This window comes from Phragmites australis, chromosome 17 (genome assembly GCF_958298935.1).
Source record: "Phragmites australis chromosome 17, lpPhrAust1.1, whole genome shotgun sequence".
Taxonomy (NCBI): Eukaryota; Viridiplantae; Streptophyta; class Magnoliopsida; order Poales; family Poaceae; genus Phragmites; species Phragmites australis.
The window spans coordinates 23,479,744-23,551,832 of record NC_084937.1 but is presented as its reverse complement, the minus strand read 5'-3'; the positions used below and the strand labels follow the sequence as shown (position 1 = coordinate 23,551,832).

Here is a 72,089-nt window from a genome sequence, read left to right as displayed (position 1 = left end):
CTGTAATGAAAGAAGTGAACTGAACAAATCCCAGACAAAATCCTACAAAATTACCAATCTGGGTTACTCAACAAGAGTATTGAAAGAGTAAGGAATTGGCTTAATGTGATCGATGTATTCTTGAGCCTCGAGGGAGGATTATATAGAGTTGCAAGACTTGGAGGGCAAGAAGCCTCCTAGAGATAAGATGAAAATGTGGGATTATAATCCTAACAAACCCTATCAAATCTCAGTTAGTCATGATACTCTAATCTAACCCTACCATAATAGCAGGATCCTTCCAGATCCTTACCATATATTCTAACATCTCCCACAGTCGCAGCAGGAGCGTCGCAGACGGTGAGACTGAAGAGGAAGACAAAGTGACATCCCCCGCAGTCATAGCGGGAACGCCAATGTGATCCAGATGTTGTGACTGGACTGGCAGCAGACGCATATAATAGCCCTTTGTGCTGATGTCGAGGCAACCAAGAGTGAGGGTGTGCAGCAGTGGTCGAGGATGCCGCGCGTAAGGTAGACGTAGTCGGAGTTGCCGTTGACAAGGAAGCCGCACTTGAAGCCACGGGCGCAAGGAGACGCCATGGAGCCAAGGGTGCAAGGATGCGCTATGGAAGAAGACGGTGACGTGATTGAGGCAATCGTTAGGAGAGAGGTCGATGACAAAGTTGATGCAGTCGAGTCCGTCGAGGACGAAGCGTTGCACCAAGTTTGCCAGGCATATGAACACGTCAGGGACGAAGGCACACGCCGGTGTTGCCAGTACCGGGAGTGCTAAGAAAGGGACCATCAGAAACCATACGCCATTGTCAGAGGGACCAGCAAAGAAGGCCTCCATGATGGTTGCGGTGCGTAGAGCGGCATGGAGGAGAGTGCCGGTACAGCCCGCGGTTGCTAGAGTAGACAAAGTGTAGTCGGAGAAGAGACAACGACTTTGGCGATGAGGTTGCGGTGGACGGAGACTGAACGTGAGAAGAAACCAGCGGCTTGGAGTGGTGACGCTGGTACCCAAGAGAAGCGCGACAGCGGTGCTCCAGGTAGGCAGAGAAGGACCCGATCGGCGTTACAAAGACCAAGTGCATGTATGACTAGTGGCAAAAGTTGCACCAAGAGAGGCGGCCTAGTTCAGCCTTAAGGATCATTGCATGTGGGACAACGATGAAGACCATGTGCACGAACGTTGCGGCTCAAGAACAGCCTAAACTGATACCATGAAAGAGTAAGGAATTAGCTTAATATGGTCGATGTATTGCTTGTGCCTCGAAAACGGATTATATAGAGTTACAAGACTTGGAGGGCAAGAAGCCTCTTCTAGATAAGATGGAAACATGGGATCGTAATCCTAACAAATCCTATCAAATTTTGGTTAGTCGCGATACTCCAATCTAACCCTATCATAACAACCAAATCCTTCTAGATCCTTACCATATATTCTAACAAGTATGAACTGACACCATTTTTTTTCTTTTTTTATTTGTAAACTAATACAACAATTAAGTAGCAGACTATACGATAAATCTCTAGATCTCTAATAAACTTTTAGCAAACAGAGAAAACATCAAGTCAAAGATAGAAAAGTTTGACGTTGACAAATGACAAAAGCAATTACCTCGTTCTGCGTTTCCTTCATCTCTGCCTGCATGGTGAAGGAATGAATGATCAGTACTATGAGCACATTCAAGAACTGAGATGCATGCATGTGTACCTATTCTTAGTATCCGACGGTGCATATCCAGTGCAGATAGCCCAAAAGTTGGAAACTTGGAAATTTCCATCTGAACCGATGGTTTATGTTCTAACAAACCTAGGAGCTCAGTATCACTATAAGTACAAGAATTGTGAGCTGGATATTTAGCCTGTTATATGCTGACAAAGTGTTCCTTCTATGGAAATGTTAACTTAAAAAAGATGGTCCATGATGTGCTGACAGATGCTCATATTCTTGATATATCCAAAAATATACATGGTGCAAGTTGATGCACTACAGCATATGAATACTATACTCTAGCAATCACCCTGAAAATAGATAGTGAAGCATTCACCGGGACATTCAGTTGTCATCAACATGGACAAAATGAGCAAACAAGAAAACAGTGGGGTCTACAAGCTGAAACTACCAATTTCAGAATGATTATGAGAATAAATGCTCCCCAAGAGGCAAAGTATTAAATTAGCACATATAACATCTGCAACTGCAGTGTTCAGAGAAAAGTAGAAAAGCCACCTGTTTCCTCTCCAGTTCCTTATTCAGCTCCTTGAGTTTCTGAACTTCAGCTTCCAATTCCATCGTATAAGCCTATTCAAATGAGAAATTGTTACCGAAAAAGGAAAGTCGAGAAAACTGTCTGCTTTAAACAAAACACAAGTACAGTAACAAGGAAGCTTAGTTTGCACTGGACAATGACTCTGCTTATACTTACAATTGCTAAAATTCACAATGTGATGACAAATGAACAAGCCCAGCACATTAATTTACTACCGTAGATGAAATTTTCCGCTATCTTATTTTCAGTTCAACAATTGCAGTCTTGCACTAACAAATGGCTTGATTAGTAAGACATGCATGAATTCAGTACAAAGGTTACAGACCTGTTTGCGCGCCCGGGACCTCGCCGCGGACTCCCTGTTCTTAATCATCCTCCTATGCCTCCTCTCCACCACTTTCTCCACTCCGCCGCCATTCCTTCTCCCCCTAATCATCCCCTCAAAGGAATACGGTAGCGGCTCCGTCGGCGACGACAGGTCGCTGTTCCCCTTCCCACCAGAATCAAGCTGGTTCACCGCTGTTTGCACAGCCATGGCGGTGCCCCCCATGCCCGCTGCCCTGGGTATCAGCCCATTGCCCAGGGCCAGATTCCCCATGCCAACCGGCGCAAACCCCAGCGCTGCCGCAGCCGCAGCGTCGTCGGCACCCGGGAAGTTCCCGAAGAAGGCAGCGCTTTTACGGGCCGGCGCAGGGGCGGGGTTCTCCCAGACCACGCCGGCTCTGACCAAGAACTCCTCCAGAGTCATCTCCCCGAGCGTCGACTGTCGCTGGGGCTGCTGGCCGCCGCCGTCCGCCCCCTCCGGCGGATCGTCGCGCACGAGGTTGCGCCACACCTCGTCGACCGTCTTGGAGCTGAGCGCGCGGGGCAGCGTGAGAGACGAGCCCTGGCGCTGCAGCGGCGCGGGCGGCGCCCCCGCACCCGCGACCGCACCCACGCCCGCGGCGGAGGCGGAGGCCATGGCCTGGGTCTCCTCCGCGGTCCAGATGCTCCGGAGCAGTTCGTCCATGTTCATAGAGCCGAAGTCCTTCCCGACGCCAACGCCGCCGCCGCCGGCGACCCCGCCGAGCGTGCTCTGGAACTCGTCGAACGTCAGCGAGTAGACCGACCCCTGCCTCGCCAGCGGCGCCCCCTCCGCCGCCGCGGGCTGGCGCTGCGACGACGACCCGCCGTTCGTGAACTCCATCCCCTCCCTCCTCCTCACCTGTCTATCAGCATCAAAAGACACGGACACCACGAGAGCTCGGAGCAAAGGAGCTCAAAGCCTCACACTGCTGCGAGTCACATGCGCCTGGGAAAGGTTCTTGTGTTGACTGTAGAATGGGATCTCTGACTTCACATGAGGCACGGTCACTCCAAATATTCCCGAGCCATTAGATCTTATATGTATGAATAAGATTTAACAATGTAATATAATCGTGAACAACGAATCTACTATAATATATTATGAAATATATCATGAACAGTAGTATTAGTACAGGGACTAACTGTAAGTCACTGTAGCGCATCTCATAAAATATTGTTCCGTGTGACTTTACTTTTGTGAAGTTAGACGATTTGGATCTGGTGGTTGGTGATTCGTGTGCCGAGACCTATTGCGAATGATGCAATAGAGAAATATGATGTAGAGGGTCTGTGATCGTGGGGATAGACATAGATACAAAGCATTACTGTGATACTTAGACTAAGATTATAGCATAAAGTCTAGCGATATAAAAAGTCTCAATCCATAGTATTTATTATATACATGGTCGGCCGGTCAAGCGAATAACAACGTAAACATATTTAGCGGTCCCATGTCACAGATAATTAGAGGTCTAAGTCCTCACCCAGAGCGGGGCAAGATCCAGGAGTGGGGGGGGGCGAGTCAAATTCGGTCTCATCCCACCTCACGTTGGAGTATATGTTACATACATGTTTAGCGAGGTTAGTAAGAAGTTTGTTATCATTTTGTAATAAAACTTATAATAAACAAATGCATATATGTAACTATTATCATGTTAGGTTAGGTCTCGTAAATTTTAAATGTAGTTTTTTTTTATTAATTTATATGTTATGTAGCTATTATCTTCTAATTAAACTTAATCTAGAGCTGGGCGGGTCGGGTCAAAATCGGGACTCCATTGGACAGGGCGAGACAAGAAAAAATTTCACCTAGTGTCAGGTCGGACAGGGCGAGGTAGGGCGGGGGACATGCAGGTGGGACGGGTGGAGGCAAAGCCCGCCCCGCCTCGCTCCATCTAGATCTCTACAAACAATTTAGCTGCGGACACAATCTTAGACTAGTATTTATTATCTCCACCTTCAGCGAAGTTGAATTCTAGCTCCTCATCTGATCAACAAGCATGATTAGATATAGAAGATACTCAACAAGCTTTAATATTACTTAAGGAGTTGATATATGCTTAAGGGATTAACGAGCGTTAAGTCTATAAGGCATAGCTTTCAGCATAAAGCATGTGCAGATATAGTTGATTAAATGTAATATCTAGTTAAAAACACGTAACTATCAACATAATCTTTTAAGTTATAATTAAGGGGGTTGGACCTGGCTATTCTATTCTCCGTATTTCCTATCTTCTAGGTTGGTGGACACACAACACCAACAAAACCACGGCTCACAATTGCCCTTCACCAAACACAAGCATGCGGTCCATACGCTCACCCATCAAGCATTACTCACACTCTAAGTCCAATTAAAGTGTGGCCAAGCTTTGCATGTCCATAATCGTGGACATGCCTATTTGAATAGATTAACATTCTACAAAGGTGTACAACTTTACTCACATGATATACTTAGCCTCTAACCGTTGCAAACTGTGAAGCGGACACAACGAATCTCTACACCTAGCCTTCTTTACCAGACTCCCATCTATGGAACTCTCCAATGGCCCACAACTTTTATTTCATCTCATTGTAGTCTTCAGCTGGACCCCAAGCACCACATAGGTCATTTGATTCTTCTCCTAGTCTCCAGTTGCTCTCAACCCTCTTGGTAGCTATCCGGTTAGGTAAAACATGTGAAATTCAAGTTCTTTACCATAATCAGGGACATATGGTTGCACAATAGTGGCTTAGAATGACGGCGTGATGATTCAGTCTTATATGACTGGGACAAGCATCTTCAATAACAACGAATACCATAAACCACTACTTACTTCCAAATGCACCCTCCCCCGAGGACTACCTTACTCGCCCCAGCCAAAATAGGTTTTCATAATTGTCACCATACCATCCCCTTTCCCACACACATGCCAACAAGCACCACACCTCATTCCACACGTTTGCAAATTCATGAAGGATGATAGATATTGATCATATGTAATCAGCTTCGAAGTGAGAAGTAACCATCCTAAGCATATTAGTTGGCAAGACATAATCCAATATTATTATAATTAATAATAAAAGTAAGCTAGGGCGATCATGGAACATGGTGAACAAGTATTCAAGGCAAGGTAGAGCAAAATATGTCATAAGTATTACAAGCATTTAAAGTAAAGCCAATATAAAGCGCGCATGAGTATATCATGTTTAAGGTCGACATTTTAAATTATGAAATATAGGTCCAACATGGTTAAGGAATTAGCACTTGCCTTCTTCAAAGTCCTTTGACTTTCCTTGTACTCTGGGTTTTCGGGCGTTCCTTGACAAACTCTACTTCTACAAAGCGCAAATAATAACGATAAACGAACCTAAGATAAGAAAGAACCAAATTAACAACAAATGAACCCTAATAACTATCAAACTAGGGCCATAGATAGATCATAATTTTAGATGAATTTCGGTGAAAGAATCGTCAAAATCGAAATTGAATCAATAAAGTTACGACTTCCAAAATATTGATCGGGAAATTAAATCAGGGAAAAGAAAGTAGAAGGAATATCCTATTCCTTGGATCTAATTTAATTCTAAAGTTGGAAAAGAGATGTTTGACTAACATGTGGGCCCCACTAATTGGTCAAAGACGACGATCAATGTTGATTGGGTCAACAATATGGTTGTTTGATAGGTGGGTCTCACTGATCAGTCAAAATCAATGGTCAAACGTTGATCAGTCAATGGTCAGAGCACTGGGTCAACATGGGCTGAAATGGATCTAGGCCAGGTTTGGGTCCAAGGTTTAATTTGGGCCGAAAGGAATTAAAGGCCCATATCAACAAATCTGGATGGTCTGGAGTGTCGATTAGTTTCAAGCCACCACAGTTAAGGTCCATGGGCCAAAATGGACCCAAAGTTTTAATTAGGCCCAAAAGGTTTCAAGGCCCATGAGTGAAAGTTTGCTTGACTCGGCCCATTGAACCAAATCTTAGCTTAGGTGGAAAAGGTCTCGTGGGCCTTGACCAGAGTTCTGACCGAAAGGTCGAGCCCACGACTGACCTACTGACTGGGTCGTGCCGACGTGGGTCAACATGCACTGCGTCAGCGGTCAAGTCGATGTGGCAGCCACGTGGCGCATGCGTGGTAGCCACGTAGGATGATCGGAGGGGAGTGGCAGCATAGTACTGAAAGGGCTTCGCTCGTGGTGGCGATCCACCGGAATGTTGCAGTAATGACGCAAACATCGCCAGACTTTGACAAGGTGCATGCTTCGGGGATATATGAAAGATGGTGAACTCATTTGAGGGGTCCTTGCCGTGGGTGGCTTGTTGGATCAATGCCAGATCATTGCCGGAGGTGGCTCAGTTGCGAAGGGAGATCACTAAAAGCATCATGCCCTCCACAGTCACACCAAATCGATAAGGCTGGCCAATAGTGAGATCTTGTGGTAGCAGTGACATAGAACAAGCATCACGCGGTGCTCGACGCTATTCAAAGGAAAAGGGAGCTAGCTAGCGCACTAGAGAGGTGGAAGTGAAGAGGGGAAGTTGTATCGATGCTCAGTAGAGGAAGGAGGGTGGCCGGCGGGGGTGGTGGCTTCTTCCCAAGCTTCGGCTCCGAGGCTCCACGGTCGTCCTTGAGCATAGAGATGGAGGGAGACGGACTTGGACCCATGATCCCCTCCGCTGGAGGTCTTCTTCCTCCTTGCTGCCATTGGCGAGGGCTGTGAGCTGCAATGCTCACCGTCACCGATGCAGAGAGAATGAGAGGAGAGAGGTGGCTTTCAGTGGGGATATACAATAGCTATAGTGGGGATTAGAGAAGGAGAGGGAAATGAGTTGTTGTTCCATTTATAGGGAGAGAGGCGAGCTAGGGTTTAATTAGCTCAAGCGCACGACAACGTCTCATGGGCGGGTGCGATTTCAAATTGTGTCATCCATGGCGGCAACGGAGCGACAGTCGAGGTGCTACGGTGATAGAGGAGGGGAAACCGAGGCGCTCACGGGTGGGCAGATGTTTGTGCTCTGTGTCAACGATCACGGTCGATGCTTCGGACGTACGCCATCATCGCTATTTTTTTTGTGCAGGGGAGGTGGAAGATAGATGCCGAGTTGGTGGGTCTCGCGTGTCGGTGAGGAAGGAATGGAAAGCGGGCGTGAGTGGGGTCACCTTCGCATCGGCGTGGGCTTGTAGGAGCTCAGTCCAGTGGGCTAGAGCAGTGACTGGCGCACGACTAGTTAGCGGGGAGCGGACTAAGCCTACTAGGCTGTCGTCGCTGAAGGGAGGCTGAGCATTGGCGGGTTGGGTTGGCTACTAGAGAGAGAGAAAGAGATGCTGGTCCGTGTTTGATTTGAGAAAGGTTTTGGCCCAAGGAGGAATAGAGGTATGAAATAGATTTGAGAATAGAATTTAGAATTGATTTGGGATTTAAATATATTCAAATTCAAATCAACACAGAAAGAACAAATAAAACCAAAATACATATGATCAATTTAAACACATGGTTTAAATTTGAGAGTTTGAAATTGAGGTGAGTTCGAGATCCCAGCTAAAATATTCGTTTTTGTTGGACATTAATTCATAAAAAATTAAAATTAGAGTGAATTTTGACTACCTAAATACTAAAACACAGAGTGTTACATGTACTCTTCGAGTGGTTAAGATGTGGCACGCTGGGTACCTACCATGTGGGGCCTTTATCAACTTATCTATTTGTGGAACCCGGTTGTGAGGAACAGTCTAAATTATATTCTAATTATTCATTAGGGCAACCATTTACACAATCACAACCACAATCATTAACCAGAATCCAATCTAGATAATCTCGGCAAGCGTTTTATACCCAAGATCGGAACACAAGCATTTACAACATGCTTCATCAAATCAAGGTATAACAAAAAGTGAGCAATAAAATTATAGTCTATTATAACAAAAGATAGGTGAAGCATTTTGCTCAAAGGCACTACCCCAAAACGACATCAACCTAATAGATGATACTACTCTCGTCCGTCGCCAACATTAGCGGGCATGAAGTAACCGAAAATTACCTCTTCCTCACCTGCAAAACTCATCAAAACAACACATGTACGATGACACTCGCAAGACTTAATCCATAATGGGTACATATAATAACCCGACTCTAATGATAATACATATGGATGAATTAGCAAGAAATTAGACATAAGGTTAAGTGAATTTTATGTAAAAGCAAAATTCGACTCAAGTATGTGAGCAGCTACAGCTAACCACTTATACCATTCTAACCTAAGATCAATAACATTAATATATATGTAACTTGAAACATCTCAACTCATCATCAACCATCACAACTACTTTCTAACATACCATAACATCATTCCATAACGGGACTTTACAATTAATGCAAATGGATAGAAGCATGATCATGACCGAGAGCGCGACAATTCGAATTGTTCTTATACCCTACAAGGGGGTACTTCTTTACCCACATGACATGAGACCATCCTCCATACAACCCATCGGTTGCAGGCGATGATTCACGTGCCAACTTTTTCCAAATAAGCCACAATCATTTGAACATATGCTTATAGGTGCAGAGGTCATCTAGAACTACTCTCTGGGCAAACTAGATATATCTACAATCCCATAACACACAACACCATAGAATCGCACATAAAAAGGCCACATCAATAGAAGGTAATCAGCTCACCCATCCCATATACGGATATGTGGAAAGTACGAATGCAACAACGATCGATGCGTAAACGATGCAAGCGGTCTATGGCATTCGAGTTTCTCTCCCGACCTACCCCTAGCACCACTCACATCTCACCTCATTCTCAAATCTCATACATTACATCATCAACATTATCCTCGTGATCAATAATTAAGCCTATAGCTCACGAACGATGGTCAAACCACCACTCGACTTCTACCGATGATTCATGTATTTCTAAGCATCTCGGTTAACTTTTAAGTTAGACAACAATATGTTATACCCGGGTTATAAGGATAGGGATCATCAGCAGAACAAGATAGAAGTAATGCATTAACATAGGTTCTATCCATGAAATCCGACATAGACTCGCTAAACATGCACAACATAAATAGAGCGATAGCTTATCAATTTAGACTTTAGATGATCCAAATTATAAGGTGAAATATGCTTAGATGCTTGCCTTGGTGCTAAGCTTCACAATCAACGGCAACAAACTCCGGATCGCCCTTGATCACGCCTGCGTCATGCTCCGGTCCTTCATTTTGTAAAGAAGAGCGTATGCAATGCGATGAGCATGAATAAGGTGCAAAGAGGTATGCTACAAGATGCATTAAGAGTGAGGATGCAGTACAACAAGCTAAGAGTGAAAATACATGTGGAAGAATAAAGAAGCATCCGATCCAAGCAACATCTGAAATTCTGACTAAATACCAGAAGTTTTGATTAAAGTCAAAACTTCGGGGTGGTTGGAACTTCCAATATTTTTCGAACAGGGGTTCTCAGGTTGGCAGATTATATTTAACTGGAAGTTCCAGATTAAAATCAAAACTTCCGGGTGGTCTGAACTTTCGGGTGTGGGTCTGAACAAGGGTTCTCGGGTTTTCGGGTTGTAATACTATTTAATCGGAAGTTTCGGATTAAGGTCGGAACTTCTGGGTGTGGTTCCGAACAATGGCTCTTGGGTGGTTCAACTCGGATTAATCCGAAACTTCCAGTCGAAGGCCGGAACTTCCGGACATGGGTTCACGGTAGTTTTAACTCGAGTTATCCAGAACATCCGGTCTAGAATCCGAAACTTCCGGGTGAACTGGTAGACGTGAGTTCACGATGATTCGTTGGTTGATTCAACTTGCATGTTAAAATCTATCCCACATGAGCATGTGTTGGCACTAAAGTATGGATTCTAGACTTAAATTACCCACTCTACAAGCACGATTCACTAACTCTTGCTCATCCAAACATTCCCCTACGAGCTCCAAAGCAACAAGAACGAAGTGGTGCTTCACAACTTCTCGATCGCAGCTCAAAAACTCAAACTTAACCAAACCAATTCGTACATTCTCACAATGAGGATCCTAAGAGACTTACCCAAGGTCCTTGTTGAGGTTGGTGACCATCGTTTGAGGAAGAAAAATGGAGGAAAAAAGCTTGGGAAGACAGGCCAAGCTACTGCTCCACAAGCTTCAACCAAAAGAATTTGGGGAGATGAAGAACAGCTCGAATCCTTCATGCATGCGTAAAAATATTGGATGAATGATAAGCTTAGAAGGTAGGGAACACAATGGTGTGACATACATACCTTGATTTCATCTTCTTGAGGGAGGATTTAAAGGAGAAATGGAGTGAGTTGAGGAGCAGCTGCTCTCTTTGGGCTGCTTCGGTTGGGAGGGAGAGAGCGTGAGAGTGAGAGGGAGTGAGATGGAGGGCTACTGCTGCATCTGAAAGAGAGGGAGGGGAGTGGGCCAGCTCAAGTGGGCCCCACTTGTTAGTGTCTCATGTCCATTACAACTGCTATTTCCTTTTCTTTCTCTCCCTAGTTTCTTTCTCTCCTTTAATTAACCCAAACCGAGGTGCTCTAGTGCTCTAAAAATTCTACAAACTTTGGTGCAACGATTACAATACAAGATGAACCCATTTTAATTGAATTCACTTACAATGCTTATGCGGAACTTAAACTAAAAGAAAACTCTAAGATCAGGTATTTTCATAGCTCTTAACAAATGTTAAGTCAAAATTGGAATTAACAAGCACTCAACAAATGCTCAACAATTAAACATGATGCTCATGATGCATGATCATACTTAATGACATATCCACGAGATTTGGAATGTGACACCGGTGTTTAGTTTCCCTAGCGCTTTGATGGGAACATGCTGGTAGGTTTCCCCCCTCTACCATGGGTAGTGCTTCAAAAAGATATGCATGCCTTTAGGTCCTGTTTGGTTGGACTGAGGTTTTTTCAAGCTGTTTTTGAATTGGCTTTTGATATGCATAAACTGTATAATATATGTAATAAGTCTCAGAAAATCATCCATCGGAAGCTACAAAAGCTCCTCCAGATTAACTCTAGCTTCTAGTAATAATGACAGCTTTTGTCTCTTAGAAGACATTTCTATAAGTGGATTGTTTAGTTCAATTTTCTACTTTTGAGTAGTAAAAACCAGTAGAAGCTGAACCAAACAGAACCTTAATCAGTAGATTAAATGATGCGTCTAAGTTATTTTTTTAAAAAAAAGTTATCAACATTAGTTTGAGAGCCATGTGGAGGAGAACGAAAAAGAGGTAACCTCGGTGACATGAATTCATGCGTCGTGGTGGGAGCCACTCAAAAATAACAGTCACAAATACATGACGTTTTGGATAAAATCTAATCAAACTTTTAAAATTTTGACCATAACTTTTAAAATATTTAATTTAAAAATATAGAAATTATATGTATATATTTGTCTAGAAAATACTTTCATAATCTTATAAATTTATTAAATTTTATAATATTTTTAGTAAAAAATAGTGATCAAAATTACATATTAAAAATTATATTATATTTAAAATATTAAGTATTTTTGACTGGAGTGGGCATATGAGAACACGGAAGAGAAAATGGTGCCACTCACAAAGAGCACGAGACAACTCTCGTTCGTCTTCTGGGACCTGCCGTCACACTCTCCACCATGCTTCGCCACTCGCTGCCAAACAAAGATCGCTTTGCCTGGCCCAAGCCTTTTTCGGATGAGATGGCAGCAAGCACAACGATGTTACTACAATGTTTGTTTACAAGAAGCATAGTTTAGATACAAAATACAGAAATTATCTAGTCAGTTGTCGCATGAATGATACTCCTCCAATCATGAATACTTAATGTTTTGGATAAGATATAATTAAAATTTTAAAACTTTGATTATCAATAATATTTAAAATGTTTAGTTTTGAAACATGAAAATCATATGTATATATAGATTTTGAAAAGTTTTTTCATAACCTCTTAAATTTATTAGTTTTATAAATATTTTTTTTAAATTAGGTAAAAGAACAACTCGGAGACCATATCATGTCTAAATCGTCAAATATTTATCTGGAGGGAGCAGTAACTACCATATTTGTCACAAGAATCTCTTCTGCGTAATTACATTATTATCATGTACCATAACTAGAAAAAGTGGGCACATATCTTCATTAGTTGCCGTGCCAATTGGGTGTGCTGCACCGGGTGGATGACGCAATGCCCCCACTGTCAGGGTGGTTCCACCAATTCTACACAAAATCATGCACGGCCTTTGGGCAAAAATCCAAAATTAGACAATATATATAACCGTATTTATCAAAATAGATAACATATTGTCGTATTTACAAATTTAGTATCTGTATTTGGCACATCATTTACCGAAAATAGATTTTCGGTACACCGTATGTCGGTGTATCAGGAACCGAGGGTCCCCGAATCCCGAGGCCAGGCCAGCGATCTGCTACATGGCGCCATCCCGCGGAGTCTCCACCGTCAGGTAAAAAAGATCGAGTCCCGGGAGAGGGCTCTCGGGGCCACAGTCGGTGGTCCCCGAGTATCCCAGTTCCCCGATGACCCACGAAGTCTAAGTGCCGGGAAGAACGTGCTCGGGAAGGTGCGCGGTGACCTCCGAGCACCCAAGTACCCTGAGGACCCACGAAGGAAGTTTCGGGAGAGAGTGCTCGGGGCTGGGTGCAGCAGCCCCCGAGCACTCGGTTCCCCGAGGATCCGTACAAGTGTGCCCAGGAGAGAGTGCTCGGGGAGGTGAACAGTACCCCCGAGCACTCGGTTCCCCGAGGACAAGAAAGGGCATTCTCGGGAGAGAGTGCTCGGGGAGGTAAACAGTGACCCCCGAGCACTCGGTTCCCCGACGACTCAGAGAGCCCCCTGACAGTGGCCCCCAAGGGGCCCACCGATGAGGTGTCAGCCAGTCAAAGGCCCAAGACATCATTTAAAGAGCGTGCGTGGCCTGTCACCTCCAACTGCTCCCGCCGCGCTCAGCGTCAGTTCCTGCCACGTCCTGGCAGAAGGGCGTGGGGTTATTAATTGCACGGGTCCCATCCCATGCCATCCGGCCCGTCTCGGGATAACGTCGTAAGGGCCGAAGCGTTCCATCCGTCGCGCTGTTTTGGCAGGAGAACAAGACAGGACGGGTACGCCGGGCCGCTCTGTGGCTGCCCGGTGGGCCCTCTCCACGGCGCCCGTTGCCAGAGTATTTATGGTGACGGATGACTGGGCGTGGGACGCATTTTCCACCCCCGGTCACTTCACCCAGAGGAAATGATGACACCCTTTCCATTTATGGTGTCTCAGAACTCGTGCTCCCCCTCCCGTTCGGGGCACGCTGCTGCCGGCGGGTATTTAAAGTCGCCGGCGGCACAAAAGAAACAACGGCTCAGAAGTGTGGGAAAACAAAGCAAAAAAAAAAAAACGACGGCTGAGAAGTGAACAACACGAGATAGGCCGAAGAACAAAGAGTCCCAGGCTCTAAGATAGACAATCATTCTTGTAACTAGCAATATCCTTGAGGGACTTTCTCAGGGCATTTATAGTATCCATACAGGAGTAGGGTGTTACGCCCCGTGCGGCCCGAACCTGTCTAAACACCAGTGCATTTACTCCTTTCTGCATTAGATCACTCCGCACTGCCGGCCATCGCATCCATACCCATTTATTTCTCAGGCGAACATATTCAGGATCATCCCCCGGCCGAATCTCTAAAAAGGGGTCCCCCAGGATCCCTGCGACAGGAGTTCACCCTCCGACACCGTACGCCGAAAAACCCATATTTGGCACACCGTGTGCCAAATACGGGTCCACACGGCATGCAAAGGCCATATTCGGCACACGGTGTACCGCCGAATACTGTGCCGAATACAGTTTATATTCAGCACATAGTGTGCCGAATATAAACTACAGTGCTATATTCGGCATACGGTGTATCAAATATGATCGGACCTACGGTTTTTCGGCGTATGGTATACCAAAATTTTATTTACGATAAATGATGTGCCGAACACAAATATCAAACTTATAAATACACATGTTATCTATTTCAATAAATACACTCATACATGTTATCTAATTTTAAATTTTTACAAGTGCTTTCCGGATCAAACATCATCTCAAAGTCACATCTTGTACGTTTTTTAAGCCTCAACACTCTGTAGTATCCGAACTCACGCTATCTGCACACATGCACACCCACATATACTTTAAACCTACAACCTATATATGTATATACTAAAAAGACCTATAACCTATACATGTATATACTAAAAAGACCTATAACCTATACATATATATACTAAAGAGATCTATAGAGTTAGAAGCGATGGACACTTAAGACTATAAAAAAAATTCTAATTACAGGCGAGCCCCAGTGCCAGACCGGAAGTCCTTCTGACCGGTAGTTTGCGGACCAAAATTTCATGAGGCCCGCGCGCGAAGGACCCCGGCAAGACCCCCATCCGCGCCGTGCACGCTCGATCGCAGGGCGCGCGCGTGCGGGCCTACATGCGCGCAGGCACGTGTCGCAGCGCGACGGGGGTCTACGTGAAGGATCGGGCCTCACAGAATTTCCTTCCGTAGTTTGCACGCTGATGAACTGGAATTATATGGTCGAGGAGGACGGTCACCATGGTACCTGCAGCTTTCAAGTTTGAAAGACCATAAAACCGTAGATTAAGACTCCGTTTGGCATACTTTAGATCTAAATTTTTTTAGAGCTGATTAAATTTAGCTCTAAAAAATCTTCAATCTAAAGCGGTGAGTATACTGAGAGTATTTAGTTAAGTTACCTACTTTTATTTTGAACTAAAAATAAAAATTTAAATCACTTTATTTTATTATATAAACTCTAGATCTAGTATAGATCTCGAAGTTAGAGTTGTACCAAACAAAATCTAACTATCAGATTATAGATTTTAAAGCTAGAGCTATATTAAACATGACCTAACTGTCAGATTATGACATTGTTGTCAAATTTTCTTTCTTTTTGTTTGAAATGTAGATCGTCTGACAGGCGCCCCATCTAAATTTCTGAGATAACTAGGATTGTTGGAACTTGAAGAGTATCGTAGTCCGGCGGTAGACTGAAGAGAAAGAAAAACACAGATTAATATATGCACACATCAAATATGGCGACAACAGACGTTAGAATATTTGTCAAAATAGATAATATATTGGTATATTTACAAATCTAGCATCTGTATTTCATATCTCAAATACCGAAAAATTGATTCCGGTACCTGAGGCACCGAAAACTCATATAACTGAGGTACCGAATATGGCACTATATACCATATTTGGTACCTCAGGTGTCGAAAACTCCTTGTATTCGGTACCTCACTGAAACCACCAACCTGAAGTGACGTAAGCAACCAATTTGTATAGACGTTACATACGCTAATAAATATTACATACGATATGGGGTTTTTTGTCGCTACGCAAATGTACTCTAACCATAAAAATATGACGACAATAAATATTGACATGTATGGTACGCCTAAAGACTAACTTAATAGTGTGCCGCTGCTAAAACAAACATGCCTTAAAAAGAATAAAAATAGACCGGATTACGATAGACGCTCTCTACTTAGTGCACCTAGTATATTTTCCCTTTCGTAGGGCATCATAGCCCTCCGCTTTAGCACGCCGGTCCCTCTCCCACTTTCTTTCCCTCTCTGCTTCATGTGCCTCAACCGTGGCGCGTTCCTTGGTTGCCTTCCTCATATGCTCCTCCTCTTAACGCTTGAGTTGTAGTTTCTCCTACTGTTGCCCATACTCCTGGTGTTCGTACGCTTCCATCCTCCACCACATGCTCATGTCAACTCACCGTTTCTGTGCGTATTTTGCTCCATATCCAGCTATTCCATGAAGTCACAGATAGGTAGAGAAGACTAGACAAATGAAACAAGATGGTAGATTAGTAAGGCAGTGTATGAAATCGTACAAAAAATGGCACATTAGTGATATACGTCGCTATACCAGTGAGTACTCATACGGTCTATATCGAGGCTTATCGTACTAGTACTAGTAGTTGGCACACACAAAAAAAGCATAGGTTATAGGTGTAGGAGATGTACTGGGACTCGCGAAGCCTAAAAGGATCGCCACAGAAGTACATTGGTGGTTCTACCCCCTAGGAGATGAAAATACTCCAATGTTTCTTGGATGAGTTTGGTGGAGCTGAGGAAGACATTCAGTTGAGAGAGCTGAGAAAGGAGTGGTCTATCCATAGATGAGGGTGGGGTTATTTATGGTGGCTGAGGGCTGATGCATGGACTTAGTGCATATATGGGCTTGGCTGGGGGCTGGAGCATAGGATTCCCTGATAAAGCTGGAAAAGTTGTAGCATTAATGCTTCACAGAGATTCCATATGAAAGTTGTTGCTTGGTATGGTCATTTCATTCTGTAAAAGTTCAACAATGAGTTATTGTTGACTCTGCGTGGAGGTATAGAATCCTATGAAAACATTCTCTATGAAAACTGTTGATTTTGTGTGGGTGTAGAAGTAACATCTATCCATTTAATATTAATCTAAAGTCAAATCCTGCTTTAAGCATTCATCCTAAAGCAAACACAACCTAAAACCTGAGTTCACAAATCATGCATGCTACTCCAGTCTGCGTGCAGTCAATGATGTCTTTGTGCTGAGTCGATGATGTAGGCGAAGGTATCAGCATAGCTTGAGGAGGTTGTGTCCACTGCGGGGCATGTGAACCCAGGTTGTGTCCGCGATCCTCTAAAGCAGAAGGTGCCTCTCGTGACTGTGTCCGAACAGGTTCATCATAGGCATTGGATGAGTGCCTGCTGTGGAAGGAACAGGACGGGTCCATGGCTGATAGGTCATATCCCCTCCAACATGAGGCACAACCACCTAGACCATATATAGCAGACAGGAAGCGGGACCCTCCCGTCCTCATGTAGTCCTGAAGAGGGTTCCGATCCCTCTGCGTTGATGATCCGCTTGTTTCCTCATAAGCTTGCTCTGTCTATGTATACATCTCATACGCCTCTTCAGTCTATATAAAATGAGGGCCATGTCAGTAACACGGAGGTTTAACTAATAAAAATTGTTATAAGTACCGCAATAATTACCACAATATGAAAAAGACGGGCACGATCCTTGGGAAAGGGTCTGGGGCCTGGCTCTACAAGTCCGATGAGTAAGGTGGCACGTGTGCGTGGACGGTACCACGAAAGATACTCCCAGTACGTGGCGTCGTCGTATTGTTCATCAGGAACAACGACATCCATTGCGGCTGACTCCATCCACCTCTATAGGTGCTCGGCATTAACGGATGCCTAGTCCCGTATGCCTCCGCCCCCTGTACGCTCCTCCTGTACGTGAATGAAACAATTATAATTTATTAATATGGATCACCAAAGGTACTAATGCTACATACAATAACACACTTACTCGTGCGTCCGACTGGCATCTCATGGGGGAGGTACTGGCACCACCTGTCGGTATCCGAACTGTCTCTGTACACACTCAGGAGAATATGCTTCTACGTTATTCATGTATAACAAGAAGCATTTGATCATCTACAAGTCTGAGTCACGCCACAATATAATGTGATGAGCCCTACAGTCGCAATTTCGGTCACTCGTGTCATACACCATGGATCCCACTACACAAGATTGGCGCTAAGGACGTCCAAATCAATGATCACCCAAGAGTAGCTACCATGGTCTTGCTGCTGACTCATCTCAGCTTGGCATATATCCATCGATACCTCATCGTAGACCTCATGTCATCTGCAATGCCATCGGAGATGGGGACTAGATAATAGCTCTTGAGAATCCAAGGCTGACAAACTGGGAGGTACTCCCAGCTCCATAGTTGTAAGATGTGTGGGTAGCCTGTAACTGATCTCCTCTTCTTTGATTGTTGGGTTATATCACACAATCCTCTGTACGTGACAGCCAACACAACATATCCCTAACTGTAAGATGTCGGCTCATAAGGATGTAACATGAGCTGACTCACTAACCATATAATATGGGGGACGACATAATCACATGTCGTGTTGCAGAATATGATGCCTCCCAGCAGGACGTATAAGTACACCTCAAAGTGCTATAAAATTGTAGCCTCATCTGTATTCGATGGGCATGAACCGAATTGTGGTAGCCCATGAATTCAGAACATGCAGAGGCCAACATCCTTCTTGTCATATTACACACCAAACCTACAAGATGCAGATGGTCAATGAAGCTTAAATAACACTAGAATATTTGAAGTGCATTACATAAGAAATAATTACCTGCCCTCAACATAAACATTCCACTGCTCCTTTGCTGGTCACGAAACTACTAACGGAGAGCCCTTAATTATAGCCCAGTCAGCATGGCCACGTCCCTCAATATTACAGCCATCTCGCCAAAAAGAAAGTGGAACGTGTATATCTCAGGATGCCACCGGTCGATGAGACCTATGAGTAGTGGCTCCTCAATTGGCTGGAGAGGTGTCCTGCCATCACCCACCATGGGAGCTACGACCATCATGAGAATGAAAGGTAGTAGTCCTCTGCCCGTGCGAGTGGCTCGTGAAATCGAGGGTCTAACTCCTTAATCGTGTGGACACTCTGGGCTCACAACGGAAGCAACTACAAAAGGTATCCAATACATGTACTGATTTAGTAGTAAATTATTATGGCAATTAAAAATCACATATAATTATGGTACCTGCTTTCCTGTGAAAATCATCCGTACCCTATAGTTCTCGTCGTACCGCCGCTGAAGAAGCTCGAGAAGACCACCATGAGCCATGACAATGATTTCAAGCTATATGGTTCAATAAGTAGGTGAATAACAAATTAAAATATATTACAAGCTTCATGGATCAATAAGTATGTGAATAATAAAAAAGAATATATTACAAGCTTCATGGTTCAATAAATAGGTGAATAACAAGCTTCATGGTTTAATAAAAAATATCGTATGTGATGCCAGTACCAAACGATATATTACAAAATAAGTAGTACAACTAATAGATGAATAACAATTTAGAATACAAACTAAGACTACGAATAACTTCAAACAACAAACTAAAATTCAACAACTCTAATACACTACAGTTCGATAGTGACCTGATAGTTTGCTATCGGGTTGGGCGTGTCCTCCTATCATAGCCAGATTGTTTGCAAAATTTGCACTTGCATAGGCCGTCAATAATGTCTGCTTCATCCATGTCACCCTGCAGCCTCGTGGCTCTAGGCCTTCTAGGATCTGTGTGTCGTGCTCGAGGATAAGGTACTCATTTAGGCCTCTCGGTCGCTTTATAGCTGCTTTTGATGTTGAAGGACCACATCTTTGAAATCCATGTGTTCCTCAATGCACCGATCGTGAAGTACGGTGCTACGTATCGTGATTCATCATTACCGCCCATGTCTCTGCAAGCGGCTAAGACATGCGAGCACGTGATATAATACAGTTTTGGTTTATTGCATGTGCACTTTACCTCATGAGGTTCAAGTTGACATTGTTGCACGGTGTCCCTTGCGCTATACCCTGAAGTATACCTATGACGGCACATGACCTCGAATTCATTGTTGGCCATATCATAGAGCCTCATTCGATAAAAGTGTGTCTTATTCCTCCTTCTATATATGATTTCCTCTACCTTAGGTGTGAACCACGTGCTGTAATTTATAGAAGTATTACCACAGTTTCGAAAGTAGTCCGTTGTTCTATAGAATGTGAGCTCAATGATGGCTCACAACTGGAGGCCACGTACTCCCTTTGGGACATTGTTGAACGTCTTCGCTATGTTCGTTGTCATGATGGTATACCTAACATGTAATACAATAATTTTAGAATGCCTATTTGCATAAGAAAGGGTACAATATGATCATTTAAATTCTATGTGCTAACCTAGCATCGTGAGTATTATGGATTAGGGCCCAACGCTTCGTCAACTTCCCTGCTATCCACTGACTGAACGTAGCACGTGAATGGCTAACGATGGTTTTCTCCCAACCATTTGCGTTTGCAGATGGTCCTTTTGTGCTTGTTGATCTGCTATCATCTTGCAAGTTGTCTCATTTAACCCTCTCCATATCTTGTTGAATTTTGTCTGTTGGTTCTACAGACACAATCCTTTGAATCTCTTCATAAGAGACTTGCTACAGTACCTTATGTACAAGTTTGCTCCCAAATGTCACATGTACCATCTTCTCTCCACATCAGGCCATATAATGAAGTTGTTTGTACTATCATGCAGCACATCCAACGCATGCAGAAAGAACTTGTTGTGGTCTGAGATGATACAAACACGTTCCCTGTTTCCCACAACACGTGTCCTCACCAAAGTGAGGAACCACAACCAATTATCATTGTTCTCACTCTCAACCATTGCAAAGGTGAGGGGAATGATCTGATTATTTGCATCCGCCGCTATCGTTGTCATAATGGTACCATGTTACTTGTTGCCCAGAAATGTGTCATCCACACATATAACCGACCGGCAATGTCTGAAAGGTTCGATGCATTGTCCAAAAGGACTAGAATAACCTAATGAGGTATCAATCAATGGTGTTGTATGACCCATCCTCTAGCTTGATTGGCTCATCCGCCATGGCCCACTGAGTCTCTAGATTTGTTATAGCAATCTTCTGCAGTAGCCTCGGAGCATAGTTGTAAGACTCCTCGAAACTTCCAAATAGCATCTTCAACGCCTTCTGCTTCTCTAGCCATGCAGTGTGGTAATTGTTCAGCATGTCCGTCTTAGTCTGCACCTCCTCCATAATGGATTTTGGCGACAAATAAATGTTCGTGCCAACAAGAGTGATGAGGAGTTGGGCTATGAATCTCGCATCAATGACGTGGCTCACATTCCTAATAGCCTCTTTGCTATATGTATGTGGGGTGTGTCTACTGATCACAAAATAGTTCTCATATTTTGACATATGTGCTCATACGAAGTAAGGACCATTCAGGTGCTTGATGCACCTGATCTCATACTCCGTAGGATTAGACCGGGTGCACTTGTGGTCTCTTCTTGTCATTACAATATAGTTGCTAATAAGTGGATGACCTCCCCCTGTTACAAAACTGTTGTTTGACTTGTATGTCGCTATTCTGGTATCCCTAGTTAGATAAGGTGTTATACTCAACGACAACACAATTCAGCAGCCCAGCACCACGAAAGTACTGGATCACAGGCATCGAGTCATCGTTGTTAGCAGCTTCTTCATCCCTGCTACCACCGGCTTCATCATCTATATATTTTGCATCTACCTCGGAAGAGTCCACTCTAGCTCCCTCTCTACCAGAACTTCCCTCCACGATCCTTCCACGATAGTCACTGCATCACCTTGCACCAGTCGTGGCACTATGTTTATGTATACCCCTATATCAAAGTTCTTCTCTAATGCCTTAGGTGAGTACAAAGCCCATGCGTTATTCCTTCTCATCTCGAACAACGTATGGACAATGACCAAACTATTTGGAACAAGCCGTGGATGCACACCCTCCAGGATAACAGTATAGGATTGCTGGTTCACACGCAAAAAGGTTCATAACATGTGATTTCAGGCTATACAGGTTATTAGGTACCTCAACCAAACTCTCTATGTGTTGACAGCGCTGAATTGTTACGAGTCTCCCGTACAAAACTGCGAGATATTCTCCGTAATAAATATAAAAAGTCATACCGTATCTGCTAAACAAAATACATCTAATAAAATAACTACTTGATGTATATATGATACACAACTAATTACATTCATCGATAAATAATAAATAAATTAACAATACAAATCAAATAGTACTATACTTAACAATGCTAATTAAATCATCAATATTGAATTCAAATGAAATAATTAATATTGAATATTGAATTAAAATAATAATTAAACTAACATGAAAGTTATATTGACCAAATATTCGATCTCATTATAAATTGACTTCAAAACCATTTTGGAAGTTAGTTTTATCAGCTTTCTTTAAACCACATTTACTCTTCCAGAAGTTAGAAGCATCAGCATGCCGCTCTCAACCCGGATAATCATCTTCTTTTTACGGTGAATACTACTATGCCTATAGTTCCTAGTAAAATTTCAGTGCTCACATTTAACAATGCACTATTAAATATTCATATATTTCTTTATACTGAGTGAGATGAAGAAAGAAAATGACTAGTCTATGGTGAGTAGAAGACACTGAAAATATTGCTCTATTTAACTTCATAGCTGTTTTTTCTTTAACTAAAGGCAAAAGTTCTTATGTGCACCACTATTTTAATAGATTGAATTAAAATACTAATTAAACATGTGCACACCACTATTAATTAAAAAATTCGATTTGATAATTTTTTGGTGTATTGTGATTTTTATCAAGTCTTTCCGTCCAATCCACGTTTTTGAATCTTCTTAACAATTATTTTTTATCCTTTACACATTCTTTTTCCTTTCTTTTTCTCTCTTTTCTCTCATTATACCGACACTCTACTTCCACCTATGGAGAGTATACATGCACTAGGCCATCACCCTACACCACCACTAACATAAAGTGCCACCACTAGCCCATCATGTTATTAAACTAAACAAATAATCTAATTACATTGAATAATCAAATTCACGCTAATTACTATTATACAAATTCACACTAATTACTATTACACTGACTAAGAAAATAAACAAATTCATATAATCTGAGCAAATAACTATACAAATGTAATTAAATGGATTAAACAATCTACTTACTCTAATTACTATTATTTTTACAAGTATTAATTAAATACATAATTTAAGTATTTATTGTAACTCACGTTATTACTCCTACTCGTCTCATACTGATTCTCCTCTCCTTGTGCTGCTGCTTCTTCTCTCCTCCCTTGCTCGTGCTGCTTGTCTACTATCTAGTCGTTCTGCGGCTCCTTATAGCGAAACACGACAGCACACTCGCATTTTATAGCGAAACACGGCATCGCACGCGTAACAAAAGGCGGCAAAAGCGAAATGACACGACACGACGTGACATGCCGCGCTGAAAGCACCGACCGACGCGATGTGAGCGGGTTGACCTGTATTTGGCACCTGAGATGCCGAATACGACCCTGTTCACCGTATACAGGAAAATTTTGATATATCATATACCAGAATCGATTTTTCAGTGTTTGAAGTGCCAAATACATATACTTAGATTTACAAATACACGATATATTATCTATTTTAGCAAATACAGTTACGTCTGTTGCCTATTTTATATTTTTGCCGCAGATGCACTTAGCACAAGATCACAATACACTAGTCATGTCAGAAGTATCTTATCCAATCCGACGAGATGGTCCCCTAGAAGATAATGTAAAGTGTGGCAGACATAAGTGTGAAACAAGATGGTAGAAAACCACTAATATTCAGATGAATAGCTAGCCAGTCCAAAGTTTTAGTGCATGTTTAAAATGCAAGATCAGGACGTTCAAAACACAGGAACAGACTAAGCTTAGGATTGAAATGTCTTGGTGTTTTATTCCTATGGAATGGAAAACACAGGAAAAACTACAAAAATGACATTAAACACATAAATCAGATGAGAGATAGACACTGAAGAGTTTTTTTTGATGAGGTTGGACCTTATATTAGAAATCCTTCATAATTCCTATCGAACGAGACATTTCATAGGATTTTGACAGGGTTCATTCCTTCGTTTCGAACGACCTTTGTAGGAGAAATTCTAAGAATTGAAATCCTTCAAAAATTTCTATGAAAATCCAACATTCCAAAAAGGGCCTGACGAAGTAACTAGGTAACCGCTCTACAACAATACCAGCAAAAAAAGAATATGTAAAGATATTCCACATTGTCATCCTCATATATACATATGTGAAGATATTCCAAAGTTTCCAGGCCAAAACAATACTTCAAATTCCTAAAATTAGGTACACCAACGCTGAAGGCATATGCAAGCAGCCACCATCGCATGATCCTAAAATACTAAACAAAACAAAACCAACAAAGGCACAAAGCAACATGGTTGGTTCCCTTCCAACACCCCAGAGCAGGGTCTTTCAGCCTGAAGCACAAGCAGGCACTAATTTCTCCTCATACCTGAAGCTTTTGTTGTCCTCTTGAGCTGGAATTGCACTTCATATATATGATGCAGATCAGCTTTGGTAACATCACCATCACAGCTTCACAGGTTCAGTGCCCAGCTAGAAGGCTGGCCAGGTAATGGCTAATGATAAAGGAGGCCTTTATCATTATGCTGAGGAAACAATCAGGCACATGGGGTGTACGCAGAAGCATTCCTCCTTCCCTTGGTGGCTCCATTTTCTTTTGTCCCATTGGCAGAATCGAAACTAACACAAAGCAGCACTGTGCAACTCCATATCGTGATAGTGCACGGTCCCTACCAGTAGCGGCAGCATCTTTGGAAAATTTGAGTCCGTAAGTTCCAGCTGCAGGATTATCGGTATTGTATACTGACATGTGATAGATCCCTGAACTTCACCCGACTTTCAATGTTGAAAATACGAAGGAGTGATCCCTGAACATAACAAGTATTGATGTTACGAGCATAAAAAAAGTTGTAGTGTTAGGATGTGGAAATTGGAGTTGAAATATTTGGCATCTGACAGACACCACAAAATAATAAAAGCATAGGAGCGCTGTTAGTATTGGAGAAACTCAGCATGCCATAGGGTCTGCGTCTTTGTATTTATTGAGTAGTTAATAGATGGAGTGTTATTTGAAGGAATTTAAACCTCTAGAACTGAACAAGGCAGACTGCTAACCTCAAGTGTATGTGAACCGGCCACTTGAATCACAAAGATTCTCAATAGAGTATATCCTTAAAGAACCTATAAAATCTAAAGTCACTGACCAAGGAACGTGTATACAGAAAGTTCCATGATTGCAAAAAATCGGATGATTTATGTAGGATTTTAGAGTGAATTACACAAAACTACAACTATTGTGTTATTTGTAACATAAAACTATAAGTTTTGTACACCAATTTCACACATAACCCGATTTCCGTTATAAATTCACTGTTCACAATACTGTTGCCAATAAAAAATCAATGGTTTTCTGTTTCTCCAAAAATCCTAAAACTTTTTGTACGTGTTACATAATCCATGTGCAACCCATTTCATATAAATTGAGCACTACAAATGAATTCATTTTTTTCACCATATAACCTAAGGCTGGAAATAATTTTAGAAATTAGTCCATCATATAAGAAAAATATTAGTGAATTTTCTCAGATTTTTATGATTTCATTTGAGACATTAACGATTGTTAGAAGTTATAAAAGTAGTCTTTTTTTAGAATTTTAGTTTAAATTCTATACAGGATTTTTAGGTGAATCCAATTAAAATAGTTTGCACATGGATTATAAAACATGTACAAAAAGTTCTAGGATGTTTAGAGAAACAGAAGATACTGATTTTTTATTGGTGAACAGTACTAGTGAACCGTGAATTTCGACGTTATAGAGATAACGGAAATCGGTTTATGTGTAAAATTTGTATACAAAACTTGTAGTTTTGTGTTACTAGGCACAATAGTTGTAATTTTGTGTTACAAATGACACAATAGTTGTAGTTTTGTGCAATTTATTCTTTTAAAAACTATCTAATACATCAGTGTGGTTCTTCTGGCTCAATCTGCAGTTGCTTGAGAGAAAGTAACCACAATACATTTCATATGGGCTGAGACAATTTTGAACACTTTGCAAACACGAGTCAACTAAAATGGTCAACGTATTATATGTACAAGGTTGGTTGGCAATTTCCTTGCTGTCAACATACTACTGTCTTGCCCAATGCAACTAAAGAAGAGTGCAGTAGATGCTGTTGCAAGAGCAGTTAATACCGTTTACTAAGAACAGAACATCGGATTACTTGAAAATTCAGCACAAAAAATTCAGTGTACAGAAAGAGTCTGAATGCAACTTACTCAAATGTGGAAGAACATGATATTAGAAAGCATGGCAAGTGAAGCAGCCACTCAGAGAACCGATTTGGCCATTCTTGCTAAGCTGTGCTGTTCTTTTTGCCTTCCGAGATTTTTTTTCATCTTGGTTTGCTGTTTCTGCATCACAGTCACGCATCACCTGCGCTTTTCTTTGAGCAGACCTGAGGGTGTTCAAAATCTTGTCCAGTGAAGATGATCTTTTCTTCTCGAGCTTAATCTGAGATGATAGAAGTATGGATACAATGAAGGGTCTACTAGATAGCATTAGAAAACAGTGAACGTTATACTGCAAATAATACTAGGCATCAAATCAGTTGAGCAATGCAGCCAGATTAACAAATAATAACCTTTCATCTGGAAATGGCATTAGGATAACATGGATCTACTCAAGGAGACAAAAGATAATTCGCAACAGTTAGAAATAGAGTGAAGAACATACCACTAGCTTTTGAATTGCTGCCTCTGCTTTTGCTTTTTGAAAATTCTCCCACACGGTAATTTTTGCATCCTCTCTCTCAATCCTATTAATGTTGTACAGAGTTATCAGCTTTCACAATTTGTGGGTGTAAATATACATTGGAAATTCATAATTCATTGGAAAATGGAAAAGACTTGGACAACTTGCATATTAGAACAGATAAGCAGGAGACTTCAGGACACATAATAATATTATGGAAATTAGCCTTCAAGTACTACTGTAATAAACTAGTGATTCAAAGAATAAAGGCGTGATCAAAGAAAAATAGTCAAGCAGAAAAACAACTGAATTTGTAGTGATCCCTTACTCAGATATGCACTTCGCTTCAGTTAAGTCCCAGGCAGAAGATTTAGGCTCCACTCTCTTTTCCTTCCACTCTATTATGTTTGTTGAATTCTTGTTAGAGGACCGTGTCACATTTTTCTTTGACCACCTAGTCAGAGTCACTCGATCATCCATCTGCACATCTCTGATTTCAAGATCTGAGAAACAGCTCTCGCTCTCTTTGACTTGTTGTGTCGACAGTGAACAGGTCAATGGAGGCCTGGTGTTAGGCGAAGAGGGCCTACTTAGGTCTGGGCTAGTTTGAGTTGCAGCATCTTTCCTTGAAACCACAGGGGCAATACTGGTGGCTGAATCTTCTGTGATTTCAACCTTTTCATCTGAACAAGAAACCAGATGAACATTTACGGGCTTTTCGGTATACATTACATACAGAAAAATATGACACTTTCTACGAAGATCTGTTGCGCAACATAGGGAAAATCAGTTATCAAAGTATTATTCCCAAAAACCGCATTTTTTGTAATGCAACCATGAGGGACTTCATGATGTTTTACATGCTTCAGCAAACAGAGAGGACCTCAAATAAAGTGTTTTGTCCTTTGTCAATTTATAAATCATATTTCAACACTAAACAACAGGCGTAAAATGGGACAAAAAAGCAAATATGGATATGTACTCTGCGCGCATAAAACAATTACTAAATACCTTGTATAGATTCTTGGGTGCTAGGCAATGAAGCAGATGACTCGACCGCAGTATCTAATCGCCGGCGAACTCTGGTAGATCGAATAGCATGAGACCCACCATTCACTAGACAGAATCTGCCTCCATTTCCGATGCCGATTTCATCACCAGCTGCTCTACCTGGATACGTTCCATTGGTATTTTTCTCTCCACAAACATGTTCCGGGATTAGAACTCCCGCCAAAAAAGGTGAATTTGATGTGAAAGGTCTGACTTTCCCACTATCAAGCAATGACACAGATGAGGCAACAGATGAGCACTGTCCCCCAAGTCTTCCCGGAGGCCCCAGTGGGCCACTTTTAGACTTCGGTCGCCGGGCATGAGCGGCTGAGGTTCTTCCGAGTGCATCACTGGAATTCGGACTGAAGATCCACCTCTCTGCATCCTCCCATTTCGAGGGCAATTGCCTCCTATTGCTGTAAGGAAATGCCATGCTGCTACCTGGGTACCTCCTATTACCTTCAGAAGGAAGTGGCACTCTCTCAGAGCTCCAACCTTTCTGGCACCCCAACACTGATGAACGGTGCCGCAGATAGTTCGGTGTTCCAGGACTATGAAAGACGTCTGATCTGATGTGTGATGATACAAGTCCCTTGTTCATCAACCCCACACCGCCAACCACGAAATTTGGAGAAAACGAGCCTCCATTGAACCCAGGACTGCCAAAGTCGAGCGAGGCTGGCCGCTGTTTCGACCCCTTCCTACCATGCAAAAGAGCAGCCTCCGGCCGGTACCGTTGGTTCTGGCATTCTGTCGAACAGCATACAAAGCATACAAAATTGACAACCTTGTACAGCCCAACCGATTGCAAGATTCAAAGCCAATACCTGGGGTGGCACGGCCTGCCGGATTCTTGACCGGTTCTTGTACTTGTGCCCACTCCTCTTCCTTCACCCCGCACAGCACCTCCTCCTCCTCGTCCTGCCGCTCCGTGAAGGCTGCAGAAGGTTCAGAACACAAGCTCGTTTTAAAGGGCAGTCAAGCTGCTCTCAAACCGATCGAGACGCTAGTAAGAATACAAAATCTCAGCTGTTAACAGCGTCGTGCTTACCACTGGAGGAGGAAGTGGCCAGCCCATCTGTTTCCAGATCTGTGTCCGGGTCATCATCTGGGCGCACGAACCCTGCCAAAGGCTGCAGCCAACCATCATCATAGCCACAGCGATTAAAAGTAAATCCCAAAGAAAAAAGAAAAAAAGAAAAAAGGCGAAGAGGATCCAAGGGTGCCCATTTTCTCATGTCAGGAAAAAACACCCTCTTTTTTCTTGCCAAGGATCCAAGATGGTGATGATGATGTTGATGCCTATCACTCAAGTCTCAGAAATCAAAAGATTTAGGCCCTCGGCTCTGTCTCCGTTACTAGGTTTACTGTTTACCGTCTATTAATCTATAGCTTTTTCCATCGCATCAAAATGCCTTCCAATTTCTTTCTGAAAAGGTTGCGGTCACCTGAGACAGGCCATGGGCTACCTAGATCTGCATGGCACCATGATGCCACTTGACACCAGCTAGTGAAAGCTTCCCACTTCTGATCATATCTAAGCGCTCAAAATTCAATCTTTTCCTTCCCAAAGGTGAATGCCAGCTCAAAATTTGGAACTTTTTCTTCCTCTGCGCTCAATGCATCATTTTGATATCAAGAAAAAGAATAATCGCCCACGGTTACTCTAAAAGAAAACATCGGAAAAGGGCAAGAAACTTAGCAAAGGAGCAAGACCAACCGAGTCGCAGTCGACGGAGCCGTAGCAGCTGCCCCCACCGCCGCCCGTGGAGCTCGGCGAGTAGCCGTCGTCCGCCTCCGCTCTCCACCGCGGCCGCCGCATTGGCCTCTCCGGCGCCGACACCACCTCCTCCTCTTCCTCCTCCGCTTCGCCCCGAAACCCAAGCCCGGAACCACCGCCGCCACCCCGCATTCTCTCAGAAAAAAATAAATTGAAATCTTTAGCCGCTGGACTCGCTCGATCGCCGGCGCCAGCGCGCATTGAAAAGCGGCGGGTATGGCTATGCAGCGAGGGCAGCGTGAGGTGTCGCCGTTTAATAGAGGTCGGTGATGGTGGATTGCGACGTGGAGGCAGGACAGCACGGCATCTCGAGGAAGGGGCGCTGACGCGAGGTGAGGTGAGGTGAACTGAGCTCAAGAATGCCGCGTCCCGAGCTGGCTGCCAGCAGTAGCAGATGGTAAAAAAAATCGTGCATCGGATTATGACATTTCAGTGCTTATAAACACTATTCTGACCATCACGATCGAGTGTTTAATCACCATGGCTAAGACAACACTTAACATAAACGGTTGGGGAGGTACTACCCTGCAGCGACAAGCAAAGGCCATGATATGACAACGCAGCGAAGACGACGAAGGCCAAGCGGTGGAGTCGGTGGTGGACGTGCGCGCGGTCCCCTGCCCCTGGCCCTGCGACACCGCGCTTCCTGAGCAGTCACTAGCTCGCACATGGAAACGACGTGAACCCCTGCTCGTACCTCCTCGCCGCGTGGTTACAGGCTACCCGTGGCCGTGGATTCGGTTGTTCAGCACCAGCCATGGAGCGATTCCAAACAGACGGCGTCCTATTTTTTGAAGTGGGCGAGGGCATCCTACAGTCAGGCTCACTGGACATGGTGATTGAACACTCTGTTTTCTATCGAAGGTTAGTTAGCTGCCAACGACGCCGTATTTCTGAATTGAATAATTGATACGATCCATCGGACATACCACGGAACTCGGATGTATCAATGTCATGGGCATCTCGTTGGTTGCGCGCAGGAAACAGGGAGGTTCCTAGCATGAAGAACCTCGCATCGGACATAGGAGGTTGCGAGCTCCAGTTCGTACAGCTATCAAGCTACAGGCTCCTAATCGAAAGGAGAAATAGCCAAGTGTTGGTTTGTTAAAAGACTGAAATTTTTCCATTTCGCTCACTTTTCTCAACCATCGGACATATCACATGTGTTGTTTCTATATGAAGCGTGAAATAATTTCGAACGTCTTTTTAACTAAATAAAATAGCGTGACTATATTCCAAGTGTTTGAAATCAACTTATTTTCAACCAGCTATTGGATTGTCACCGACCACCTCAACGCATGAGTAGTTGGGTGTTGATCCAACGACCTAGGATGTTGATTGACAAATAAGGTCATTCTAAACACCTGAGAAATAGCGAAACTAGAAAATAGATAACTTGGGCAGCGCCAATCCAGTGCCAGGACATCGGCTGCAACCTCCCGTGAAGGAATTCTACTCCTCAACAAGCCTCTCGTGAACGAATCTTATTCATCAGCCATGGTGAACACAACGTGCAACAGCATGTCGAAACAAGGGTGCACGCAGCACGCGCTTCAGACCGAGCTACCACTGGAGACCTGTGAAGCCGACACGCGCGGCATGATTGAGCACAGAATATGACAACCGCAGTTGACAGCTCAGTCCCATACTCCCATCTGCCCATCCAAAATCTCACTAAACCAGAACACTTAGCCTAAAGACCGAAACGAGAACACTAATGGGCCGGTATTACACCACCAACGCCCCTTCTCGTCGCACTCGCACCGAAGCTGCACGGCGAGGCGATGGGGAAAATCTTACCAGATGCGAGCCAAACGTAAAGCTAGGCTTCCGAAGACTTGATTGTTAGACTACACAAGTCTTGGCAGCTTTGGCGAAGCTTTCGGGCGAGAGGCTGCTGGTGTGCACGGCGTCGGAGGGCCCGAGGGCGCCCAGGGGGCGGGCGTACTGCGAGGCCGTGAGGGCCAGCGGTCGGCTCGGGGAGTTGGAGTGGTTCGAGCCGGAAGGCGAGACGCACGGCTTCTTCGTCTCCAACCACGGCAGCCGCGAGTCGGTTGCGCTGATGGATCGAGTGGCTGCTTTCCTTGCTGGCCATTGATCACTTCTTGCTTGATCAGGAGAATGGCAACTTGTTTGGAGTTTTAAAACCACTTACGTTGCTTCCTTGCATCACTCTCTTCCTGCACTCTATTCCATGTGATTCATACTGGATCATCCTATAATAAAGAGAGATCATTCCATAACTACTGGCAAGTAGCTAAGCTGTTCAGAGATGTGGGGATTTGGTCGTGTTGTGCAGCTTGTACCCATCAACTGGCTAAGCTTGTACCCATGACCACTGCTGATAAAAACTGATTAATAACCCGTGCGGCAACAGAACAGCTATGAAAATAAATACAGTACAAGATACTATTGGTGGAGCATGCTAACATCAGGACAAGGACAACAGCGGTAGGGGTGCAATTGGTGGAGCTAGAGGTACCCACCTACCCTCTTTAGTTCAATTAATAACACTACTTGTCTCAAATTGAGTAAAATTTCAGAAAATTAGTGTAATTGATTGTACTAAAGAAGGTTTGTGGGTAACCTTAGGTTAATTAATTTGCACCCCTAAACAGCAGTTGTGCACAAATGCAACTTGTATAGGCCAATAATAATTGTTCCAAGGAAAGAAAATAAAGTTTAAACATGTCAAGTTCATCGCCTACCCTTACAGGTGCATATACCAGGTCAAAATCAGATGAAATATAGCAGGGAGTAAAGCGACTCTGGGTGCTGAACCATAATTGTGCTTGACCAAATATGCTAGTCATGCAGAAAGGGGCATGGTGTATCTCTATAATTGATTGAACTCGCCACGAAGTATGTCCAAATACAAACTATCAACTGACAACAGTTAACAACCATCAATTGAATAAGCACTAGAACTGCACATTACTGAGTACAAGCTTATTAAAGTCAGCTAATGAAGTTTCTTCCTAAGTTCAGAACCATCAGCGTAGAAGAAAACGAGTGCGAGACACACCTTCCAGTATGCGAAATCAAGATTGCAAAGTTAAGCTACATGAATATATCAGGATGTTCAAAATCAGTCGCTGAGAGATGGCATGTAGCATTTTATATACAGCAATATACCTATGGTTGCTTGCTATCTGATCTCATACCAACCATCTATCTGATTCACAAGAAAAAAGATCATGGGAAGGATTTCCAGCTTCCTTAACAGACGATTCCATAGAGATTTGACTTAATGGGAAGTCTGATACAATTGTTGCTTTTCATGGTTTGTTTGAAAACAAATTATATTTCATAAGGAAAAGCAAGGATAAAAAGCTACTACCAATCTCAGTCATGGCCACATGACGATCAACTGCATACTCAGCGATCTTATAACAAATAAACATGAGATAAATGTTGCAATTATCCTTTTATATCCTTGACCATGTAAATTTATACCCAATTGCATTGGACTATCTCTATCCTGCACAAAATGTAAATTTATACCCGATTGCATTGGACTACCCCACCCCCAAAAAAAACAGTTTGCAAGCAATCTCCCATGAATCATGCTAAAAATCAAGCAGCTTGAAAAGCGAAAGCACACGGAAGCATAGTAACCAGCGTAAGAAAGTATAGCCAATACAAAATACTCCCTCCGATTGCAAATGTAGGTCGTTTTAGACTTATGTACAAGAATTAAGAAAGTAGATCAAATGATCTTGTTGCCCTTTATTTATTCTGCATTGGAAAAAATAACATATTCATTTGTGAGAGTGATAGCATTTATTAAATAAGGACAAGAAGAGAATAAAAGAGAAAAGAGTGCATAGAAGTTTGAGAATAACTTATATTTAGAGAATAATTGAGGAGACTAAAACGACATATATTTGCAATAAGAGAAGGTAACAATAAGGTCTTTTTTAGTTTTTTACTACTGTTCACGTGCAATATCTGCATAAGAGATGTGCAGCACGTAGGAAGGCTCAACATCACTAATTACATTGTATGAATCACAAACAGGTAAAAGAATACAGGCGACCATTTCATTATATAAGAGCCAGATATCATTACTCAGCCATCCGTGGTGGCAAAAGGATCATGTGAAGGTCCCACATCATGGCCAATGGTTCTCTGAACCAAGCGCTGCAAGTCAGCCATAACCTTGTGCTCTCTAATCGATTTCTCCTCATAGTTAAACATGGCCAACGCCCTCTTATCCTCAGCGCTGTAAACCTGATTTTCCTTCCTGATACGGATAGCATTCATCCTCTGGTGTCTACTTCCACTCATCACATACCCCAAATCCTCAAACTTCTGAATCTCATCTGCAGATAGACCGACCTCACCACGTCGTGGGATACGCTTCCCTTGCTGAACATACTGTGCAATAGCATCACCTTCTCCAGGCCTCAGTGCACCACCATAGCTAATATGCCCTTCTGTGCGCGGAAGTGGCATTGGTCCAACGGGCGTCTCATTCTCCAAGGTAGCCTTCTTCTGGGCCTCAAGCATTTCCTTGAACTTGATTGCTTCAGGGTCAATCTCTGGCACCATTGATTCATCAACTTCCTTTGCATCAGCATTGGCATCAGAAGGGATTGATTCTTCAGAGTCAGAGCGCTTGCCCCTCTTCCTCTTTGTGCTCTTATTCTTTTTCTTACTGTCCCTCGGGCTAGAGCCAGAATTATCTTCCTCCTCAGAGCTTTGTTCTGAGGCTCTATCCTGGCTGTTCCTCTTCTTCCGCCTTGAGCTCCTATCCCTCCTCTTAGATTTCTTGTGCCTCCGCGACCTCTTCTTGCTCTTCATATCCCTAGAGTCCTCAGAATCATATGAGCCCTCTGAATCTTCGTTGCTCTCACTATCGCTCTCTGTCTCGGAATCGCAGGAGCGACGGCGATGGTGGCGCCGGCTTCGCTTGCTGCTACGGCGACTACTGCTCTTCCTCCCTTTCTTTTTCCTCCTAGAATCATCGGAATGGCTAACTGACTCACCAGACTCAGACTCCGACGCATCCTTGCTCTCCTCCTCCTCGCTCCCCTCCGGTGAGCCCTTCTTCTTCGTGGATTCCTTCTCCTCCTCCTCTTCGTCGCTGTAACCGTAGTACTCCTCGTCGCCCTCGACCCGAGGTGGGCTGGGCGTGATGTTCCAGATGCACCGCTTCATTCCCTTGCGGATTTTCTGGCGCTTGAGGCGGCGGTACTCGGAGTAGCTGAGGCCCTTGAGGTCCTCGTCGTCGTCGTCGGAGCCGGACCAGGCCCCGCCCCCACCCCCGCCACCGCGGACGGGTGGGTCGAAGTCTCGGTCCCGTACCCGGTCCCGACCTCGGTCGTGGTGGTAGGGTGACCACTGGCGGCGGCGGTCGCGGTAGGGGCTTGCGGAGCGATCGCGGCTGCGGTAGCGGTAGGGGCTTGGGGAGCGGTCGCGGCGGCGGTCGCGGCGCGGGGAGGGCGACGCAGAGACCCTGGAGCAGCCGGGGAGGCGCACCACGGCGGACGCGAGGCGGTGCTCCGAGCGGGCCATGGCAGCGGCGGATCGCCAGATCGGGTTGGTGGCGGCGATTAGGGTGGGGGGCGACGCGAGATTGGGGATTAGTGGAGGCGAGGTTTCCTCGGAGTCGGTTGGCGACGGCGGCCCAGTTGTTGGGCTTTTTGGGCCTTAGTAAAGGCTATAAGGGCCGGTCAAAAGAAAGAACGTGTTTGTTAAGGCCGTCGGCTAATGATGGGCTGGGCTTTTTTGAGGGTTATGAAGTGGGCTAATGATGTGATGGGTATCAGCTTAGGGAATGTTGGTTCATGGGCTTTGGTTACAGGGAGAGAGGATCTTCTGACCGGGCCGGGTAGACGATCGCTGTTCATGCCATCTTGTAGCCGATGAGCCCATGTTTCAAGGGAGAATGAAAATACGAAGCTTATATTGCCTTCTTTTTTGCTTTGCCAAATTTTTCTCCCGGACACTTTTATCTTTGATGCTGGCCACAGCGAAATAGTGGATATTTGCTGGAAGACAGTTCAGCCATTAATATATAATATTTTGATGAATAGAAGAGAGACTAACTCAAAATGACTCATATACCCTTCTACCCTAAACAGCAGTGCCCCAGCCCCACCTGTCACTGTTTCATATCTCTCTTCCCTTCATTTTCCTGCAAGCCCACCTTTGGGCCTAAAGATGGAAACAGATAAAGATTACCTGTGTGCCCGTTGGTAAGAAACCCGACGGGTGCGGGTTTAGGTTTCAATGCTTGCCCGCGGGTATGGGTGCGAGTTTGATCTTAAACTCGATGGACAAAAGGTCGCGGGCAATAAAAAGGCATACCCGTGCCTGTGAACCCGTAAACCCGCTCCAATCATGTTATATGTGGGTCCAAATCACCACTAGATATATAATCTAGAAGCTTAGGTATACAAATTCATCATAATTACCCGTAAACCCGTGCTTTAGGCGGCATATGGACGCGCCCGTGGGTATAAGATGCCCGCGGGTAGTGGGCGCGGGTAGCATTTCTTACCCGTGGTGGGTAACGGGCGCGGGTATAAGCTCGTGGGTACGGGTTTAGGTAGCCTCTATCCGCGAGTATTTTACCCGTTACCATCTTTATTTGGGTCATCATCGCCTTCTGCACCACAACGACACGCTGCCGGAATACACAACGGGAAAGAGCCGCACCCCCCACCCCTCCTAAAAAAACTCACCAAGACGAGTCATGCTTTGTGATTTATTAGCAATTTTGTTCTTGGATGAACTGCAGCTGGACTATTATGTCTTTTCTTTGCGATTTTGCTTCAGTTTCTTGGATTCGTCCTCCAAACAACTTGCTTTTGGAAGTAGCTGGCCAAAATCGAGAACAAAAATGAACTATCGGAAGCCAGAAGCCAAAAGCAAGTTGAAACGTGCTTCTCTGGCTTTTGTGGGTGGATGAAATGAGAGTGTGCACCGACTTGAGTCATATTTACCCGCAATTGCCATCACATAAAAAGTATGAACTGGTACCATCGCGGCCCCCCGTGCAACCTCGCGACCGAACGCAGTCTACACCTCTGGTGATTAGGGTTCTGAGCGCTGCCGTCGGCCATGGACTCCGCCCAGGGCTACCTGTCAACGCCGCCTCCCGTCAACGACGCCCCCTCTTGTCGATGCCGTCGCCTCCTAGTCTACTCCACCGCCGCCCATCGATCGTCGCCGGCCTCCACACACCACCGAGGAGAGCTGCCGCCTGCCCGAGCTATTGCTCCTCTTTCTTCCCTCCTCTCAGTCCACTAAACCTTGTTTTGTTCTGCGGAAATCAAAATATTTCTTTCCAGGATAGGCACTCGAATTCAACGGACTTGTCGCGGATCTGTTTGCTGTGTGTTGGAGTAGTTCATTTCCATTTTCCTTTTGTTTTGGTGCATGATTTAGATCTGAAATTGGTACTTGTTCAATGTAGTTTAATCCTATAGATCAAATTGGTACTATATCCAAAATTTCTATTGCTCACGTTTGTACTGATCAATTTGGTGGTATGTGCAGGTATGGATTCCTCACCACCATTTATGTATGCTTCACACCTTCTAATATAATGTTTGTTTGTGCTTACATTCTTCAACTCACAATGCCTTTTTATTTTCTAGTTTCAAATTTGTTCAGATCATTGAGCTGCCCCAGTATATGCATTCATCTGATGCATGGCCACTTTTACCTCCATTCTCTTTTGCTGTGTCAGATCTCCATTGGGCGTCACGATGTCAAACTGCTGCTCTGGAAATTGTTGCTGATCATGAGTCTTCAGTAAACACAACTACGCATTGAAATCATTTGATATAGGGATTATGTAGATCAATGATATAGTGATCATTTTGTTTCTTTAGCAAATGAGTGTTCAAGATTATCTTTTTCACAAATGATATTACTTCGTGTTTATATTCGTAATGTTTCCTTCTTTCGACTATCATGTATTCGTATCATAAAAGTAAAAGTAAAGCACAAGCCCTTTTCATCCATATACTTGTAATTATGCTTAAATACATTGGAAATTTATCTGGAAGTTTCTTGTCTTTACAAGTGCTTTGACACACTTCACATTGCAGGTATTTGGCGGTATCCTCATGTCCTGCTGATTCTCTGAAAGGTTTTATGGGGCCTGATAATAAATGTAAATGATTTGGTTATTGCCAATACTATTTGATTAGCAATCTTGGTTGTAACACTGAAACAAGTGTACTCTCTTCTAGTTGATACAATATATGCCATGACATGGATCCTAGATAGCCTTTGGTTAGATCATATTAGCCTTCGATCATATCAGAAGATTTTCTAAATTATCTATTGAAGTATCTATATTATATTTTCTAAAACAGTTGAGCTGCATTATCATTTGCAAATCTGATCGAGTTATGCATTCATGTTTATTTGTACTTTTGCAATATTGCTGAATTAGAAAATCATGTGTATATATATGACTCTACTCAAGGGTCCTATTACTTGTTTCATGTATTCATGTTTTAATTTGAATCCATGTTACACGTTGATAATAACTATCGAATTGCACACTTGTTGCCACAGATCAGCATTTGTTAGCCACATATCATCTTTCTGAGGCTAAGGGACTAAATTCCGAGAATCGGGAAGGCTAAAATTTTCTCATGATCCACGGCTATGGATTTGTACAACTTACCTAAATTAATCTCACTTGTTCTTTTTTTGAGAGAAAATTGATCTCACTTGTGACTACCAAATAGTATGCCACAAGCCCACAGTTTGGAAAAAAAATTACTATCGATGCTAAAAAAATAACTAAAAATTACTATTCAAAAATTAAAACAAATTTATATACACCTTATATATTAGTATTCTCAACACATACATTCACTCCAAATAGCCAGAGTTATTATAGACATTGCACACTTCATTCAGCTCAAAATCCATCAGCGGTTACCAAATGGGCTATCAGCTTCTCCAGGGTCATCAGCCAGAAGCAGCTTTTGAAAAAACTTCAGCCCAACCAAATAGGCCCTGATTCATGGGGGATTGGGATAGCTACCGGATGGCTCGACTGCACGCCTTCCGTCCCTTTTCCTCATCATGGATTGGTTGGGGAGCTCGTCTTCTCCAACTCCCACAAAGGAGGGGCAACAATGGAGGAGTGGCAGGGCGGCGATGGAGTGGCAGTGAGAGGAGAAATGAGAGGAGGACAAGTGCCAACGAAGATGGATAGGGTTCATGGGGGAGAGGAGGAGGAGCACCGGTGGAGGAGCACTAGGTTGAAGATAGGACTGACAAGTAGGTCCCACATCCCTAGGACTGAATCATTTTACCGTGTTTCTCTCTTCTCCGTTGAATATTAATGTTTTAATAGAGACAGAACCCAATGACAAATATCTACTTTTTAGAAATATCTAGCAGCAAAGACAGAAGAAGAAAAAATAGTGTCTCAAGGCAAAGACACACTTGATGGATATCCGTGAGCAAAATTTGCCTTTTCTTTCTCCCTAAAGGCAGCTTGATGACGGCATGAGTTCGTGCTTGACGAGCTCATCCTCCTTCGGGCTTAGGAAGAAAACCATAGAAAGTGCATGCATTGCATGATGGAGCAATTTAAACTCTAACCTTGAAGCAGAAGCTGGAAACTGGAACTCGACCAAACAAAAATTCAAAGTCTATCCAGACTGTCCACATTATGCTTTTTCTCGTCGGTAGTTCAACTAGGTCCATCCATGCCCTTTAGTTCTATCCCTGCGAGAGTCATCTGACTACCTAAGCCGTCAGCCGTGTAACTTTGCACAATCTCTTGGACTAGTCTAGGTTCCCCGTGGGATCTACCAAGCCAAGAATTCAGGACCAAACCGCCGCCCAGTTCCCGGACCACCCTGGCTCATAGCCCTCACCGGTGGGCGGCGGCACCACGTGCGCATATGCTGGCAATGAATGCCACCCACCTAAAATTCCAACGACCGAGTACACGACCCCGCGTTCTGCCGGCCCGCCGCAGTAGGCCGCTCTACATCCCTCGTTGCTTGTCGTCGAGATCTGAGAACCTGAGAGTACTTTAGTTGGGGGCCAACCGGCGGAGTAGCCGCCCATACTAGCTAGAGCAGAGCGGGCCCATGTGACCGGTCGGCCCTTCGCTTGGTCGAGCGGCAACACTCTGCTGCTCGGCTTGTAGCCCACGTGCTGCGCTCGAGTACTGTACTGAGCAGAGACGGTAAGCTGACACGGAAGAATCCGGCCACGAGTTGAATGATGCTCTTGCAGCACAGGAGTCACAGGACACATCAGGTAGCGATCAGCCCATCGGAGCTCAGGATTAGGCATGCTTGAAATGCAGGGAAATTAGCAGGATTCATAGAGAAATCACGTGATCAATACTGTCCTCAACTGACCCCTAGAATTTAGCACAAATTCAAACTAAATCTTCAGAATTCCTAGAGCGTCCTCTTCTTCTAAAAAGGCCCATTGTTACAGAAAAATATTACTAGTCACACGCCACAGCATAACTGACTGATCATGGTGGCCACATGTCTCCTGAAGGTTGTTGCATGGTGCTTAGATTCGTACTGGATTTGAAGTGGATGTTCATTGACTGTATCGACTGTGTAAATTGCTCGCTGGAATGATGGTATACAATACAGGTGTTGGACCAAAACTTTATGGCCTATCGGTCTATCACCGATAAAACACCAATTGCTCATTGACATCATAAAATGGACAGAGAATGTTGGTGACATTGAAAAAACAAAAATGCTATTTATCTGTCGACTTTTGCCAAGGGGTTGGAAGCTGATGGGCTGTGTTCTGCGCTATCGGGTTGGATCCACACGCCACAAACCCGCTAACCGTACCGTGGAGTAGTTTCTGGAGGAGATGAAACCCGTCACTCTGCTGTCCCCCCCCCCCCCCCTCTTCGCTGCCCCTCTCTCACACACACACAACACCCCCTGGCTCGTCATTTTTTCTTGAATTGAAGGTAAGATCTGTCTTCTTTTGTTCCCGATATACTCATACTGCATCGAGATTTACTCATTTTGCTGATTTTTTTTTATGTTCCTCTTGGTTTAGGGTTTCATTCAGGTGGAGATTGAAGCATGGTGTGGGATCTAGTTTTGCAGAACCCCGGCATTTTTCCCCTTCAACAACAGATGAATCAAGGTTTGTTTTGAGTTCATACGAGCATTTTTTTACCTTATGTATTCGGTTTGCTGATAGATTTGTTCATTTCCACAGTGGTTTGTGTGCATTCATCACAAAATTAGGGTTTCATTTGTGAACGAAGGATCAAGGCAGGATATGAATCCAGGTTGCTTGACTGTGAGCAAGCTAGTCCAAATATTGGATATGAGCAAGCAACTCTCCAGTCCAAATTTTAGGTTGATGAGAGATTTGTTTTGTTCATCCTAGCTGTGAGGAACCCAATCCAAATCTTTGTATCTGTGGGAGATGCTCCAATCCATTCCATGCTAACAGCTTCTATATTTGATTCGATTTTATTATCTTTGTTCTAGTAGTGGCTTGTTTGCCCAATTTTTTTTGTTACTTTGAGCCTGCCCCTGATGTCGGTAGTGGCTTCATGGAGGATTGTGTAATGATATGTTAGTGTCATTGTGCTCAAATATCAAATCAGTGGCATGGTCCAGATGAGCTGGCCTCACTGTAAGTTTGTTAGCTCACCTTGTGGCTCCTGACCAACTCTTCGTCTCATCTTGTGTATCCTTTTGTTGTATGGGTGAATTTATATATATTTTTTCATTTATTTGTGTTTTGTATCTTTTATATGTAGGGTGCGGTGCAACTTTTTGTTGGTTTCAGGTGGATGTGATAATGGCTATGATTTTCTTTTGGTTGGGTTTGGCGGTGTCTATGCCTTCTTCATAGGTGTTGCGATGGAAATTCATTGTTTCATAGCAAGCTATTTTTATATTTGTGGGTATTTATGCATGCAAGTAGCTGGTGGTTATAACGATCTGAAACCTGATTTGGTTACATGAACTTGGCTCCTTGCTTGCCGCCGTGCTAGTGCCCCTTTTCTCTCCCTCTCTTTCTCTCAATTTCTCTATTGCTCTGTTTGTTTCCCTCTCTTTCTTTCTTTCTCTATTTCTCTATTGTTGTCTCTCTCTCTCTCTCTCTCTCTCTCTCTCTGTATATATATGTGCACATATATATGTTCATATCTTTTCTGTATATTTTTTTATATCTCTCTGTTTGATTTTCTTTATATTTATCTCTCTCTCTCTCTATCTCTGTCTCTAAGAGCCTCTGTATATCTCTGTATATGTCTCTCTGTTTGATTTTTTTAATATTTATCTCTCTCTTTGTCTCTGAAAGCCTCTTTATACATCTCTGTATAGATCTCTTTCATTGAATGTGCACAAATATGCAGAAATTTCTTTGAATGTGCACATGTTAGCAGAACTTTCTCACCCTCCCTCTCTCTCTTTCTCTCTGAATGCTTTCCAATCTCAGTATGCTATATTTTTCTTTTTAAGGTATGCTGTATGTATGTCTCTATGTATATATGTCTCTGAGGAAGACTCAGTGGCTTATATCTTTCTGTTTTGTGGTTTTCTGTGTGCTTGTCTCCTTTATGGCTGCCAACTCTTTGTCTCCTCTTGTGTATCCTTTTGTTGTATGGGGTGAAATTATATTTATATATATATATATATATATATATATATTCATTTATTTGTGTTTTGTATCTTTCATATGTAGGGTGCGGTGTAGCTTTTTGTTGGTTTCAGGTGGATGTAATAATGGCTATGATTTTCCTTTGGTTGGGTTTGGCGGTGTCTATGCCTTCTTCATAGGTGTTGCGATGGAAATTCATTGTTTCATAGCAAGCTATTTTATATTTATGGGTATTTATGCATGCAAGTAGCTGGTGGTTATAACGATCTGAAACCTAAAACCTGATTTTGTTACATGAACTTGGCTCCTTGCTTGCTACCAGATGCACCATGATGATTAACTTGTGAAAGCTTATTGCTATTTAGTGAATGGCCTTAATTATATATATGTTTTCCTGTTGAAAAGAAGTATAACCATGTGAAAGCATGTAGTCATGACTGCAGATCTATCTATTTTTGTACTGAATTTAACTCATCTTTATTTTTGTCTTTCCCTTTTTCTTACTCTCCTCTTTCTTTGTATCTCTCTCTTCTTCTATCTCTTTGTTTCTGTCTATATTTCTTTTCTATCTCTCAGTTTCTCTCTCTGGTCTCTTTTTTTTTGCTTTCTTTTCTCTTTCTTTCTTTGTACTATATTTGTGCCTTTTCTATGTTCTACTTATGTGTCTTTCTTATGTCTCTATGCTCTCTCTCTCCCCCATGCATATTCCTCTTTGTATGTCTTTATTTATCCTTCTCTCTTCTCCTCTGTCCTTCTATGTATATTTATTTCTTTATGTCTCTCTTTATTTTTCTCTCATTGTCTATCAATTCTGTATTTTCTCTCTCAATTTCTCTATTGCTCTATTTTCTCTCCCTCTCTTTCTCTCAATTTCTCTATTGCTCTATTGTTTCCATCTCTTTCTCTATTTCTCTATTGCTGTATCTCTCCCTTTCTCTCTGTATATATATGTGCACATATATATGTACATTTATTTTCTGTATATTTTCTATATCTCTCTATTTGATTTTCTTTATATTTATCTCTATCTGTCTCTATCTCTGAGAGCCTCTGTCTATATCTGTATATATCTCTCCGTTTGATTTTCTTTATATTTATCTCTCTCTGTCTCTGAGATCCTCTCTATATATCTCTGTATAGATATCTTTCTTTGAATGTACACATATATGCAGAAATTTATTTGAATGTGCACATGTTAGCAGAAATTTCTCTCCCTCTCTCTCTCTCTCTTTCTCACTGAATGCTCTCCAATCTCAGTATGCTGTATTTTTCTTTTTTATGGTATGTTATATGTACGTCTCTATGTATATATGTCTCTGAGGAAGACTCGGTGGCTTATATCTTTCTGTTTTGTGGTTTTCTGTGTGCTGGTGCCCCTTTATGGCTGCCAACTCTTTGTCTCATCTTGTATATCCTTTTGTTGTATGGTGAATATATATATATAAATATATATATATGTATGTATGTATGTATGTATGTATTCATTTATTTGTGTTTTGTATCTTTCATATGTAGGGTGTGGTGTAGCTTTTTGTTGGTTTCAGTGGATGTAATAATGGCTATGATTTTCTTTTGGTTGGGTTTGGCGGTGTCTATGACTTCTTCATAGGTGTTGCGATGGAAATTCATTGTTTCATAGCAAGCTGGTTTTATAGTTGTGGGTATTTATGCATGCAAGTAGCTGGTGGTTATAACGATTTAAACCCGAAACCTGATTTGGTTACATGAACTTGGCTCCTTGCTTGCTACCACATGCGCCATGATGATTAGCTTGTGAAAGCTTGTTGCTATTTAGTGAATGGCTTTAACTATATATATGTTTTCATGTTGGAAAGAAGTATAACCATGTGAAAGCATGTAGTCATGACCGCAGAACTGTCTATTTTTTACTGAATTTTAGCTCATCTTTATTTTTATCTTTCCCTTTTTCTTACTCTCCTCATTCTTTGTATCTCTCTTCTTCTATCTCTTTGTTTCCCTGTCTTTATTTCTTTCCTATCTCTCAGTTTCTCTCTCTCTCTACTCTCTTTTTTTTTTCATGTCGCCGTGGTAGTGCCCCTTTATGGCTGCAGCTATTGTGTTGGCGTCTTTGTATTTGGTGCGTCCGACGGTTTCTCCGTTCTGGGCTTGGCCGACGTGCAGGCTGATGGTTGTCTACTGATCCGAGCTCTGCCACGCACGTGTTGTTGCCACCATCTTCTGAACCGAATCCAGCCGGCATGTGTGTTCTCGCTGATGTGCCGTGTGTTATGCTGTCTTTTGGTCTTTGCACCCGTTTGTATGTTAACGGGTTTGGGCCGTTATGCAGACTGGTTTTGGACATATGCCAATTGGTGTTTTGTTTTGTTGGATTTTGAGTGTTTTAAACTAACAACATATACTGCAACTATTGATTGATTCAAAATCTGACAGATTTTGACAAACAAAATCTGTTGACAGATGAATAGATAGACCCTTTGTTTTTTTAGAGAGGAGAGGAGGAGAGGATTTTTTTTTTTTTTGAGAGGGACTGAAATGAATGTTTTCCTTTAACTTTTCTTCTTTAAGAGTAGACGCCTCGTGGCCAAACAAGATCATCTTCGAATTCAAAACATAGAGGGTCTTGAGAAAAGGATTCATAATCGTTTCATTCTGGAGGCTATGTGACTCTATTATGTAAGTAGGGCTATGTATAATGTGCCAGTTATTTCTTGTTCTGACCTACATTGCCTCACGATTTCCTCATGTCTTCTCCAAGCAATACACAAAGGGAGACATGGGGTGTGATTGCTTGTCTGTATTTAGAGATCCTAACCTAGCGGATGCATATAATCTCATAAAGAAACGTATTTAATTGTTTGTATCTACTGTTCTAGTTTGACCTAACAAATGCAAATATACGTCTTCAGCTTGACTCGACGGATGCAGGCTCCTGCATCGCTCATGAAGACGAGCCCACTTGTCAAAATCACGAAATCATATTCATGCGAGCAACCAATTATAATCTTAATCCTTACATTTGCTCATATACTGTTAGATTCGGTCAAACTAAACAGGAACTCAGTTAGTCTATCCGGATAAATATAACTAATTAAACAATTTTTTTAATAAATATAATTTTGCATCATGTCTCCTTTCAACCTATAAAGACAATCAATCACACATGTGTAGCTAGTACATCTTCATTGGTTGTTAAGGTGCATGCATCCTGCCCAGCATGTCCTTTCGCAAGGGCAGCATCCACCAGCCTTCCTCCCAAGCATTTTCAACGAGGGTTGGCGCACAGGCCCAAATCAGGACCACCCCCTGCCCCCCACACACACCCACACACTCACTGATCATGATAGATTAGAGGGCTTAAAGCAAGGCATTATTTAGATGAGAAAGCCACAGGTGCTTAAGCCTTTGTACAAGTGCCCACATGTTATCCCTCTCAATATCCAAAGTACATATTTTAAACCAGACAGCATCGCAAGCCCTACTACGAGTCTGATGTGATATGTTTGTTCCTGCTCATCCATTTCGTTGCCGAACACGTATCGGCTGCAATTGTGTAACTGCACATGTGATCTCGATTGTTGGATTCTACACCGGTATCTAATATAGGAGCCGTGGAAGGAAATTATATAAGACCGATTATCACAGAAAGATCTTCATCTCCGTGTAACACGTGTTCTCTACTTCTCTCATATGTGTTCAATCAGACCGTTAAATTCAAAACGAATAGCGTGGATCAGGATCTCACGAAGGTCTTTCTGTAGAGAATCTCATATAATTTTCTTCCTCCCAAGCATTTTTAAATGAGTATAATTTCTTTCCGATCATCCCAAATACCCAAAGACAGACTAGATGGGAACGAGAAAGATAATGCCTCAGATATCAGAAGGACGGTTTTACGCGCGGCACAGTCTCAATGGTTCTACAAAAGTGCGTTCCACAAATCTAAAACAAAACAAAAGGGGCGTCAAAGGATCAAGCAACAACTGAACAAAAGGAAAGAGTGGCCAAGGGGACCGAGATCAGGTTGGTTTGTCGGAGGGAGATACGGCGCCGTCCGTCCTGAATCCTGATGGTGCGCTGCTGATGCTGCTACTCCTAGTCCGTGTTCCAACACTGCCACCTGACTCGTGGTCGCCCGCCCGCCCGCCCTTTCGCTAGCTTGGTCAAGGAGGGATGCACCTGCGCCCCTCCAAGATCTCGCGCGAATCCTGTTCCGAGCCCGACCTCCCCCGCCGGTAGGGCCGTGCCCTCCGCCCGCGCGACGCGTGTCCACGGCGACGGCGACAGAGCGCGAAAGGCGACCGGCCGCTTTCGCGGCGACTGCAATGTGGCGCGCATCCGGCGGCAGTTCCTCCCATGTGGCAGCAATCCGGCAGTCACTGTGTTGACTTGCTGAGCTCCGATGCGCGATTGGTTGTCGTCTCTGTTCTTTTCGATCAACTGCTGAGAAAGGGAGCTGCTGCCGATTTGCCCTTGATGTCGCCGAGGTGATGGGCTGAATAGTGTATAGAGAAATGGAAATATTCCAACCGCGTGTACAAATTTACGACGGGAAGAACTGGATCAGTGTTGAGAGGTGGGGGAGTTCCTTGGCTAGCACAGGGCCGCGAATTGACATGGGACGATCGAAAAGACGTGGATACATTCTAGATTTGTAGCATCTTTTAGCTGATTGTCAGTGAGCAAGTAGCTCTTCGTTCATCGTACGTGAAATCCTCTTGTTTTGTTGAGAGAATCAATCCTGTCCCACAATGACAAGTTAACTGGATGCGCACAGTGCCGTGCCTTCAGTTGTCGTTTTCATGTAGATCAAACTACAGTATGTGTCGTGAAAATGATACGATCGAGAGGCGGCTGGACAGGAAATTCGTGGCGGAGATTACAGAGCTCGTGGTCCGGGAGGAGCATCGAGCATGGCTTGCTGTTGACCTAATGGACAAATAAATCTGCTCGGAAGTTTTATGTGTTTAAATGCGTTGATCCGTACGTATGGTTATCCAGCATAGTTGATGGCTATGTTTATCTTCTCGGCTGCAACTCTGTTTCGGCAAACATGCTCTGTTCGAAAAAAAGCTTTGCCTCCTTTATAAGCTAGTTTCTTCAGATGTTACGGAGAGCAAAGATTTGCAGTAGATCGAACTGGAGCTGAAGCTTCCCTAGGCCCTAAATTATTTCGTTCGTGCTGGTACAAAGGGAGAAGAACAATAATTGAGCATCACGAACCCCACTATAGGTACAAGATCAGCGACAGATCTCTTGAACGTTTTATATAATCCATGCTACGGCCATGTGATCCTAAAATTTTAGCAATGCCGGTCCTGGATGGATTATGTACACACATGCTGTGAGCCAACATTACCGAACACTATCCATGGTGGACCTGGCTCGCTCATAATTCCGCAACGGCTTTGAAACAACCGCAACTACTTCCTCACGCACCAAACTATTGGCGCGAATTCAAGGCCGGCGGGCACTGCCACATGCCGGCGACGAAGACAGCGCCCGGCAGAAACGGTTGCGCGCCTGCATGCCGGGGTCGGTTCGCCGTTGCAACGGGAAAGACAACTCGGCCTAGCATACGGATTATCTGTTCTTGTATCTATTCCACTTAATATATATTTATTCGTTAATTTTTTTAACTATCTCATAATTTTTTTACCTACTTATTCGATATGAATCCCAACGTAAATAAATGATTCTAATAGTCCATACTTACATAAGAGCTAGTATAATTTTTCCTTTTCTGTTGCAACTCAGCAATGCAACAGCGGATGTTACCTGCTTCGGCCTTCATGCGTGCCTCATGTACGAGTGGTCGCTAGTCGATCGGTCATCGGCACGCACGACGTCCTCCACCGGCCGGCAGCCGTACGGAGCAGCGGCGTGAGAATGGCGGCCAAAGGCACGTCCAAATCGACTTGACGAGATAGGAGCGGCAGCGAGGACACGGCCACCGTCTCCATTGATGAACGGTCAACGAACTTGTCGACCGACCGATTTGCCAGGTCGCTTTTGCACCGTAAGTACGTAAACCAATGCAGCGGGAGAAAAAAGGACACATGCGGTTCCTGCGCTTGGGGTGCATGCGAACGAAATTTAAGGATCACACTGTACCGAGAAGTAATCGAAAATGAAGCACTGCATGCATGGATAAAAAGGTACAAAGAAATGTACTGCCTACGTGGGTACGTACGTACGTACGCGCATGCACGGATTGCGAGTCCAACAAAAGCTTGGAGCAACCACGTCGTATGCGGATACAACAATAAGCGTATCAAGGCTCCTACATCTTTACACACGCATGTGATCATGCGCACAACACTCAACAGTACGCCGACTGGAGCAGCAGCAGCAGCAGCAGCAGCAGAGACCACCGGTCGAAGAATCGAAGCCACCGGGGCGACCGACGACGCGCGCGCGACGGCAATATATGAGACGTCTGTTACATGCCACCGTGCGGAAGCGCGTACTGCCACGGCGCGTTGAGGGCCGGGTAGGCGGCGCCGAGCGCGGCCGCGCGGTGGGAGGCGGCGGCGGCGGTCGCGGCCGCGGCGCGCTCGAGGGACTGCACCTGGGACTTGAGGAACTTAACGTAGTGGATGGCCTCGTCCAGCATGGATGCCGTGTCCATCTTGGTGCCGCCCGGGACGAGCCGCTGCAGAGTGCGGATGCGCTCGCTGATGCGCTCCCGCCGCAGCCGCGCCGCCACGCTCTGCGGGTCCTTGGAGATGCGCACGTTGCGCCGCTTCGGGGGGCGCACCGCCTCCGGGTCGATCTCCACCGGCTGTAGCGCCGCGATGTGGAAGATCATCTCCCGCATGGCGTCCGCCGACGACGGCGATCCCAGCTGCCCGCTGCCGGCGTCAGCGCCCGGGGACAGCATGTAATCTTGGGGCTCGGGGCTGGTGGCGGGGTACACGGCTGGCGGGGTGTACTGGTCCGGGTAACCGGTGCTGGTCGTGGTAGTCGGCATGTATGGTGGAGGCGAGAAGCAGTGAGCTGCAGGGGTTTGCATGGGGGATATCGGCGGCGAGATAGGCGCCATCAGAGACTGGTCGAGCGCAGTGAGCTGCTCGAGCTCAAGCATCATGTCCATCATCTCAAGCTGCGCTTCCGGGCTGTAATTCAGCAGGTCAAACTCCATCAGTTCGGTTTGGATCGAGCGCTACGGCCGCGACCTAGCTAGCTATAGAAATTGGCGAGTCTTGTTCTTGGAAAGGGCTGAGACTAAGAGTAAGATCAGCGATCTCGGTGAGCAGCTAGCTAGTGGCTATTTCAGGAAGGTCTGGAGGTTTTGCGAGCTTTGCGTTGTTGTCGAACTGCAAGGTGAAGATGCCTATTTATAAGCAAGGCGGCTACGGACTGGTGGGGTCGTTGCATATTTTGCAGTGTACTGGGTGACGCACTGAAATGCAGCAAATGCTCCTTCCTCTTAGCATCAGCGAGCACTATCAATTTATTTTTCTTTTTATTTCCCTCTGTTCTTTCGCCCTTTCTGCTCCTTCCGGGAATTACACCACACTGAATATGTTATATGTCCAGATAAACTTTCGCTTTCTTTATTTTCCATGAAAAGGACATCTCAAGGAGAACACGGATCAGCCGATCTTGCAACATATATCGAAGAATGCCGACAACTAATAAGCTAATATTCGAGCAAAAAAACATCCTAAATGACCCATCTTTAGTCAACTTAAATTTTGTTGAAACGTCATGCTCAGTCTGATATCCTGAACCTCTGTATCCTCTCTTTCCCTAGAACCGTATCTTACAGTGGGGCAAAGGCAACTTCATAAGTGAGAGTGGATATGAGTTATCTCGTTCGTTCATTTCTCATCTGATATTTATATATTTGTTAATTTTCTCATATATTATATGTTTTTTATATACCTCTCCAGTGCATGCGCAATAGCTAATGGAATTATGCCCTCCTTTGGCTACTGCCGAACGTTCGCTGGTTCACGACGGTTTGACATGTGGACAGTGATGTTGGTGGCCGCTTCTCACACATTGCGATCCCCGTATCGGTAGTGGAGCATAGCTGGCCTCGAAAAGAAGAACAGTGGGAGGACCGAGCCTGCCTGTCCGAGTCGGATTGATGGGCCGTCTCTGGTTATGCATATGTGCACTGAATCGTGTACTTTTTCTACGAACACGCATGTAGATCGCGGTGGAATAGGTTTACTGGTGTTGTGCCTTGTTGCACGACGCAATCATGCAAAGGCACGAGTCACATGACAAGCTACTTGCTGGCTTCCATGCAATAAAAAGTGCGAGGAAGAGCAAGGATTGACACGACCATCGTTACCACATCGGATCATGGTAAAAAAAAACTTTTTTTGTTTTAGTCTGCAAGTTGGCATCAGCATCCAGCTCCGGACATGGTCAACGTTGCCAGAACGTTTGCTCGGGTTGGTTGGCTCGCGTTTGGTACCTACACGTAAATAACCCAGACCCGCCTTGCACCATCCGACCGCGTGTTGGATCACATGGAGACGATCTGGCGAGGTACAGACACAGTCTGTTCACTTGCCGCCTTGCATGGTCCACGCCGGCCGCGTCGACCGTGCACTGCACAAGCGTCCGCCGAAATACAGACGCACAGCCACCAGTCTCGACCTGCTATAGTCAATTTAGATGCTTCTACTCGCCGTACTAGCTAATGTATCGGCGAGGTCCCCTGTGGGCTCCGTTGGGGCTTTTTGAGTGAGGATGGTCGATTGGTGCTCATGGGCAGAGGTGGGACTTGGGCTGGGCTCATCCTATCATGCCTTAGGTCATGTCAGGCTGTGCTTCCCAGGTACGATTAGCACGTCGTGTCATGCCATGCTGTCACGACTCATCTCCCGCAAGGCCCCACGCACGGCCCAATGGCACATCATGCCTTTCGTGCTGGGCCAGCACGAGCACAACGCTGATCCCCCCCCCCCCCGCTCGGGAGCATCCTCGCGTAACTGCTCACCGCGGCCATCGACCACCTTGAGCATTGCGCAGACCTCCGCCTGCACGCATCGGATCACACGCTCGAACCACACGCATAGACTCCAGTGACGGCCCCTCCTCCCCTGGGATGAATGTCGTCGGTGTCGTGGCCTCTGGTGTCTCTGTCTCCATGCGAGACAGCGAGAGAGACGGGATGGCCGCTCCACACGTCTCTCCTCTTATCCACACGACACTGCCTAAAGAAACTTTACCCTCTCCTAGTTTTGCTCCCTCTCTCTCTCTCTCTCTCTCTCTCTCTTCACATCTTTAACATTCTAAACGTGGTAGCGTTCGAGGTCAACCAGCCAGGCCACGTCATCCAGCTCGACATCAATCGTCCGATCTTTTATCGACACATGACGGTAATCTTCACAAGTGACCAGCGGCGACTCCATTCAAGTCGATTCCTCAGAGCCGTGGAACCCTCTAGAGAGGAAGAGCTGAGAAAGAGTCCAAGATCCCAACTGAGCTGACCACCACTGTCACCAAGGCTATGCGTCGTGCCTCCCACAACCGCTCCGGCGATCCGCTCCCACGTACTCCTTCATCACCGCTGCGCCCATCTTCACCGTTGTGCCCTGCCGCTCGGCTATGCATAGTCGCGGGCGCACTGCCCCGACTCTCCCCACCATGGCTCGCCTCCTGTTGCACCACCCGACCTGCCGGCGCTCTTCTTTCTTTGCTCGGGCGTAGTCTGCTGCCGCTTGTGAGTAACCATCCAAATAGTATTCTAATTAATCATCAGGAGGATCATTATCAGTAATCGCAACATCAACGATTAATCATAATACCATCATGGTAGTCCCGGCACGTGTTTTGTACACAAAATTAGAACACGTGATGCCTTTTCCAACATATAATATCATAACAAAGTTTAAGAAAGAACGAGTAATTAACATTAGATTACAAGTTCTTAAGTATTCAACAATTTGCAATAATTTACATAAAAGATTAGATTAACTACGCAATAGAAACAAAACTATAGATAACAAAAGAAGAGTGAGTCACCTGCCCTTAGGCTCCACCCTAAAAGCTGTGCCACTCGAGAGTAGTTACCTACTCAGACCCGTCACCAATATCGGCGGGCGTGAAGTAGGAAAAAACAAGCTCCTTCTCACCAGATGTACCTAAAAGAGCAGCGTGAGTATGAAGATACTCGCAAGACTTAATCCATATAGGGTACATATAAATAACCTAACTATAAAGATTATGCATTGAGTCATTAGCAAGGAGAATGCCACAAAGTTATGTAAATTCATATGCATAATCAATATAGAGACATATGTGTGAGCACCTATACTTAACCAAGTAAACCTTTCCAATCCTATAAACAACATGAACGTAAATGTAAATGGAACCATCTCATGTAACCAACGGCCATTGACAATCATGCCCAACAAATCATACCAACCATCCCACATTCGTGAATCTACGACCAATACAAATGGATAAGAGCATACTCATGACCGAGAGTGTAGCAATTCAAATTATTTTTACACCCTGCAGGGGGTACAACTTTACCCACACGACACGAAAATTATACAGCTTGAGTGACCACATAGGCCCACCCAAGGGGGTACCCGTGCCAACCTTTCTCATACCCGGAACCACCCACTTACAATGCCCCTATGGCACCGGGGTTACTGCAAGCATGTCCCGGACACCTCCGGCTCTCCGCCACCTTGCTTCTTCTTTTCTTTTTCTCTTACGCGTAATAGGGTCGCAAGGCAAGTATCGGTACGACATATGATATTCGGCTTACCTTACTATTAGATCAGCATGTGGTTAGTACGGAAAGTACTAGATCCAATTGCACCGACGGATGGCGCTTAAACGATGCAAGCGGTCTATGGTGCTCGGGCTCCTCTCCCGAACTACCCCAAGAAACTCCTCCAGGGCAGAAGACACCCCTAGCACCTCCCACATCTCGCATCAACCTCACCACTCATCCAACCATCAATATCATAATCAATGTTTGTGAACAATAAGTAAGCCCTAAGTTCACGAACAACGGATAAACCATTGCTCGACTTCTATCGAGGACCTATGCATTGCTAAGCATTTCGAACGACTATTAAGTTAGACATCGATAAAGTTATCAAGGCTACAAGTATATGGATAATCAACAACTCAAGGTAAAGGTAATGCATAAACATAGGTTCTACCCATAGACGCCCAACATCGAGTCACTGAACATGCAAACTTACATAAAGTATAACTTATCAATTTAGACTCCACAATTCAATCAAAGGGTGTAATATGATTATATGCTTGTCTTGCTACTCTGGGGTTTGCCTGATACTTCCCGCACAACACTCGTAAAACTCCAGGAGGTTGGCGTTGCTTTCACTCACTTGGACTGTCGGCGCAATACTCTCTAAACGGAATAAGAATGCATTGCATAAATAATAAATGATAGAAAAGTGTGCACATGATGCATGCTTGAATAATACTAGAGTGTCGTGCTTCGAAAACATTTGCAAAAGATCTCTAAGTGATTAGGGTTTTCAAGTGTGAAACCTCGGACAAGCTAACCTAAGTGCACATAGCCTTGCATGGCTGGTAGTCAGACTGCATAGAGGTGATGGTCAGACCGCTGGCTTGCATAAAGTTTCGGCCTCTGGCGGTGAGACCGCAAGCATGCTAGTAGTCAGACCAGCCCTAGTGGCGGTTTGACCCCTGTATAGGGTTGTAACTCAGATTCTTCGGCCCTAACTGGCGGTTAGATCAGACCTATCGGTGGTCAGATCGCCAGACCTTATCGACAGCGCCCTTGTGGGGTCGCCGGCGAGAACTCTGACAAAACCTTCAATGACGAAGGGTACCAAAGTGCTCCATAGGGCTAGCAGAGTGCTTCTAAAGTGATTTGGACAACATTTAATGAACTAAACTCAAAATACCTCATGGATTGGATCTAGGTGAAGCTAAGTTTTTTGTGGTGAAAATCGAAATGGTGACCGCCACGAGCTAGGAAACAATGGAAGAAGGATATAGGGAGGTTCATCTTGGCGTGAGTGAACTTTGCATTGGATCGGTTTTCCTCGGGGATGCTTCGATCCATCGATTTGGCTTTCGCAGGGTGACGGAGCTCGCGGTGGGAGAAAACGATGTGAGAGGCGAATCCGGTGGGGAAAAGAGGGAGAGTACTTGGGGAAGTCCTCCAGGAAGCTCGTGGTAGTCTCTTCCTTCGATCTCCAGCCTTCGAATGCGATGAACGAATCACTTCACTCTTTCTAAGGTTTGTTGGAGAGAGGGAGAGAGTGAGAGTAAATGAGAGAATGAGAGAGTGAGAGATTGCCTTAAGTGGTGCATGTGCTGAGTTTTGGCGGTGAGACCGCCAATTCTCCTGATCAGACTGCGGTAAGTCCATATGGCAAACCCACGTGGCTGCACACCTGGTGATCAGACCGTGGGTAAGCTCGGTCAGACCGCAAGGTGGTTTTTGCTGAATTTTCCTAAGTATCCCCTTATTTTTACTCTCCACCATTTTCTAAGTAGTTGGGGCTTCTCCAAAGTGCTCTAAACCATCTCTAAATTACTTGAAACACATTTCAAATCAACTCGATAAACAAATATGTTTAATTATATGCGATGATGATCATGTATGCTTAATTACGTAATTAGCATTTTGGGATGTGACAAACCTCCCCTTAAGAAGAATCTAGTCCCGATTTTCGGTAGACTTAGGGAGAAGGTCATGGTGATGGAATGAGAAAGATTTCTCCTCAATTGTAAAGAATCATGTCAACTTTCATCGATGGAAGAAAAGATAATCATTGGGCCTCCCTATGAACTAGCGGTCAGACCGCAGCTAGGCTCGATCAGATCGCGACTCGGTTGGACTGTGAAAATGATGGTTAGATCGAAATCTATACAGAGAGTTTTAGGCTATAACGGTCAGACCGCAAGTCTTGTGGCGGTCAAATCGCCTACCAACGGTCATACCAGCAGAGGCACTGGTCAAACTGCAAGCCAACATAGGGTTTTGGAAGTTTTAACGCCTCCGACAGTCAAACTGGCAGATCAATAGCGGTCAGACTGCCAGGAGTAGGTTTCTCCCATTTGGAAGGTTTCTAAGTGCACTCTTTGGAACAAAATTTTCATTCAACACGGTGATAAATATAGACATGCGAGTTGTCCATATTGTGCAAAATTACAACAACATTTACAAGTTCTCAAAAAGCTCGGGATACTCAGAGCAGATTTTATCCTCGTCCTCCCATGTCGCATTGCCTTCGGTGTGGTTGCTCCATTGTACTTTGATGAACTTTATGGGATGTCGTCGAGTCTTGTGTTCCGCTTCATCTAAGATTCGGATTGGTCACTCACAATATGAAAGATCCGGCTACAACTCTTGGTTTGCAACTTCGATCAATTCGGTTGGAACTCTAAGGTATTTCTTCAGTTGTGACACGTGGAACACGTTGTGGATAGCGAAGAGGAACGGGGGCAAGTCCAATTGATAGTCCACCTCTCCACGCCGAGCAACAATTTAGATGGTCACACGTATCAAGGTGCTATCTTTCCTCTGACTTGAAACGTCGAACTCCTTTGAGTGGACAAACCTTGAGATACACAACATCTCCAATCTCGAACATAAGTTCTCTTTGGCGGCGATCCACATAGCTCTTCTATCATGATTGAGCCATGAGAAGACACTTTCGATTAGTCAGAACATGCCCTTCTACCTCTTTGACTAAATTTGAACCTAGAAAAGACCTTTCGCTAGATTCAGACCAATTCAACGTCATTCGGCATCTACGACCATAGAGAGCTCCAAACAACGACATTTCAATACTTGTTTGGTAGCTTTTGTTGTAAAAAAAACTCGGTGAATGGCAAGCATATCTCCCACTTCTTCCTTATGTGAGAGTACAAGCTCAAAGCATGTCCTCCATATTCCAATTCACCCTCTCAATTTGACCATCAGTCCGGGAGTGGTATACGGTGTTGTGAAAGAGCTCAGTTCCTATAGCCTCATGTAGGCTTTTCCAGAAATGAGAAGTGAACTGAGTGCCTCGATCGGAGATGATCTTCTTCAGAATCCTATGAAGGCAAACAATTCGAATGAGGTACAGGTCCACATATTACTTGATCGAATACATAGTCTTGACAGGAAGAAAATGAGCAGACTTTGTCAATTGATCCACAATGACCCAAATCGAGTCCTATGTGAGGTCTTCAGCAACCTGGTAATGAAATCCATACCGATCTCCTCCCACTTCCAGGAGAGAATGGGTAAAGGTTGGAGCGTACCAGTCAGTTTGAGGTGTTCGGCCTTCACTCTTCGATAGACATCACACACAGGAACATATCGAGCTATTTCTCACTTTATGCGAGTCTACCAAAATCTGGGTTTGAAGTCTTGATCCATCTTTGTGCTCCCGAGATGGATGGATAGCAAAGAATCATGAGTTTCATCAAGAATTTTCTTCATCAATGCCACGACTTTTGAAACCACTAGCCGGTTCCCAAACCACAAGACACATTGGTCATCCTTAGAAAAACGGATAGCCTTGTCTTCCTTCATTTTATCACGGATTCGGGCCATGTCCTTACCATCCTTCTGAGCTACCTTGATTTCATCCAGAAGGGTGAATTTGATCTCCAAATTTACCAGAAATCCCTCTGGGACCATTTTAAGCCCAAGGCTCAGAAAATCATCACAAACTATGGTATTTTCGGGCTTGGCCATAAGGCAATTGCATCGAGGCTTGCTCCTCAGTGCATCGTCAACAACATTTGTCTTGCCGGGATGATAATGAACTTCTAATTCATAATCTTTGATCAACTTGAGTCACCTTCTCTGCCTCATGTTCAGAATGGCTTGAGTGAAAATGTATTTGAGACTTTTGTGGTCCATATAGATACAACATAAATTTCCTAGCAGATAATGGCGCCAAATATTTAAGGCATGCACAACTATCGCAAGCTCTAAATCATGGGTTGGGTAGTTCTCTTCGTAGTGCTTCAATTGGCATAAGGCATAATCCACAACTCTGCTCTCTTGCATAAGGACACATCCGAGGCCTATGTGGGAAGAATCACAATAGACGTTGAACCCTTGTCCACCTCAGGCTAAGCGAGAATAGGAGCGGTCGTGAGCAGTTTCTTCAAAATCTGGAAAGCTAACTCACATTCACTCGACCACTGAACATGTTCCCTTGCTTTAACATCTCGGTCATGAGCTTAGCAATCTTGGAGAAGTTCTTGATGAACCGGTAGTAATAACCCGCAAGTCCAAGAAAACTCCAGATGTCGATGACATTATTGGGTTGAACCCAATTGAGAACCTCTTGTGCTTTGCTCAGGTCAACGACAATTCCATTCTCAGACAACACGTGACCTAGAAAAGTGACTTCATGGGCTAGAACTCACACTTGCTGAACTTGGTATAGAGTTGGTGATATCGAAGTCGGCTAAGAACAACTCAGAGATGCTTAGAATATTCTTCTTCAGTATTTGAGTATATAAGAATGTCGTTGATGAAAACTACAATAAACTTGTCGAGTTCCTCCATAAACGCCATGTTCATCAAATACATGAAGAATGTCGGAGTATTCGTCAAGCCGAAGGACATGACGGTGAACTCACAAATCCCGTAGCGGGTGGAGAAAGTTGTCTTTGGAATATCCTCCTATCGGACTTTTATTTGGTGGTAACCCAATAAAATCAATCTTTGAGAAAACACGGGTACTGGTCAGGTGATCAAATAGAATATCGATCATAAGAAGTGGATACTTATTCTTGACCGTGACCTTATTCAGCGGACGGTAATCAACATACATCCGTAGAGTGCCATCCTTCTTCTTCATAAAGAGCATCGAGCATCCTCAGGGTCAGAAGCTCGGACGAATGAAACCCTTCTATAGCAACTCCTGAATCTTGTTCTTCAACTCCGCCAACTCATTTGGTGGCATCTTATAAGACTTCTTAAAAATTAGAGCCGTACCAGGCAAGAGATCAATAGAGAATTCCACTGCATGCTCAGGTGGTATTCCTGACAATTCTTCTGGGTAGATACCAGAAAATTCACAGACCACAGGAATATCCAAGATATATGTAGCTTTGACAACCTTCAGAGTATACAAGTGGAGATACCCTCCCTAAGATGAAGAGAAACCCTATCACCCTTGGGATTCTTGAGAGAAACGACTCTCTTAGCACAATCAAGACGAGCCTCATACTTGACCAACCAATTCATTCCTAATATAGTATCCATTCCTCTAGTATCCAGCAGGATCAATTTTGTAGAAAACTGAACTCCCTCAAGTAGAATCTTAGTCTTAGGGACAACTCGCTTGGTTGTCAAATTAGTACCGGGTGCATCAATGTCATAATCAGAGGATAGGGTCTCGGTGACCAAGTTTTGACTCAAAACATAACTACCCTTGATAAAAGAATGAGATGCTCCTGAATCAAAAAGAACAACTACAGGATGAGAGTTCACAAGTAGCGTACCAACGAGCACGCTATTGTCCTCTCGAGCCTTTTCATTTGTGATGTGACGCACTCGGCCACATTTGGGGACGTGCGTGGTCTGGGAGGCTTGAGGAGTGGGTTGAGCGGGTGGTGACCTTGGAGCAGTCACCATGGCTCCCGGCTTCGGATAAGGGCAATCCCGTGTAAAGTGGCCGACGTGCCCACAATTGTAACACGGGCCTTGTCACACACCCCTAAGAACCAGTAGATCTTGGAGGTTGTCCTTACGAAGAGGAGAAAGTCAGGCATTGCACCATCCATATTGGTCGTGGAGCAGTCGAGGCCGACATGTGAGATGGAGGAGGCTGACTCTCCATCCATGCACGTTAAGAGCTCCCACCTATGGAAGGCGACGGAACCCTCTTGCATTTCTCCTCCTCCTGTTGGTTCTTCAGCTTGAACTCCACTATGAGAGAGTTGCTCACTAGCTTGTTGAAGTTGGTGAACTCATGCACTGATAGCAGGTCTTGCATCTTGGAGCTGAGGCTGTTCACAAAGCGGTATTGCTTCCGCACGTTGGTGTTGACCTCATCCTAAGCATACTGTACAAGGTAGTTGAATACATGCACATACTCCATATCTGATCTACCTCCTTACTTGAGGTCTTGGAACTCTGGCCTCTTCATCTCCATAATCCTCTTAGGGATGTGAAAGTCACGGAAGTCTTGGCAAAACTCTGCTAAAGAGAGCGCCTTCTCATGGTCCTCGCACCGAAGGAGAGCGAGTTTTTGCTCGATAGTCTGCAGCCAATGATCGACGTCAAGAGGATCCTCAGCATGCGTGAAGATGGGCGGTTGAGTCCAGAAAAAATCCAAGAAGTCATCACGGCATTCGTCCCCACCTCCTCAATGAGGGGCCGTGTTACGCACGAGAGCTTCGAGGAGTGCCCACTGAGCTTGACGGTTCTGTTCAATTTGTATAAGCACATCTGCCATACACAATGGTGGAGGCGGTGGAGGGTTGTTCTTATTGGAACCCTCGAGAAGATCATTCCCGAGATTGTGACGGGTCCTCATCCTGTTGTGATGATAAAATGAAATAGGGAAGGGTCAAACTCCGACATAGCATAGCAGCATTAGCCGTATATCATTTGATTGGATCCCATAATATCGTATATTTGGAAAAACACATGCATATGGGCGATAGAAAAATGAAGGGATGCTCGATTCCTATCTACATGTTTCTTTCTCGAACGTGTCTCTCTGCAACAAACATCAAGATCACAGGCATTCATATATACAATGATTACCAATCATCACCCTTCATGCTACATATTATTTCTTGCATGAACAGTGCGTGTGCATCTCGCCACACAAGTGATATTTTATACATTATTGCCAACATATTCACTTCATGTATCGTCGCCTTACAGAATACCCCATGTAATTGTCACATGAGTAGATGATCATATCTACCATCGTATGATGGATGTTCAAACATTATTACCAACATATTCACTTTTTTTTACTATCGCCGTACGGGACACACCAGACCCCTACCTCGCACTAGTTGAGCCCTGATATTTATCACCATCGGGATACGTTCCTTACCTTTTTCGTCAATGCAACATGATTCATGAAAAGGAACATCACAATACGAAACTAAATGACATAAGTGTCATATGCAACAACATATTATACTTAGAAGCATAATATAGGAAGTTCATATATATTAGCAAGAAGGGCGCAAAAAAGAACTTTAGTGAGTTGCTTAGTGATATTGACACATTTACGAACCCACATCTTAAGCATGTTTAGGCTACTTCATTAAACTAAGCTCTGATGCCACGCTATGAGGAACCGTCCAAATAGTATTCTAATTAATCATCAGGAGGTCATTATCAGTAATCACAACCTCAATGATTAATCAAAATACCATCCAGGTAGTCTCGGTATGTGTTTTGTGCCCAAGATCAGATACCAACATATAACATCACAACAAAACTTAAAAAAAGAGCAAGTAATTAACATTAGGTTACAAGTTCTTAAACATTCAACCATTTACAATATTTTACACAAAAAATAGATCAACTACGTAGAAGAAACAAAACTATAGACAACAAAAGAAGAGTAGAGCCACATGCCCTTAGGCTCCACCCCAAAAGCTTCGCCCCTCGGGAGTAGTTGCCTACTCAATCCTGCCACCAACATCAGCAGGCATGAAGTAGCCAAAAATGAGCTCCTTCTCACCAGAAGTACCTAAAAGAGCAACGTGAGAGAGAGAGAGAGAGAGAGATATTGCCTTAAGTGGCGCCTCTGCTGAGTTCTGGCGGTTAGACCGCCAATTCTCCTGGTCAGACCGTGGTAAGTCCATATGGCAAGTCTATGTGGCTGCACACCTGGGAGTCAGACCGCGGGTAAGCTCGGTCAAACCACGAGGGCGGTTTTTGTTGAATTTTTCTAAGTGTCCCCTTATCTTCACTCTCCACCTTTTTCTAAGTATTTGAGGCTTCTCCAAAATATTCTAAACCATCTCTAAAGTACTTGAAACACATTTCAACTGGACTCGATAAATAAATACGTATAATTGCATGCAATGATGATCATGCATGCTTAATTACGTAATTAGCATTTTGGGACGTGACACTGGTGAACTCCTTTTCCTAGCCGGCCTCGTCCCCCCCTCCCCCCCGGTCTTCCTCTCGCGCTACTCGGACAGGAATCGCCGCCAACGAGCCCCTCTCTCGGTCGCCCCCTCTAGCCATCTCCCTCTCGGTCGAGCTTCCCCCTCCTCTCCAGCCTATTTCAACCTCCAAGCCGCTTATCCCTGGTCTGCCACCGCTGCACTTAGTATCCACCATGGCTGTCACGTCCTAAAATCCGTAATTGTGTGTTTTAATCCTAAAACATGCAATTTCAGCTTCATGTTCCAGTTTGGGTCACTGGAGCACCTCACTTTGAATCAATAAGGTGGGAGAAGGAAAAACTAAGAAAAATAAAAGAGCTAGAAGCAAGTCTGGACTTTCCTCTAGGTAAATGGGGCCCACTTAGGTGGAAAATATCTCTCTATAGGTGGGCAACAACACTCTCTCTCCCCCTAAAAAGCTTGCCCATACGTACTACTCATCCACTCCACCAGATAAGACTTTTTGAGGAAGCAAGTTGGAGTTGGCTGTCTCTCACTCTCTCTCTTAGGCTCCCTTTTTCCCCTTTTGGATCCCTACATCTGGGAGCAAGATCAAGGTACGTATGTGGTACTCACGTGACCACCAGCTCAAGGACTACTCGTCCATCCAATTCATTTTCAGTTTCCCCGAAGGAATTCGAGCTGGTTCTGAACTTGTTTGGTGTTCTTTGGGTGAAGCAAGGAAGCAGCAGTTTTTCCACTCTTCTCCAAGCCATTTTCCGTCGTTTCCTCCTTCAACTGGCGGTCACCAATCTCAGCAAAGGACCTTGGGTGAGTCTGCTAGGCTCCCATGGCAAGTATGCTCATTTTTTGTTGGATAGATCTTGAATCTGGAACTAGGGTTGCAAAGTTCTTCAATCTGGGAACAAATGAGGATTTATGTGGATTTGAGTTAGGAATCATGTTGCTAGACGGTTGAGCAAAGTCTAGACCCTGTACACCCTTCTAAGCATTTTTACCTTTGAATTAGAGAGACTCCCAGGTTAGTTAGCCTAGTTTTTTCCTTCGTAATAGCTGCTATTCTGAAGCTGCACGAGGCTGATTTTACTGTAGCGCCCAAGTACTGTTCATCCGAGCAAACGGGTACTGTTCACCCCGAGCACCCGAGCACTATTCACCCCGAGCACCTGAGCACCCGAGCACTCCTCACCACGAGCACCCGAGCACTGTTCACCCCGAGCACCCGAGCACTGTCCACCCGAGCACCCGAGCACTCTTCACCCCGAGCACTCTTCACCCCGAGCACCCGAGCACGGTTCACCCCGAGCACTCCCAGGTACTGTTCACCGAGCACCCGGTACTGTTCATCCCTGGGTACTGTTCACCGAGCACGCCAAGCACTCTCGGGTACTGTTCACCGAGCACCTCGGGCACTGTTCATCGAGCCCGGTTACTGTTCACCCCGAGCACCCCCGGTACCGTTCACCCCTAGCACTCCGGGTACTGTTTATCCCGAGTACCCCGCGAGTACTGTTCATCCCGGGCACCCCGAGCACGGTTTATCAGGCTTTCCTGATAGCTGATAGCTTGTAAAATTCGTAGTTAATTCGTACGAACTCCAAACTTTATGAGACCACTTGGAAAATTCTGGTTTGGATAGTGTGATCTGGGAAAAATATTGTCATGTATTGTGGAGCATATTTTTCTTATATGGTCGCATTTCATACATGCTCATTACATTGCACGCGTTGCTCTCTATAGTGAACGCCGATCCGTCGATCCCGGAGGCCATGGGCGATCGTGAGGCGTCCCACCTTTCTGATCCAGGGCAGCAAGGCAAGCATCGTTCATATTGCACCGTGTCTACTTAAAAATTTAATATGTTATCTACGCTTATGTATACATTGCATATGTCGGGTACTGAGTTGGGTAGAACCTATGCCGATGCATTATCCCATTTCGGTCACATGCCATGTGTTGTTCCTAGGAGCCTAGTGGTGTCATCGAGGTCTAATTTTAGTTCGCTATGCTTAGTGGTACTTAGGCTTTCCTGTAGAAGTCGACGACGGCGTCCACCGTTGTCGCGAGCCTAGGGCTTATTACTTGTTTACACTTATGGTTGTGTTGATGATGAGTCGGTTTGGTGAGTGGTGAGTTGAGACGAGGTGTGGGCGGTGTTAGGGGTGTCATCTGCTCACGAGGAGTCCTCAGGCAGTTCGGGGAGGGAACCCGGACACTGTAGACCGCTTGTACCGGTTAAGCACCGATCATCGGTGTAGTCGGCTTTAGCACATACCTTACTCACCACATGCTGATATAATGGTAGGCGAGCTGATTACCTTCGCAGACGTGGTCATGTGGGCCTCGTCATAGACGGTGTGAGTCCGGTTTGAGTCCGGGCTTTTAGCGGTAATAGTTTGCTCGGGGAGTAGTTCTAATACCGCCTCGCCGAGCTATGGTTGATCCACATGGTTGGGCCTGGTTGGGAAAGGTTGTCACGGGTACCCCCTTGTGTGCATCTTAGCGGGTGGCACAAGCCGTATGGTCCCTGTGTCGTGTGGGTCCAGGAGTATCCCCTGCAGGGTGTATAACCAGTTCGAACTGCCGTGCTCTCGGTCATGAGCATCGCTATCGCTTATCTCCACCGAGCGACCATGTTTTAGTCGTAGAGTTTCGATGTGGGTTGTGGCATGGTTGGATGGGGTTGGTTTGGTCGGTATGTGGTTGGTGGTTTGGTGGGAATGGTTTGCTTTTATACACTTGGTGTTCATATATCTGTTCTGATCAGTTGGTTGGCAGGGTTTGAGTCGGTGGTTGGTTAAGTCAGTTGCTTACACCTAGAGTCTAGGTTGCTTACCGCTTAATGAACTTAAACATGTCTTAATCCTTGCTACAGCTTCAAATGCATGATCCTTGGAGTCGAGAATATATATACTCATACTGTGTAAGACTTGCTAGTACCTTCGTACTAAGGGGTGCTGCCCTTAAGTTGCTTTCAGGTTCGCAGGTTGGCGAGGGGGAGGCAGTGTTCGGCTACTTTGTGCCTGCCAATCAGGGTGGCGGGCAGGAGTAGCACCTTCTACTCCGAACTCCGGCGCTTTTGGTATGGAGCCTAAGGGCATACGGCTCCATACTCTTTTGTTGTATAGGTTTTTCTTCCGCTGCTTAGCTGTTGTTGTTCCTCTTTTGTTGTAAATTGTGGAAGCAGATGCATGTTTATTAATGGTAATCCAGTTTAATTATTTGCTCTCTATTAAATTGTGTTGTGATATTTGAGTTGGAAGGCATGTGTTCCGATCCTGGGCACAAAACATGTGCCGGGACTACCGGAATGGTATTCTGGTTAATCGTCGGGGTTGTGATTATGAATAATGATCCTCCTGATGATTAATTAGAATACTATTTGGACGGTTCCTCACAATGGCAGCGCCTCCGGGACCAAATTGACACCGGCTCTAGGTGCTGGATGCATTAGATAGAGCGGTGCAACACTAGGTTGTGGACGGCGACGTCCTCCTCTGGAGCCAATTTCCTCTCTCTCTCTCTCTCTCTCTCTCTCTCTCTCTCTCTCTCATAAAAAGCAACTTGGATCAAAGAATCTATCTCTCTCACACTCTCAATCTGTCTCTCTTTCTCTCTCCCTCTCTTTCTATCTCTCACTCTCTGCCACAAGAAAACAACTTGGATAGAAGGTATAATTGAAGAAACCATATATCAAGATAAATATTTTATTTTGATTTATGTAATTTTCCCCTTAATAGCTCATTGTATACCGCATTAGTTGGTCGAATGAGTTTACACCTAAGGTGTGAGGCTACCATTCTTTATAATCCTGAATTATTTTTGTAGGTTATAGCCTCCTGTTTCTGTGTTGGATTGAATTCCACTTGATCCATCCGGGCTCGGATTCATTCCTTCTTTCCATGGTAACGAGCAAGCGTGTGACATTCATATAATCAAATCTCTTTTGCGGAAATCTAACACAATATTTAATCATGCAGTACATCAGTTCTGCTTGAAGATTGAAGGAAAAGTTCAATGGCATATTATTTTTCTAAGCAAACTTGCTATATTACTTGTACACAGATATTCAGGTGAGTTCAGACAAGCAGAGTGGTAGCTCACTCTTGGAAACCCTCAAGATGGGGAGGGTTAGGACTATCCTAACGCATACATATCCATATCCTCATGAACACTCTAGTCATATCATGACTGCACTGATTATTACCTATATCTTTTTTATATCGTTTGACAATATGCATACACTCATACATAAACTGGACCACAATATCAAGTGGTGGTCCATGTATGTTTGCCTCATTGGTTTCTTCTATTTCTTTTCATCTCCCTTTCTTGGAAGAACCATTCAGCCAAGTTACTCAAATTTCAACCACTGGTATGTTACTATGTTTTTGTTTCCTAACTTCTTGAAAACTCGATATATTACACATTTCTAGGCATGTCTCTTGGATTTGCTTCGCATCCCTATACCATCTTCCTACCTTCCAATCAATGGGATTGATATGCGCATGAACCTTTCACTTTTTTTACAATATATTTCTCCTTAATTCTTTTCATAATTGACTTTCATATCATATTTATTGGTCTCTAGTACATTGGGCTGGTTGCTCGCATGGTAGAAAGGAGGCCAGGAATATGGACAATTGTCCAGAACTGTACTGTAAGTTTCCTAAATTGGCCATTTCTATTTTACTCCATATTGTTGCTCCTCAAAAGAATAATTTTGCAATTCTTTCAAGTAATCAGTATTGCCTGTTGTTATTCTATAGTCATTATGGTAATCGTGCTGTGCACAAAAGCAAATCTTTTGTTAGCAGCTATGATCCAAATTTGCTTGGTTTTCTCGAAAATGAAAATGGAAGTACGTGGATATCAAAATTTCTCCTTATGAATCAGTTGAAAGATCTGATATGTTCATCTTGGTTTGCTCATGTTGGATCTGCAAGTGATTATCCTCTTCTTGCTAAATGGGTTATCTATGGGGAGGTACCACTGGCTTCTCCTTTATTCATCTATTTGTTCTTCTCATACTTATCTATGACAACATCCAGTTAGTTTGCAGTGGATCCTGTGCTAGCCCATCGGATGAACTATCTCCTTTGTACTCATTGTGGGCTACATTCATGGGCCTCTATATCACAAACTTTATTGTCGAGAGATCAACTAGGTATGTGTTTAGTGTTTATTATTATTGTTGCATTACTTGTTGTCATGATGGAGGCTACTATTGTTTCTTTCTGAGACCTCAAATTCTCTCCTTTGAATGTTTAGTATTTTTGCATTTCTTAATTATTTTTGGTGAATATTTCAGTTGGGCTCTTACATACCCATCAATAGATTTGGAGGAGGAGAAGCTGAAGAGACATATGAAACCATATTTCCTAGACATGGTACCTTGGTATTCGGGGTATGGTCATCTACATTATAACTACAACAAGTCAGAAGTTAGATTCTAGATGAAACCAACAAAAAACATCTGACATATTCAATTTTGCTTTGTGGAGGACATCAATTAAGTGCTCATGGTCACTAACCTATGCAATGATGTTAAGTGTTCATGGTCAAAATATTTATAGTATATTTATGTGAAAATGACACTGTTATTCCTATTGTACTGGTGATCCCAAACATACTGCTATAATTTAAGCATGTCGATGTTATTCCCATTGTTGTTTGTAAATTTATCATAATGGTTGAATATTTTGGTGCTTGCTTTGTGACGCAGAGAAATATATTTCTCACTATGAAGTATTGATGATAAACTTATCATACATGTTGAATTCATTGGCCAAAGCTCAGAAGGTATGCGGATATTTACCCGTTTCATTTGAAATCATTCTGATTTTGTATAATTAAGACTTGCAAATATATTTTTGTTAGTTCTGATTAGCGGTTACTTTACTCCCTCCGGTCACAAAACCATGTTGTTCTAGACGTCAAAACACAGACTTAAAGTAGAATAACTTGTTGTGTTTTTTGGGTTTGCCCCTTCAATCATTTACCTATCAAAGACCAAAACTATGAATTAAGTAATGTGAAACCGCTATATGGATTCATGATTCATCTATTACATTTTTAAATGCTCCACATTTTATATAAATTTCTGAAGTAGAACCACCAAGATAAAGGGCATAAGGGAGATCACTAGGTTCAACTGAATGCAGTTCCTTCTACCATATGTTGCAATGAGAATACTTACATAACATGACAATCAGATCGGAACAGAAAATCCAACTCTCAGTCACAAATTCATGTCATTTTGGACATACATGAAGTCAAGTTTTTGAAATTTTGATTATTAATAGCTTTTAAAATATATATGCCCAACTTGAGCATTTGTTTGGTTCCATATTGCACTTATAATTTCAATGTTTGACACATTATAGCTGTTTTTGCTATTTTACTATTGGTTTCTTTTGTTGTTACACCATATGGCACAACTATTGGATGCAGAAACAGAGTCCCCTATAGAATTTCCATTATAAATTTAGCATCCAACAAGTTCTCCTTGTATTGTAATGTAAATATCAATTGTGTTCCAAAACAAATGTATAAAGCATTAGCTTTAGAGAAACAGCTAAGGTCCATCGTATATTAAAAAGAAAAGATTAAGGTTTATGGTACATATGCAAATTGTTGGTTGATATTATGAATTGACTTTTGATATGCAGATTATTTGCATGTCAAACATTGATCCACAAATGTCAACCAACAATTTGCAAATGTCCCAGAAAACTCAATCTTTTCTTTTAATATACTATGGATTTTAGCTATATCTATAAAGCTAATGCTGTCGATTTAATTACATATTTCATTTCGATATTGCAACTATTTTTTCTACGAATTTATTTGTTACAATTAAAACAATTTCCGCTTCAATCTTCAAGAAGCTTAATATCCTAATATATATATATATATATATGAACATGTATAAGAGAAAAATATTGTTAGTCTTCTATATACCAATAGACTGCATTTTTACTTACGTACATTATTACATTTGTTTAGTCCAACTACAAGCTATACTAATCTCTTGCACACGATGCAGTGGGATCATATTATCTTGGATGAGGTGATTTCTATGCCTGTTATATTGGAATTTAATGTTTTTGAGTGACAGTTTGTAAGTGCAATTAGATTTGAGAAAGAAATCTTGGTTTAGTATACTGGAGGCAAATGGAACTTTGTCTCTACTTTTCAACAAACTTTTCTTTTGGGCTTTAGAGATTTGGTTGTTACTGTGTCACATTGTGTACCTAGGAATGCCAAATTGCCAATATTTTGCTTCCATATTTCTAATGTGTTCTTTTATGCCATCCTGGTATTCTTGTCATAAGTTAGTGCGTAGTTGAGGAAAGTAAGTGTTCTTTTTTGGTTTTAAGGCTAGCAAGTCTTGTATTATTCCGAGCGTAGATTAATTCTATCTTTCATGTCATTAGTACATATTTAGATGTGATTAGGCTAAACAAGGTGTTGCTTGATGGACTTTATGCCGTTATAAATAAGAGAATTGAGAGAGTCTTAATGCACACAGTAAGATCCACAAACTTCTTGGTTCTACAATGAACGGTTGTCGATATGGGTGGCAGTTCGTCAAGTTTTATGAAAACCTGGGTTTGAGCTATTGGTGGGGCGTACAGTGGTAGCGCCCCACCCACCCCGAGATTGAGTTTTAGGATTTCTGAGGTGCACATGATTTAGATGGTAGGGTGTGCGCATGTACGTTTGTACTTAAAAAACTACTTCTCACATTGTTTCTCACAGACGAGTCATTATAGTGTGCTAATTACACGTCATTTTTCTAGTTGTATTATAATATTAGAAGTTTGGCCATCTGTAAGTGCCTGGCCAGGCTATTTGTACCACCTCTATCATTTTTGTAAGCCAAAAGGTTCACTGCTACCCCTCCCCTCCTCATCAATGCTTTCTGCATCTCTCTAACATCTCCCCGTCCCTCTTCCTTTTATGTCAAATGGGTTAAAAAGTTATCACCCAAGCCATGGACAATGAAATGGTACATGATACGTGGAAGAGAATGACTTGGTCCATGTGAGAGTCATGGGCTTTTTTTGTGTCGGGCTAGCCCAATCACAACCCATTTTTTATGTCAGGTTAAACTATCTATTGTACCTCATATCAAGATCTAGGTTGATCCATGAATTGTATCGGGCCAGCCTAGTCCATCTATACTCGTGCCGTGCCGTGTTTGGATTGGGTCGGGTTGGTTCGTGCTTGGGCTGGCAAAAAGCACCACCCAAGTCCCACCTCTACTCATGGGTTAGCCGATTGGATCACCATACCATTGAGGTTCGCATTGTTGATTTGCGCACGCATTGGGGTCATCATTCGGCAGTGACGACCAGCTCCACGGAGGGGTCTTCACGCTGTTGTGGTTGGCACCGATATTGTGCTAGTTGAGTAAGTGGTCGTCTGTTTCCGTTCGGTGGTGGCGATTGACTGAGTGCAGCTTTGCGAAGAGGTTATGATCTGACCAGATGGCGATGGAATAATTTGGCTATAGATGCTTGTAAGCAGCTTTAGTTGTCTATGCTCTTCACCATCTATTTGTGGGTGGACATCGGTTCTAGGGTTGATCTTGATCTATGGTGGAAGCGAATGTGCAACAAGCAAGTATTTTATTGTCTTAGAGTGTAGAGTGGTTACGAGCTAAAAGTCTTGTTTTAATATTCAGTTTTGCTTTGTGTATACCGAGTTTTAATCTTTTATACTTTGTTTTTTCTTGTTTTCTAATAGCTACGTATACTCTTGACAGAAGCTGAAATGTTGTTTTATTTTGAAATTAAGCTTTCTCCATCTAAAAAAGTATGACTGGCGCCGCAAGAGATTATGTGTGTTGCTGTTAGGGCTCGGCTACACACTACGCAAGCTCTTCCTAACTGACAGCCTTACATGAGGAAGATGTTGAACGGAATGCAGCGGCTGTGTCATCCTTTCTTTGTCAGGTGCTAGCTGTGCGCATTGCCAGTTCCGCATCGTGCCAACTTCTATTTAGCTGTGCTATTAGCGCGTGATGACAACAGATGATTTGGAGCTGGTGCATGCACTTGAGTTTTGGCTTCCTACTTTGATAGCTCTGTTTAGTTCAGTTTTTACTAGCTTTAATTATTTTACTATTTAGAATTAGAAAGCTAAACTAAGCAGTTCATTTATAAAAATAGTTTTTTAAAACAAAAGCATTATTACTAGAAAACAACTTTTGAAAAAGTCTCAACCCATCAAACAGGCGCTTAGTACAGCTTATAGCGTGCCTCTTAAGACTCAAGGTTGCTGTGAACTCGCAGCTTGTAGCGTAAAGGGTCAAGCGCGTTCCGGGATGAAAACCTCGAGTTGATGATACCTTGACTCCGGGCACTGCCTGTTCTTCATCTTCTTTTACAGAGAGGAAACTCTTGATGTATGCTGTAAATTTTTTTCTTTTTGAATGGTACTTTTTCTGGGGGGGTCGGACGTATGTTCTACCTGATGGTTGCCCGTGGCTATCTAACAAAAATCTCTCTTACGACCTACCCCGCAGGAAAAAAAGACACTCCTTTGCATATCAGGATCGGGCTACGGCTTCTTTATTTTTTTTCTTTTTTTAACGAACCGATAAAAGAACTGCCGTTTATATTAAATAAAAGAAAAGGTTTGATAGGCTAGATATTCTTGGGTGGCGTCGGATGCCCCAATTAATCTAGCCCATAGTCGATTCATAGAGTTTTTGACCCAATTTAGCCCGTATAAAATGCGCTTCAACTGTAGTGCAAATTAGGCCGAGCCCTCGCTCGCGCATTCGCAGCCCAGGATACTGAAGGCCAGGCGTGGATGGCATGCTTTCAGCCTTGATCCCAATGTATTCTTCTCAGCTAGGCCCACTCATCTGCTTTGAGACCTTGGCTGGGTTCAACTATGGAGATGCAAAAGGCATGTAGCAATTGAACGAGCGAGCGAGCTCAAAAAGAAAAAAGAAAGAACGAGCGAGCCACTCTCGCACGATAACGTGATTTAAAGCAGTGTGATCAAACCTGTCAAAAGCATATTTCTACCTCCGATCCTAAATATTAAGTACATTTAGGTTTCTCCCGAGTCAATTTTTTTTAACTCTGATCATCAATAGTTGAAAGATTATATAGATCGACTACATCAGGTTAATGTTATTATATTTATCATAAAAATACCTTTATAATATATGGAATAGTGTTATGTCTCATACGAGCATCAAGGCAACAAAAAGACAAACTTGTTCGATAGAGTCAAGTAAGGGTATAAATTGATGAACCTAAGGCTTTTCTTAAACTAAGCAATTTTTTAATAAACACTATTGTTATTGGTTGAACTAAAGAAGATCGGAGGATGACTTTAGATTCACCAATCTCCCCATGAATGCCCAACGGTGCTTCAAAAATTTCTACGAAATTTAAACCTTCCCTGGGAAAAATAAATTTGATGTGCAACTACTAGCCTCTGCTTAATGCTTATCATCACACTGTACTTCGTTCACCTTTGTTCCGGCGTTGATGCATTTCTTTCAGGTTGTCGAGGAGCGAGCTCTTCCTACAAAAGCGCACGCCTTCCCTTTCCCCGTCCCAAGTTACAGCACGGCCGCCGGCCCCTCACGTGGAAGTAACACTGCGCTATCATGGTAGGGTAGGGACGATGAGGAGCAACGCAGCTAAGCTCCTGCCCCAGAG

At 43.7% G+C, this 72,089-nt stretch overlaps 4 protein-coding genes across 5 annotated transcripts in view; all 4 read right to left on the bottom strand.

Annotated features, from left to right (window-relative positions):
• Positions 1-3,597, bottom strand: part of LOC133897312 (bZIP transcription factor TRAB1-like) — a 4,910-nt gene extending 1,313 nt beyond the window's left edge. Inside the window, exons 1-3 of the mRNA XM_062337993.1 lie at positions 2,587-3,597; positions 2,222-2,293; positions 1,607-1,633 (exon numbers count right to left, since the gene is read on the bottom strand). Coding sequence (XP_062193977.1) covers positions 1,607-1,633; positions 2,222-2,293; positions 2,587-3,447 — 960 coding nt within the window. The 5' untranslated portion in view covers positions 3,448-3,597. The remainder of the gene's footprint in view (positions 1-1,606; positions 1,634-2,221; positions 2,294-2,586) is intronic.
• Positions 3,598-24,341: 20,744 nt separating this feature from the next.
• On the bottom strand, positions 24,342-30,160 carry LOC133897125 (uncharacterized). Of its 2 annotated transcripts, none has more exons than XM_062337697.1 (8): positions 29,713-30,160; positions 29,044-29,602; positions 28,820-28,930; positions 27,954-28,742; positions 27,271-27,625; positions 26,925-27,006; positions 26,468-26,702; positions 24,342-25,055 (listed from the first exon to the last, which is right to left on the bottom strand). In XM_062337697.1, exons 2-7 carry the CDS (start codon positions 29,228-29,230, stop codon positions 26,490-26,492), a joined length of 1,737 nt encoding a protein of 578 aa, XP_062193681.1. In that variant the 5' UTR covers positions 29,231-29,602; positions 29,713-30,160; the 3' UTR covers positions 24,342-25,055; positions 26,468-26,489. The 2 variants fall into 2 exon arrangements, with proteins under 2 accessions (XP_062193681.1, XP_062193680.1); XM_062337696.1 differs by having other exon boundaries at positions 29,044-29,125; positions 29,713-30,159.
• Positions 30,161-33,671: 3,511 nt separating this feature from the next.
• On the bottom strand, positions 33,672-35,376 carry LOC133897413 (uncharacterized). The gene has a single exon (XM_062338143.1). It carries the CDS (start codon positions 35,290-35,292, stop codon positions 33,844-33,846), a length of 1,449 nt encoding a protein of 482 aa, XP_062194127.1. The 5' UTR covers positions 35,293-35,376; the 3' UTR covers positions 33,672-33,843.
• Positions 35,377-48,467: 13,091 nt separating this feature from the next.
• LOC133896716 (transcription factor HEC2-like) lies at positions 48,468-49,681 on the bottom strand. Its single transcript, XM_062337314.1, has one exon. It carries the CDS (start codon positions 49,490-49,492, stop codon positions 48,791-48,793), a length of 702 nt encoding a protein of 233 aa, XP_062193298.1. The 5' UTR covers positions 49,493-49,681; the 3' UTR covers positions 48,468-48,790.
• Positions 49,682-72,089: the final 22,408 nt, after the last annotated feature.

What these genes read in the sequence shown, in the direction of transcription:
- LOC133897413 (XM_062338143.1), bottom strand. Translation starts at nt 35,292, where the DNA reads ATGGCCCGCTCGGAGCACCGCCTCGCGTCCGCCGTGGTGCGCCTCCCC.
- LOC133896716 (XM_062337314.1), bottom strand. Translation starts at nt 49,492, where the DNA reads ATGGAGTTTGACCTGCTGAATTACAGCCCGGAAGCGCAGCTTGAGATG.
- LOC133897125 (XM_062337696.1), bottom strand. Translation starts at nt 29,973, where the DNA reads ATGCGCGCTGGCGCCGGCGATCGAGCGAGTCCAGCGGCTAAAGATTTC. An exon ending in GGCCACTTCCTCCTCCAGTG is followed by an intron (nt 28,931 to 29,043) that starts GTAAGCACGACG and finishes AACCTTCTGCAG; the next exon opens with CCTTCACGGAGCGGCAGGAC. An exon ending in GAAGCGAAGTGCATATCTGA is followed by an intron (nt 27,007 to 27,270) that starts GTAAGGGATCAC and finishes CAACATTAATAG; the next exon opens with GATTGAGAGAGAGGATGCAA.